Source organism: Carica papaya, chromosome 9 (genome assembly GCF_054855325.1).
Source record: "Carica papaya isolate Zhongbai chromosome 9, ASM5485532v1, whole genome shotgun sequence".
NCBI classification, from domain to species: domain Eukaryota; kingdom Viridiplantae; phylum Streptophyta; class Magnoliopsida; order Brassicales; family Caricaceae; genus Carica; species Carica papaya.
Genome location: NC_142317.1, coordinates 8,326,514 through 8,393,600, shown reverse-complemented (window position 1 = coordinate 8,393,600; position 67,087 = coordinate 8,326,514). Strand labels below are relative to the sequence as shown.

General features: G+C 33.9%; 5 protein-coding genes across 8 annotated transcripts; 3 read left to right on the top strand and 2 right to left on the bottom strand.

Annotated features, from left to right (window-relative positions):
- Window positions 1-2,319: 2,319 nt before the first annotated feature.
- On the top strand, window positions 2,320-4,377 carry LOC110822960 (COBRA-like protein 4). The gene is made up of 6 exons (XM_088212145.1): window positions 2,320-2,524; window positions 2,620-2,699; window positions 2,816-3,272; window positions 3,382-3,529; window positions 3,674-3,951; window positions 4,094-4,377. Exons 1-6 carry the CDS (start codon window positions 2,320-2,322, stop codon window positions 4,375-4,377), a joined length of 1,452 nt encoding a protein of 483 aa, XP_088068271.1.
- Window positions 4,378-4,756: 379 nt separating this feature from the next.
- Window positions 4,757-7,875, bottom strand: LOC110822984 (protein COBRA-like). The gene is made up of 6 exons (XM_022053228.2): window positions 7,630-7,875; window positions 6,832-6,911; window positions 6,292-6,748; window positions 5,901-6,060; window positions 5,512-5,789; window positions 4,757-5,420 (listed from the first exon to the last, which is right to left on the bottom strand). Exons 1-6 carry the CDS (start codon window positions 7,733-7,735, stop codon window positions 5,128-5,130), a joined length of 1,374 nt encoding a protein of 457 aa, XP_021908920.1. The 5' UTR covers window positions 7,736-7,875; the 3' UTR covers window positions 4,757-5,127.
- Window positions 7,876-9,637: 1,762 nt separating this feature from the next.
- Window positions 9,638-14,217, bottom strand: LOC110823030 (uncharacterized). 2 transcript variants are annotated; one of them, XM_088212146.1, is made up of 8 exons: window positions 14,069-14,136; window positions 13,817-13,992; window positions 11,789-12,162; window positions 11,238-11,465; window positions 10,773-11,127; window positions 10,536-10,663; window positions 10,261-10,396; window positions 9,638-10,087 (listed from the first exon to the last, which is right to left on the bottom strand). In XM_088212146.1, exons 3-8 carry the CDS (start codon window positions 12,130-12,132, stop codon window positions 9,848-9,850), a joined length of 1,431 nt encoding a protein of 476 aa, XP_088068272.1. In that variant the 5' UTR covers window positions 12,133-12,162; window positions 13,817-13,992; window positions 14,069-14,136; the 3' UTR covers window positions 9,638-9,847. The 2 variants fall into 2 exon arrangements, with proteins under 2 accessions (XP_088068272.1, XP_021908987.2); XM_022053295.2 differs by lacking the exon at window positions 13,817-13,992 and having other exon boundaries at window positions 14,069-14,217.
- A 21,200-nt stretch (window positions 14,218-35,417) lies between these two features.
- LOC110811158 (Transducin/WD40 repeat-like superfamily protein) lies at window positions 35,418-44,026 on the top strand. 3 transcript variants are annotated; one of them, XR_015816360.1, is made up of 15 exons: window positions 35,418-35,725; window positions 36,668-36,751; window positions 36,935-37,062; window positions 37,491-37,563; window positions 37,661-37,744; window positions 37,827-37,913; window positions 38,335-38,405; window positions 38,568-38,619; window positions 38,730-38,787; window positions 39,692-39,792; window positions 39,870-40,024; window positions 42,197-42,305; window positions 42,921-42,977; window positions 43,069-43,319; window positions 43,413-44,026. XR_015816360.1 is itself a non-coding variant. In XM_022037564.2 (14 exons), exons 1-14 carry the CDS (start codon window positions 35,624-35,626, stop codon window positions 43,222-43,224), a joined length of 1,317 nt encoding a protein of 438 aa, XP_021893256.1. In that variant the 5' UTR covers window positions 35,418-35,623; the 3' UTR covers window positions 43,225-43,401. The 3 variants fall into 3 exon arrangements, 2 of the variants coding, with proteins under 2 accessions (XP_021893256.1, XP_021893257.1); XM_022037564.2 differs by lacking the exon at window positions 43,413-44,026 and having other exon boundaries at window positions 43,069-43,401; XM_022037565.2 differs by lacking the exon at window positions 43,413-44,026 and having other exon boundaries at window positions 35,420-35,725; window positions 36,626-36,751; window positions 43,069-43,401.
- Window positions 44,027-47,670: 3,644 nt separating this feature from the next.
- CYP78A10 (cytochrome P450, family 78, subfamily A, polypeptide 10) lies at window positions 47,671-50,367 on the top strand. Its single transcript, XM_022037530.2, has 2 exons — window positions 47,671-48,776; window positions 49,467-50,367. The coding sequence occupies exons 1-2, from the start codon at window positions 47,796-47,798 to the stop codon at window positions 50,076-50,078; spliced, it is 1,593 nt and encodes a 530-aa protein (XP_021893222.1). The 5' UTR covers window positions 47,671-47,795; the 3' UTR covers window positions 50,079-50,367.
- The last annotated feature ends 16,720 nt before the right edge of the window (window positions 50,368-67,087 follow it).

Below are 67,087 nucleotides of genomic sequence, written 5' to 3'. Positions count from 1 at the left end.
CTCGATGCTACATTACATGTTGTTAGCTGCTTAAAGCAATATCCAGAATAAGGCATCTTCTTCCTGAGAAGAAATGGCCTTAAAGTCTAAGCCTTTTGTGACTCGGACTGGGCATCGTGTCCAATGATCCGTAAATCTCTCACGGGCTTTTGTATCTTCCTCGGGTCAGCACTAATCTCCTGAAAAATAAAAAAACAAACCACGGTGAGTAAGTCTTCCGCAGAAATTGAGTACATAAGTATGTCATCCACATTGTGTGAGGTTCAATGGATAACTTACCTCCTTCGAGATTTTCAAATAGTATCTCACTTATCCATAATATTGAACTGTGACAACAAAGCCACTGAGCACATTGCAGCTAACCTGGTCTTCCATGAACGAACGAAGTACCCCGACATTGATTGTTACATAGTTCCCAACTAGATATGAAAAGGCTTCGTCAAAACGGAACACATCACCTCGAGAGAACAACTCGCTGATCTGCTCACGAAATCTTTGGGGACCTCAACACATCACTGACTTCTGTTTAAGATGAAGCATCTACAACAAGAAAACACGAAGAGTTAAAGGAGTGGTGTGAAACTCGAAAAGCTGAAAGTAAACAGACTTCATCTTGAGGAACGTGTGAAAAATTGAGAGTAAGATGCAAGGCATCGGACAGGTGGACGCCCAGATCGAAACCCTGAAATGAAGGGCCAAGATTTTTTTGCTTTTTGAATTGGTTAGATTGTTGTGGACAGCTAGTGGTCTCGGTAGGTTCCAGAGACCACCTTTCCACCTTTACTCTCTTGCATGTATAAATATTCCCAATGGTCTTTACATAAATAACAAAACAAAAAAAATTGAAAGCATTAAAAATTTTAATCCACACCCGGTTGGGTTTTTTACATTAATGCTTTGTTATATCTTAAAATACCAAATATGGTAGTAAAAACAATTGTTTTACTCTTGAATATGCAATTCAGGGAAGGAAAATAAATTGAATTCTTTTCCTTTCCTTACTTTCTCCAGATTTATATGTGAATAAATATGTTTTGATCCAGTTCTATCATGCCCTAAAAGTGATCTAAAATTTATTATGAATTATGATTTATGCATGTAGGGATCAAGAAATCCTCAAGCTCTAGCTGGCTCAAACTATTTTGAACAGATGTTATCAAATTTATGAATATAATCAGGAGTAACATAAAGAGTATATTTATCTATTTACTCTTCATTTGGACAAAGATTTCTATTATGGAGCTGATATTTAATTGGCAGATAGTTATTTAATTCCATGGATTTCTATGCCAAAATTAGTGAAGCAAATCCGAACTCATGATAGAAATTCCATAAAAAACTTCTCTCTATTTCAACAACAAAACCTGCTCAAGTCTATGTATTAATCACATTTTGTGCATATATAGTTGGGTTATCTTAATCAGATAGTGAGATGCCACTTGACTCATATGCTCACCCTTATTCTTTTCTCTATTTCACATTTAAATTTGATTTAGTTTGGATTGGCATGAGAATTTAATCTTTTGTTGCAAAATTACTAATTTAACTTGTTTTATTACTATATCACGTAAAAAAAAATGTTTTATGTATTTTTTTTTTTGTGAAATATATTTACTTTTAGATATAAAACCTGACACAAAAATTTTATTTTTGCTGAAAAATTTACTTTTTTTTACTTATTTCGGGATAATGTTTTTTTTACTACTTGGTTATCTATTCTGCAATTTGATCAATAAATTGGTTTTAAATGACATCTTAAGTATTCTCATTGACAATCTTGTCTGGGTTCTATTTTCTAACCATCATTGATCAATGGGAATTTATGTTAGTTCATATTTGAGAATACATCAAAGGATGATTGGTTATTTGATTGAATAAAAGGGGGAACAAGAGTAAGAAGTGGAAAAATTAAGTGCAAAAAGAAGGCTTGCACTTTAAGCAGCTCAAACACTGACATGACATATTACTTGGAAGCTGAATTTAGCTTTTCTACACACATGTGAATGGATGTATGTACGTATGTACACAACCAGTATATCTGAAGGGAGAAATCATCGAGATGTTGTGTTCAAAATCTCTTAGAATCTCCCATAATATTGCCCATTGGCTTTTACACCATTCTCATCTAAGTTTTTCTTCAAGATCCAGCAACTCAATTTCATATTTTCCAAAAGAGAAAAAAAAAAAAAGGTGCAAGTGATGTGCATTTATATTAGAGGAAAATTATCAGACAGATGAAGTGAAAGTATCACCATGAGGCACCTAACAAGGTAGTTGGTGAGACATTTCGAAAGGTAGTTGTTTTGTGTTTGTGTTTGCATGTCTTTTTATAACTCCATGGCAGTAGCAGATTCTTTTGTGATTAGCAAACTTCATGCCATGGAATCCTCTAATGCTTCTTGCCCATCTCGGGAAAATGCATTCGAGAAAAAGGATCATCGCTGGAGACAGCAATGTCATTCGTTCCTGGAACTGAACTCCACATTCACAGCCATTCTGTTTCTCATGCTGTTATCTTGTACAGGTAAGTTTCCAGGAATAAGCTGTGAAGATTAGAGATTAATTGATTACCATTTTCAGAGTTGTTTCTATTTTTTTTATTCTGCTTCATGGTATTAGCTGCATACGATCCGTTGGATCCAAATGGGAACATAACAATCAAATGGGATGTCATGTCTTGGACACCGGATGGTTATGTGGTGAGTACCATTGGAACATTCTTAATTATGTTAATAAAATTGTTCTTTTAAGGAAAGTAAGATTCTGATTGAATTTATCCTAAGACATGCCAGTAACTTCCAATTACATCTTCTAGGCAGTTGTGACAATGAGTAACTTCCAAATGTATCGCCACATCTATAGCCCCGGATGGACTCTGTCATGGCAGTGGGCCAAAAAAGAAGTAATCTGGTCAATGGTAGGAGCTCAAACCACTGAACAAGGAGACTGTTCAAAGTTTAAAGGAAACATACCTCATTGCTGCAAAAAGAACCCTACAGTGGTTGACTTGCTCCCTGGAGTCCCTTACAACCAGCAGTTCACTAACTGTTGCAAGGGAGGCGTGATGGCCTCGTGGGGACAAGATCCAGCAGCCTCAATCTCTGCTTTTCAGGTAAGTGTTGGCCTTGCTGGGACTTCAAACAAGACAGTGAAACTGCCAAAGAACTTCACTCTGCTTGGTCCTGGCCCTGGATACACCTGTGGCCCTGCAAAAATCGTACCTTCCACAGTCTTCCTCACACCTGATCGCAGGCGAAAAACTCAAGCTCTGAGTAAGTCATTCATGTTTCTCATTCAACATTTCATGGTAACCATAAATGTCTAGAATTTCCATGGTGCTTTAACGAGGTTTTACCTATTATACATCTCATTTTTATGCAGTGACATGGAATGTGACCTGCACTTACTCACAGTTTCTTGCATCAAAGAATCCCAGTTGCTGTGTTTCCTTTTCAACTTTCTATAACGAAACAATAACTCCCTGTCCCTCCTGCGCTTGTGGATGCCAAAACAAAAACAACTGTATTATGTAAGCACCTTAACCAGTTTCCTCACAGCCCTGCAATTGAAAAAAGTCAGCATGATGATCTTCATATATTATCCTTCTCTACCAAATCAAGATGCGTAAAAAATGGTATACATTTAATTCAGAAATATAACTATGGAAATGCAGGAGTGATTCAAAGGAAGCACACAGGAAAGGAATAAACACGCCAAAGAAGGACAATTCACCATTGCTGCAATGCACACATCATATGTGCCCTATACGTGTGCACTGGCATGTGAAGCTCAACTACAAAGACTACTGGCGTGTGAAGATTGCCATCACTAATTTTAACTACCGAATGAACTATACACAATGGACACTGGTTGCACAGCATCCCAATCTCGACAAGGTTACCCAAGTCTTCAGCTTTGATTACAAGCCTCTTGTCCCATACGAATCTATAAGTAAGTGTTTGAGAACCTTTTTTATATGCAGATGATGAATAGGTCAACTTGCCTCAAACTAAATTGTCTGAAATGATTTCAGGTATCAGAAACCTGAAATGATTCCTGGTAATAAAGTTGAATTTGAATGAACTGTGTGCAGATGACACAGGCATGTTTTATGGCATGAAGTACTACAATGACCTGTTAATGGAAGCTGGACCTGAAGGAAATGTCCAGTCTGAGGTGCTTCTGCAGAAGAACAAGGAAACATTTTCCTTCAAGCAGGGCTGGGCATTTCCTCGAAAAGTTTACTTCAATGGTGATGAATGCTTGCTGCCTCCACCTGATACATACCCATTTTTACCAAACTCTGCTTCTGCAGATCCTGTTGCATTTTTTATAGTGGCATCTTCAGTTTTCTTGGGGATGCTGTTCCTTTTCTGATAATTTTTCCTCTGGGGAACCAGAAGATTTTGAGGTTGGTTTCAAAGACTGGATGCCTACATTGTCTTCTATGACAGGTATATATACAATACAACCATAATTTCTTGGAGATAAATAGGGATATTGTCAGAGTGTGAGATTTCAATTTTAGGAACCTTTCAGTAGAGATGCATGAGGTTGTCAATAAATAATCTATACACGCATAGCTAATCTTGAAATGTGCAATATTTTTGGAGTCAACCTTGGTGTCTAATTTGCAGATTAGACTCCTCCATATCTGAGGAGAGTATATTTTGCAAACAAAATTTTCCATACTACAGAAGTTTATTACAGATGCTGCATGCATGAGAAAGTGGAAGTAAAATTTATGAAGACATAATTCTGGGAACATATCCATATATCAAATCATTTCTGCATGAAGTTCTTCATTACAATGCTTTCAACGATCTTGGACATTCCACAAACAAATTGATGAGGTGTATAATATAAATAAAATTACAGAAAAGAACTAACTCTGAACAAAAAAAAATATGCAGCAATTCTAAACCTCAACGTATAAAATAAATAAAATCAGGACAATTCTGTATCGAAGGCTATAGCGCACCCGGATACCCTTCCAGCATGTTTACTTAAAAACCAACACATTAATCACAGCAACCGGATTGCATAAGCTTCAGTTCTGTCGAAACCTGTTGGGATCTCTTACATGCCGGAGCCCATTGGTTTTGGAGTCCTGGCTGAGATGAATCATCATGTGTGAACCAGTAGTAAAACAACAGACACAAACATCGCCATCACTGGACCAAGGAAGGAAAAGGTCTGCCCAGGACTGCCATTTGGCAACCAAGGATATGAATCTGGAGGTGGCATGACACAGTTATCACCATTGAAATATATCCTACGAGGAAAGGCCCATCCCTTTTCGAATGTAAAGGTTGATGCATCCTTTCTGAATAGCAACTCCGACTGAACATTCCCAAGAGGACCAGCTTCTGAGAGAAAGTCATTGTAGAACTTCACTCCCCATAACATGGCAGTATCATCTGCAAAACACATAATATTTGTTAGAAAAAAAAATAGTATTATTGGAAAGTTATATGACATACTATAAACTAAAAAAATGAGTACACTTACTTAAGCCTTCATAAGGAGTTAACGGTTTGTAATTAAAGCTGAAAATCTGGGTGAGATTATCAAAATTTGGGTGTTGCACAACTAAATTCCATTGTGAGTAATTCATCCTGTAATTGAAGTTCGTGACTGTGATCTTCACACGCCAGTACTCTTTGTAGTTGAGTTTAACATGCCAATGAACTCGTATTGGACACATATGGCTAGTACACTGGAGAAGTGGAGCATTGGTAGATTTGCCAGGACCAGAAACAGCTGAAGCTAAAAATGGAGAATTGGAACTGCGGAATAACCATCAAAGGAAAAAATCAGAACAAACTAGGACTGAGTGAAAAAACAAATGAGAAGGAGATGGAGGAGATGTGAACAAAGGGATCAATGAGAGTACATACTCCGCACAGCTCCCGGGTTCTGTTATGTTGTTTTGACAGCCACAAGCACAAGTTGGGCAGCTTACTATCGTGTCATTGTAAAAGGACGAGAGAGAAACACAACAGGTTGGCGTCTTCTGAGCCAAAAATTGTGAATATGTGCAAGTAACATTCCAGGTCACTGCAAAACATTGTCAAAAAGGAAGCAGGTGGGGTTAGGAAAAGCTAGAATTCATTTGAAAACCTAAGAAATAATATTAGCTTCTATAACACCACAGCTCATATTGTGAGTCCTACTGACGTAGTATCAGTCACTATGTTCTATCAGGGACCAAAAATGGATATATCAAGTTGCAGATTCGTCACAGATCAACTGTTAAGCAATTGCAAAAGCCTTCAGCAACAAACTTACTCAGAGCCTGGGTGACTCTTCTTTTATCAGGAGTGATATATTTGGTTGGTTTCACAATCTTTGCAGGTCCGCAAGTATATCCAGGTCCTGGAGCTTTCAGTGTGAAGTTTTTTGGCACCCTAACAGTTTTGTTAGTCGTTCCTGCAGCACCTACACTGAGCTGGAATGAGCTTGCTGCAGTTGCAGGGTCCTGAGCCCACGAATTCATTACTCCCCCTCTGCAGCAATTTGCAATCTGCTGGTTGTAAGGAGTGCCAGGCATTAAATCAACAACTGTAGGATCCTTCTTACAGCAATGTGGAATGTTCCCCTTGAACTTCGAACAATCCCCTTGCTCTGTAGTCTGAGCTCCTACCATGCTCCAGATTACTTCCTTCTTTGACCATGACCACCCCAAGGTCCAACCTGGTGATTGAATATGGCGATACTGCTGGAAATTATACATTGTAACCACAGCCTGCGACAGCCAAATGAAACAACCTATTAAATATAAAATTCAAGTGAGTTGGATACTGGATATTTAGAAAAACAAGAACTTACAACATAGCCATCTGGTGTCCAGTTTATTATGTCCCATTTTATTGTGATATTGCCATTTGGATCAAGCGCATCATAGGCTTCTGCAAAAGATTCAGATGAAAAGGATCAACACTTCAATTTTCGACAGTCTTACAACTAGTACCTAATCATCTTACAGGACCAAAGATTAAGATTTGCATGATAAGGCGGCATAAGATACCAAAACAGCAATTAACACACAGCAAGTAGGAAGTATAACAATACAATATCTAATTATTTATGGTAAAACCCACAGAACCCTTGATCTTTTCCAGCCTCATTTGTTATAATCGCTGAAAAAGTATTGCAAGATCTGACTCAAAGGCAGAATTCAAGATGCCTTCTAACTTCCAAATATTAATGGAAAGCTTTCATAATGTTCTTGAGCAAAATTGATTGAGATTTTCTTTTCTGTATGCAGCTTACACAGTAAGGCAATACTCGATTGTTCACAAGAACCGAGTATCCTCAAGTTTTATTCTTATTTTTCTTCATTAAGAATTCAAAACGAAAGCTATCATACTATTAGAATTCAATCATTATAATTCAAAAACGAAATCAAATCATGAAACATTAAATTCATTAAACACAGAAAGAAGAACGCATAATATCAGAATAGTTCTCCACCAGTCAACCACGTATTCTTGTCAGTCAATACGCAAAGAGCAAGAGAAATATAAAGCAAACGACAAAACCCATATTCAGTAAATCAAGGAAAACCAAATACGAATTAGAAAATCCTAAAAAGGTGGAAGAAGAAAGATGCGTATTGGGCACTACCGATGGAAGTGAAAGTGGAGCAAGAGAGGAAGAGCACAAGCAAAAGAGCGAAGCTACTGAGGTTAATGGTGGATCCGGTGGCTGAGAAGAATAATGAGTAGCCCATCTCTTGATTGCAGTGCAGAGCTTGGATGAGAGAAAATGATGCTCAACGTGTTAATCAATGAAAGCTCAAGATCTGCATAAGCATGGAGGATGGAAGAGAGAGAGAGAGAGAGAGAGAGAGATTTTCACATGGACAAGAAAGCATTTCTTGAGTGGGTAGACTTTAATAAAACTGCTGTAGTTCCAGTGGAATGCAACTTTTGAAATATTAAATTACCATAATGCCCTTCTTCATCCAAAAACTGAGTTAGGTAGAACTTGCTAACACTACTTTTTGTAAATTTTCATTTCATTTTTATATACCCAAATTATGTTGCAATCTTTTATAAAAAAAAAAAAATTACTAAAAATAAAAAAATTATTTTAAATGAAATAAAAATTAACTTTAAATGTACTATTTAATTTATATTCTTATGTACTATTTAATGTCTTATACTTACACAAATTTTACCATTGTAGTTTTTCTTTTTTTATGAATTTGGTTATTAAGAATGTTTTTATTTATTTTAAAAACTAAATTATAAGTGTATAGATAGCGAACAAGACTCGAATTTAAATTGTCCAAGACAATAATTAAGATATTATGTTATATAAATTAAATACTCTTAATAGTTTCTTTTATCATATATTAATTAAAATTGAGATAATTATTTATTTATAAAAAAAATTTCTTCTACCATAAAAATTTATATATTAATACATAGTCTTATAAAGACTTTTACCATGTTATTGGTTTTTCTCTACAAAAACTTGATAGTCAAATGTTTGCACTTGAATTTACATTCTAATTAATTATATTAATCAAATAAATTTTCCAAAACAAAAAGATTACTTAATTAATTAACCATGTATTGAACAAAATCCTTTGAATTATATATGTATATGCTTGGGGATAATTCCTAAAAGTTATATGAAGATGAAGGTCACTATATTTTCCAAGCATTTTGGAAGTGCCCTTCACTTGTTATGGATCATAATTTTCCTTTTACAGCATATTACTTTGTTAAAACTTTTATTTCAAGCTGCATATGCATATTTACATTATCTTAAAAATTAAAAAAAAAAAAGAGGGATAAATGGGTAAATACCATTTATGATTGAGGATATTTTTGGAACGAAATTTATATAACACACACACACACACACATATATATATACGTACGTGGGAGATGAATGTAGATTTTAACAGAGACAGCAAAGGGTGTGGGCCAGAAGGGCATTTGTCTCTTATTTCACCGCTGTCGGTGGAATAAAAATTTAAATAATTTTATAATTCGTTATTGTTATTATTATTTTTGGAAGTAATTATTTTGGCATTTTCCTCCACCAAACCAATATGTGGACCATTCTTAAAATTTAAATTATTATTAAAAAATTATTTATAAATTAATTTACTAAGTGTAGATTGGTGCCGACAATTAGCCAACCACCATTACAGAAGTCTCATGGTTTAATTAATACTTGTCAAAACTATTATTTTTTTAGAAGAAAATGATGGTTTTAATCACTTATATAACTCTCTAAATTTTAAATAATTTATATGAAATTAAAGTAAGTTTTTTATACATAAAAATATTTTTTATTTTATTTCTGAATTTCATATATAAATATTTATATATAAGTTTATTCATAAGATAAAACAATTTACATATTTATAAAATAAATAAAGCAAAAATTACATGTTTTAATAAAAAACTTAAAAAAACATTTTCAGTTGTTTTCACTTTTATTTTTTATTATTAATTAAGTTATTTAATTTTGTGAATATGATACATATAAATCCAAAAATACTAAAGTAATTTTTTTTATCTGTTTTACTTTCATTTTCTATTATTAAATAATTCATATAATTTTTTGAATAAATTGCATATAAATTTAAAAACAAACATAAAATCATTCAATGTAATACACAGAATCTAAAATTCTCTACTTACATATATCTTTAAAGGTGTGAGATTTGTAACATCTAATAATGTTTAGAAACAACACTACCCGAACTTTGGTGGTAAGAGGAATCTCTACATACAGTACATCTCTCAGTTTCACCAAAATTGCGTGGGAGCTCGTCTGCACTAAAAACCATTCCTTAAATCAAAAAAAGAAAATGTCAAGTTTAGAAACCAAAGAAACCGAGTTCGCTAGCTTTTTCCTTCTCGAATGTCTCAAAGTACTGATAAATGATGGTAACTGCAAGAAGAATTCCAGTCCCTGAGCCAATGGCCCCCATAAAATCCGCCAACACTGTCAATGCACCAATGCACATCCCACCAAACGCTGCAGCTGTTGGTATGTATCGGTTAAGCTCCTTTTGTAAGTTTGACTCCCTGTGCCCGGGCATAACCATTTGTTGTTCCTGAAACGGCACATACAGATCATGTTACATTTCCAAAAACACCACCACTCAGGTCAATATTCAACACAAACGACATCATATGGATATTCCACATGCCATAACTAGATTTTAGATGCTAGAATTTGTAAAGAGTATCAGATCTATCTTAACATTCAATTCAACAAATCACCTACCTTGAGCTGCTTGGCAACATCTCTAGCAGATGAGCCAGAAACTTCAATCCAAGTTTTTGAGAACAGTGCACATGCAGATAACATGAACACAAGATAGAACAAGGCGTGGAAAGGATTGGCAGCCATATCAGCCAAGCTGCAAAACAACAGGCAACATGATAGAGTAGAATCAGTAACAGAGCGTGTAGAAAGAGGAGAAAAATTAGTATATTTACTGACCGGATATGACATAAATAATTTATGGAAAAAACAAAAAAAAATTCTCTCTCAGTCACCTGGAAGGTGCAGTGATATAATATGCAATACCACCAACAGGGATAAACTGACCACCGGAATATTCAGACTCCTTCCACTTGCCCAAAAGATTCACAAAGAAATTTCCACTGTACCTCCTGTATAGCAACTACAAAACCAGGATATTAAATTTACTAACTTTTATAACCAGAGAGAGCTTTTTTTTTTCTTCTCTGTTGACATCAACTTGTGCACAAAATTTATCTACTTCCCATTACCTGAGAGATGAAGTACAGGTTGGAGACAAGAGCAGACTGCAAAATGATGGGCATGTTAGAGGTGTAAAACAGCTTGATAGGGTAAGAGCCCTGCTGCCCACGAGCATTCTTTGACCTCACAGGCAAAACAACACGGAACCCTTGGAAGTAGATAACAATCAGGAATATCAAGACTGTGGCAAGCAGATTTGTCACGTTAGGAAGATTCTGCCGGTAAAAAGCCTCCCGAAGCGCACGAACTTTATCTGTTCGAGTGATCAGCAGATGGAACAAAGCAATGACAGCACCTTCAAATTCAGCTCCACGCCCACTATTAATGGTTGTTGGACTAAATGCTTTCCAAATTATGTTCTCACTGAAAGGGAATTACAAGACACTTTAAGCATTCAAAATCTGTAATATCAACAGTGGTTGGCTGTGCAACAATAGACACTAATGGATCTAGCAAACAGGAAAAAGTCTCACCAGATGTTGGTTGCAATGAAAAGGGAGATTCCAGATCCTAGACCATATCCCTTTTGGAGAAGTTCATCCAAACATATAACAATGATCCCAGCAAAGCAGAGCTGGACAATGATAAGGATTGCATTCCCCACTCCCAGTTGGCCAACACTACCATACATCCCAGAGAGAACATATGCAACTGCTTCACCAACAGCTATCAAGATTCCTAACAACTTCTGTGCACCATTTCTGAGAAAAAAGCCAAGCCAAAGACAAAGATATAAGTTGTGAGGAAAAATGTTGCACATCAAAACAATTACCAAAAAAAATTCCAATGTTAAGAAGATAAATTTTAGCACGTTGTAATAATATTCACACACCATAAAACATCTTGAACATTCTTAGAGCATTCATCATGTGATGCTACATCAGAAAGCCCAAGTCTAATGAAACTGCTAAACCCCTTGGAGTATAACATTAAAATATAGCAGAGAAAGCAATGCATATTGGCTGCAATTTGTACACTTTAATAACTAATGCCAGGAAACCAAGCTGCAGATTAGGGAACTTACAAGAGTGCACGGTCCTCACGGACATTATTGTCAACCTCAATAATTTTTGATCCAGCAAGGAGTTGCATAACGAGTCCAGACGTCACAATTGGTGTGATACCAAGCTCCATGACAGTCCCTCGGTTTGAGGCAAGAATAACACGCATCCAATAGAATGGATCCGCACCAGTTGTGGAGTGTATCCCATAAAGAGGGAGCTGACTACACACCAAGAAAATGAACAGAGAAATCACAGTGTATATTACCTTCTCTCTGAATGGAACTTTCCTGTCAGCACTTTGAACTTCGGGCAGAAACGAAAGAAACGGTCTGACAAGATGAAGCACTCTAAATCCACCTCCCATTTTGCGTTGTACAAACTAATCCAAATAAAACTGCACCAGCCATGCACAAAAAGATAAGTAAGAGAAAAGATACAGCTTTCAATGTTTCCCAAATATTTAAATCCACCTTTAAAAATCCAGCTTTCATATAAATGCATCTAGTTCACAACAGATGTTCGATTTTATATAACATAAAAGCACATATATCAAACCCCCTTTATACATCCAATTCACTGACAGTAATCAACACAAAGGACTTAAATCACTAATCAAGAGCTCACCCTCGAAAAGAGAATCTACAATACTCAGCATAATTATCACTCAACTTTAAACCATTTCTCAAATTTATTTCTTCATGATTTCCTTTTTCAAATTTCCTTAGCCTTGTCTTTTTACCTTCATTATATTACTCCCAATATCTATGTCCGTTTTATTATAAACATCTTATCTTATTTGACTAGTAAATCATTTAATTAATTTGACATATCTTCTTATTTATGCATTTCAAATTATAACTTAATTTCCTTTCTTCTCTAAGCTTAAAAATCCAATTCCCACTCAACAATTAGATATTTACTTTTAAGCATATACATACAGATGCTTGTATATATACCTATATATATATACACACACATATATCTCCAGAGCACACAGACATTCAGATTTCTTTACACACACATACGCATCCAATTCCCACTCAACTGCTGTTACTTACTTTTACACACATGTATACAGATGCTGATATATATATATATATATACCCAGAACACATGTATATATGCGCAGATTAACACATGTATATATTTACACAGACTATTACATATATATATATATATATATTCTCACAAGCGTACCCAAGCACAGTACACATATATACATGCACAACATATACTTATATAAGTACATATTTACGGAACTCTATAACCATATATACTCACATACGCATACACATACACAGTTTAACATATAAAACTTATATTTTTGCACATACACATATACGCAGCTTTACATGTATACTTATATTTTTATATATACACACATTTGTACATTATATTTATACAGATTCACACAGCACGCATATTACTCATTTATATATTTACGATTACATATACACACAAACTACTTATTTTTACAGATTTACACAGCATGCATATTACTTATATGTGTGTATATATATATATATATATATATATACAGTCACATATACACACACACATTTTTCCTTCGTATTAATGTGACATATACACAAATGCAGGCACACGCAAACAAGGTTCATACATTACCATATTATCACATGCGCAGACAGATTCATTATACAAGTATATATATCAGACGCACACATATACACACATAGACCTATATGCTCACATATATATACACACAGATACTTATTTAACTATACTCAACATTTACAATATATACATATTTACACACATGCAATTGCACAAATATACTCAGTCTTCGAATTATATGCCCATGAATTGTATGCACCTACACAAACATGCAAAATGAATATGAGCGTATTGATTAACAGAGTCGGAAATCCTTCTCCTACGTTCCCTCACCTTCGTCTTTCCGTTTCCATTCATCACAGTAATTAGCCATGCGAAAACCATTTCAGTAAAATCAAGAAAATGCATCCAGAAAATTGGAAAGGCAAAAACAGTAAAAGAGAACACGTTTTTCGGATTCCGTCTGGTAGTACCTGCCTAAAACTTCTCAATAAATAAATCACTGATTAGGTTTTTGTTAGGGATTTCAATAGAGGGATTCCAGAATAGCAGATATCCTACATGCTTATCCAAAAGCGGACAGAAAAAACGGCCGGAGCCTCATGGTTTTCCGGTCACCTGATTGGGTTTCCTTCACTCGGTTTACGCTCTACACATGATACATTTCAGATATTTATAAAATTAAAGTAGAAAAAAAGACAGGGAAAGGAGGAGAAACGGTTTACCGGCGTCGGCTTCCTCCGGCACGGCGTCTCCTCTGACTCTCTCTCTTCCTCTCTCTTTAGTCTTCCAGATAGGGTTTGATTTGACAGGGGAAAATACTCACCCATAAAAATTCTCAACCGTCCGACCCTGGCTTCTGTCTTGCATGGGGAACCATCCGATTGCCCTCCACTAAAGGCATTTTCGGCTTTTCCCATTCAGACGAACTCTGGGCCGTTAGATCCTTTCTCTGGTGAGATCGAGACCGTTCAATTTATACCCGTTAGATCGTCATGATTTAAGATCTCGACCGTTGGATGTTGGTTCAACAGGGACTGTGCGATCGACATCTGAAACGACAACCGTCCGATCTGTATAATTTCTTCCGCATGCGTGGCTGGCACGCGTTCTTCTCCGAGCCAAGCCAGCTTGCTGATGTGGCCCACATTCAAAATTGGCAATTTGACCCCTAGACGCCCAAATTTCTTTCATTTGGGTCCTAAATTATTTACGGAAACACCCTTAAAATTTTTGTTTCAACTAGATCAAACTTCATTGTTTTAGGTTTTCTTTAATTTTCTTCAATTTTTTATAATTTCCTAACTTATCAAAAACTTCAAAAATACTCCTTAATCCATAAATAAATATTAAAGTAAACACTTAAGTGAAATTTTTACTTAATAGTGCATCGGATCATTACATCATGTAAATAATCGACCTTATCAGTGTTTGTTATTATTGTAAGGTATGAAAAATATATGAGAATTTAATTTACTGTATTCTAATTGAAATTATTTAGGAATTGAATGGTTTAATGTTCATGATTTCAACTGGAGTATGGGACGTTACAACTTAATTTTTTTTAATTATTATTAATTTTATATAATAGAATTTCAATTAACCTTAAATAAATTTCATTACTTTTCATTTTTAATTAAATGTTCAATAAAAATTTTACTAAATAATTGATGTATCATTGTTATGTTACTCTAATTTTATTTTAAATTTAAATAATATGTGAAAATTTACTTTATGCAATTTATTCTTTAATAATAACTTTTCAAGGTAGGAGAAGTAGCACATGTGATTGAGTGGCATCAATTAAAACATAATATTTGATCAAATTATACTAGGAGTATCCTTATTTATTATATGTCACTGGAAGTTTTATTATAATTTAATTATTAAAATATAAGAGTACCTAAAATAACTTAAATTTTAAAAATAAGTAAATTTTATTAATTAAGATAGAAATCCTTTTAAAAAAAATGTTTGAATTAATTAAATTAAAAATCACAAAATTCATCAAGAAATGCAAATATAAATAAAATTATTAAATTATGACTTCATTGAAAATAAATTTCAAAGTTAGGGCCTTTTTCGAATTAAAAATGACAAATTTAAAAGGATTTTAAGCGACTAAAGGTCACTCTGCAATTTCAAAAAAACAAGGCACGTAGGATAACCCACGTGGCAACTCGACCAATTGGATCATGTTGTGTGGTGGCTACGCTAGCAGGAGTTTGGTGCAGGATCACATGCTGGCAATTTTCGTGCATGTGATCGAACGGACCTTCACGTGCAATGTCAACCTAATCGGACTGTTGGGATATTATGGGCAGGAGTATTTAAACTCCTTTTCCATCAACTCCAAAAACCCTAGCCGACAGGAGGACGCTGGAAAAGAAGCAGGGGATGCCTAAGAGAGTTACAGATGGCAGAGCAATAGCAGCGTCGCCATACCAAAAATTTAAATCAGCTTTAGTAAGCACGATTTTCTTCTATTTTCTCTATTTTCCCTTTTTTTTGACCATTTTTAATTACCTCACTACATATTAGGTAGGAAAACATCAATCCGAGAAGAAGAGGTGCGTACACTGTGACCGGTAGTTGCTTGGGGCGACACGATGGGCTTCTGACTTCGATAAGGATACTTGAACCCCCTCTGTAATCGTTTGATTGAAGTTTGACGTTAAATCACCTAGATTGATTGTAGTTTTAGATTAGATCTCATGTAAAGTGCTGATGGTAATGTTTTAAATTAATTTCGTGCATTCTTGGTATATAATTAATTATGTATGTTTGTTTTAGTTATTTGACATCTATTATATCGTTATGGTTTTATACATCATTACGGGTTGACATTTGAGAAAGGTCATTCATGGCTATTTGTGTGAAAGGGGTGCATGTGAGTGCTAGTATGTGAATATGTATTTGTCGTGGTTGGTGTTCAAGCTTCATTTTTAATTATTTTATTTTATTTTATATGATTCTATTATTTTATCATGTTTAATTATTTTATCTATTTTAATTGTTATTTTATTTTTTATTAATTACTTTATTTCATTTATATCATTTTATTTTATTACATTCTATATTATTTGAATTTATGTCAATCGTTTTTATCTTATTTGTTTTGTATGTTATGGTGGTTCATTTATATTATTTTCGTTTTATCCTATTGATGAGTAATTATCCTTCGGTGTGTATTCAATTATGGGTTATGCATTCTGACATTATTTTTTGATGTACGTGTTAAAATTTCAATGGTTGGAAATGAAAGTTGTATGAGTTTGATTGGATATTTACATATTGGGGATTAGTTATAAATCAAAATAGAATATGATAATTGAGATGCGTAAACTCCATCCATCATCATGCTATCAAGGAAATACCGGCACAACTTTAGGAACTTTCGGACATACTCTGACACAGTTATATCACTTTGAACCAAGTGTGCAAACTCCATTTTCTTCATATTTCAGAGATACTCTGGGAGGTACTCTGATTGAAGGCCATCAGGAACTATTCCCAAGTGATTGGAACAAGCTGGGTGGTCTGCTTGAGTTACCACCAGTGACCTGCCTCTCACACCAGCGTGCAGGTGGCGAGTATAACTCTTTGATCAGGAACCACCCCAAGAGTTATTAAAACCTTCTCTATCTCAGCTAACCAGAACTCAGCCTCTTCAAATGATGATACCCCTGTAAAAGTAGATAGGTTTAGTCTTTTGTACCTCTCAATATAGTTTGGGTCCATCATGGGTGGAACTGGATCCCGTGGAAGAAGGATTGGATTTTGCAAAGCTCGGAACTTAAAAAAAAAATTAAGTGCAGAAACGAAATAATTAAGTTTAGGGTTTACATTACTTACACAATAATTTAGAATACTCAATAGGGCTATGTGAATGACTATTCTAAAAGAACAAAAAAAAATCAAAGAAATAAACAAAAAGCAATATGTTGAGCATTCTAGGACGACCTTCACTAGCTTTTGAAAGGAATCCGAGTGGTCAACTATTTAAACTCTCTCGTTGATCAGGATCTAGGTCTTGATCTTCTTAATCTGAAATAGTTAACGAAAGGGTGAACTACACTAGCTTAGTAAGAATATCACACTACTCACCAATACAAAAACTGAAGGTTGGTAAAAATAATAAAAATAACCAATAGAGCTCTTGATTTAAGTAAATTCATTTATCATACGGAAAACCATTTATTACATATATTTACCATTGCGAGATTTCCAAAATCGAGCTATAGAGGTAATAACTCAAATAACATTCTAGTCTCATATTTATGTGAGCAGTAACAACTACTTTCCCTTTTTATTTGCCTACTGGTATCCCTAGGGGCTCATAAGGATGTCCCACTACGCGTGAACTAATATCCAACATTATCAACTAACTAGTTGTCCCCATACCCTGTTCGATATGAGCACTAAAAATATTATCCCTCAATACCTCGTCTGGTATGAGGGTGAATCGGGCCATCCCCATACCCCATCTGGTATGAGTGCCAAAAATATCATTCCTCAATAACTCGTCCAGTATAAAGCTACGTTCACGGTAGAGTTTTCAATGTACCCGGTCCGTCTACCATCTTCCAAGATATCCAGTAAGGCTATCATTCATTAATTCACATGACCAAACAATTTTCCGTTTATATATTAATTTTTAATTTTACAAATCAACCATAAATCACGCAAGACAGATAATATATATATCAAAGAAACATAATTGAATCAATTAACTATTTCAGTATATCATCAAAAGCTGTAAATTCAACAATTAGTTAAAAAAATAAATAAATAAATAACTGATTTCGGCCCAATTAGTAACCTATAATTATTCTAAAAAATTTCTAATTTACACAAAATACTATATTATTGATTATTAAGTTTTAATTTCATAACAGAGAATAAGGTGAGTAATTCTTACCCGAATTGGTGTCCAAAACACTGAACTTTTTACAATGCCTACTAGCGGTCCCCAAGTTTCCTGAATTTTACTACGAATATTAAAACACGTTTCACATACCTAAAAATACTTCCAAAAATCCAAAATGATTGTTAAAAACTTTTTTTAGCTAATTTCAGAATTCCGGCACGGCAGCACCGCTGTTGTAGCGCCCGGGAAATTGAAGAAAAAAAAAAGGAGGGGGGGCCACGTCAGCAGCCACGTCAGCAGACCCAGTCAGCAGTCCCAGCCAACCGGAACCTGTCACGTGGCAAGACCACGTCGATCCGGGACGGGCCACGTTGGCGATCCGCGTATGCGCGATCGGACGGCCCAGATCGAACGTGCAATCGGACAGCCCAGATGCAATTGCACGGACGGCCCAGATTCAATCAAAAACGGACGGCCCAGATTAAATCAAAATGGACGGCTGAGATCAAAAGACAAAAGGGTATAAATAAGACCCCCACACCAGACCACAAACCCTAGCCGCCTGCCCTCACCGGAGAAGACGAACCAGAAGCCGGCCGCCGCCACCCGCCGCCGCACCGGAGGGATTTCCGACCGCCGATCGAGGTAAATTTCATACCCCCGACTCATTTTTCCACGTTGATTTCCCCTGTGGCCAAATTGGAGCCAAAATGCCGGCCAAACGGCCGAAAAACACGGCCGAAGCCCAGCGGCACCGCCGCGCCCCTCCTCGATTTTTGCCTCCGATGAGGCCCTTCCCGGCCTCCGTTTAATGCAATTTTTATATCACCGTGATCACCATTCTTTTCTCTACAGGTTGATCGGAGCCGAATCACCAAAACACGAACTTCACCGGAGAGCCGCCGCACCCGAGAGCACCGCCGCCGGTAAGCTTCGGTTTTCTGTAATTTTTTTGGCCCCCCGAGGGCCCTAGAGTTGTTTAATCGCAAGGATCGATGCAAGTGTGGTCATACCGGACGGGGTAATGAGGTTTATAGTTTTGGCGCCCATACCGGACGGGGTATAGGGACGGCCCGTTTCACCCTCATACCGGACGGGGTAATGAGGTTTATAGTTTTGGCACCCATACCGGACGGGGTATGGGGACAGCCCTGGAATATGATTTCAAGTGTTAAGGGTTAACGGGTAACGGGACCCCTATGGATCCCCATGGATACTAGTGGGCTGGTAAAAGAGGAAAAATATGTTATGTAACGATTGAATTACGAAAGGCTTGATAAGTATTATGTTATACAGTTTATATATGATTTCATGATGATGATGATGTTATTGCTTTCGTACACTGTTTTATGGATTCTATCGAGGTAAGTGAATGGTAAAGGTTTTATTATTGATAAAAGGATTTTTTGTAAATTATGCTCCATTGGTCTTTTTGTATTTTCTACCTACCTTTACCTCCGTGACAGTGAGATATCGTGATGTCTTTACTAGGCTAGTGTAGTTCATTCCTTATTTAATCATTTCATATCAAGAGGACATCGTTCCCTAGCCGGTTCCGTAGGAGGACGACGAAGGGGACGCCTAAGGACTCCGTAGTCATATTCGTAGCTTTTATTTTCAAGTTTCTCCTTTAGGTAGTTTGATCTTTTATATTTTGTGAGCACGTTTTTGGTTTTAGTGTAAGGGATGTTAATCAAATTTTTGACTTTGCTTCCGCATTTAATATTTTTAATATACATTTCATTTTGAATTTTCGGGGCCGTTACAGCTGTGCTCCAGCAATGCCACCGCCGCCTGTGGCAGCAATTTGCCTCGGCTTGGCCATTTTCGTCCGATTTTATACCCATTCTTGTGAGAAAACACGTTAGGAGGCCTCGATCGGTAAAAAGAAATCAAAAAATAGAAATCTATCGGTGGTGGGATTTTATGAGACGGTGGCTTCGCTGGCTCACATACGCGACTGGGCATTTTTCTTCAGTCAACCTGTTGAAAATAGAATGGTGAACACAATTATAGAAAAATCGCATGAAATGGGAAATAGAAAGGGGCTCATCGAAAGCGGTTGCGGGTTTTGCCCACGGCAGTGCCGTCAAGCTTTGCTCGTGATTTTCGACTCATCTGTCGTTCATTTTGCTCTGATTAAGCCATAGGGGTGCTCAGAATAAAATTTCAAGTGGATGGAAGAATTTTTACCTCTTTTGACAATCAGAGGTGGCTCCGGCACAACAGCAGGTAGCGGTCGACTCCCTTCTCTGGCGAGAGACTAGCGGCTAGGTTTGGGTTCGGTGTGATGCAAAATTTTGATACCTGTCCTGCGTTAATCTAGGCCATTCATCGTATTTGATTTCGATCATCCGATCGCGTTTAATAAAGAAATGAATCTGTACTGTTCATTGCGATTTGATTGCGACCATCCGATCGCATTTAAATAGAGAATGAATATGAACCGTTCATCACATTAACCACGACCGTCCGATCGTGCTTGAGGAGAGAACAGATCTGGACCGTCCCTGCGTGGCATCGAGTCAGCATGTCTTACCACACAGCGTGCTTCGGTTCATCGAGGCTACTGACTGGGTGGTTCTACGTGGTGTAATTTTCTTTAATTGCATTCTGACGTCCAATTTTTTATTTTTCTTTCAAAAATACCATCCGAACCCAAATTGTCACCCGTTTTTTCCTAAAATTATGTTCAATTTCATCATCAACCTATTTTTTCTATAATTTCATATTAAATCAAAATTTATAAATTTCAAAAGTAGGCTTTAATATATTTTTTGATGTTAAAATTAATCCCGAACCAAATTTCAGGCCCGGGTATTACAACTCTCTCCCCCTTAAAAAAATTTAATCCCTCAAATTTGTCTCTCTCTCAATCAATCAAACAGTTGGGGATACTGGGCTCTGAAGTCTAATTTTAGCTTCCATGTGGCCTCTATCTGTGTGTGATTCTGCCATAGGACCTTAACAAAGAAAATTTCTCGGTTGCGAAGTACTCTGATCTTTCGATCCATAATATCCACCGATACCTCCTCATAGGATAGATCCTCCTAGAGTGAAAGGAGCTCGTGGGCTAAGATGTAAAAGGGATCCGAGTTGTACTTGCGTAGCATGGACACATGAAACACATTATGCACTATAGGTAATTCTGGAAGTAGTGTCAGTCTGTAGGCAGTGGTACCAATTATGTTTAAGAGCTCAAATGGCCCAATAAACTTGGGATTTAGTTTCTCTTTCTTATTAAACCTACTAATTCTCTTGAAAGATGTGACCTTAAGGAACACTCGATCACTTTTCTCAAATTTTAAATCCCTCTTCCGAGTATTTGTATAGCTCTTCGGCTTGCTCTGAGCCGTCTAGATGTTCTTGATGATCTTAACTATTTTGGCTGTAGTCTCCTCCACAAAATCTGGGCTAAACAATTTTCTATCATCTACCTCTTCCTAACAGATCGATGATCTACATGAGCGGTCATATAACGCCATGTACGGAGTCATGTCGATACTGGCTTAGTAGATATTATTGTAAGCGAACTCTATTAAGGGTAAATGATCTTCCCAATGGCCCCGGAAGTCAAGAACACAAGCTCAGAGCATATCCTCCAGTGTGCGGATCATCCTTTTTTATTGTCCATTGGTCTGATGGTGGAATGCAATACTAAGAGACAGTTTCATTCCTATGGCTTGCTAAAACCTAGACTAGAACCAATAAGTGAACCTGGGGTCCCTGTCGGATACTACTGTCACTGTCACTCTATATAACCTAATTATTTTCCGGATATACATTCTTACTAGCTTGTTCAATGGGTCGGGCATCTTGATGGCCAGAAAGTGAGAGGACTTAGTAAGCCGGTCAACAATTACCCAAATAGCATCATGTTTCGAGCATGCCCTAGGGAATCTTGTCACGAAATCTTTTGTGATGTGTTCTCACTTTCACTCCGAAATCGGTACTTATTGAAGTAGTTCGCTTAGACGTTGATGCTCTATCTTGACTTGTAAATAAAGTCGTCTACCTCTCTTTTCATCCCGTTCTACTAAAACTGGGATCATATACTTTAATACATCTTAGTGCTTCAGGGATGCATGACAAACTTTGAGCTATGAGCCTATGTTATGATGTTCCTTTTCAGCTCACTGTCACATGAAAAATACACCCTGTCTTGAAATCTGAGCAACTCATTGACAGAGACTTAAAACTCTGAAGTTACTCCCTATTCTGCATCTTTTCTGAGGGTTGTTAAGGTGGAATTCGCATATTGGGCTTCTTTTATTCTCTAGATTAACTCAGGTTAAATAGTCAGGTATGCCAAACATGTAACTCTCTTCAGATATTGAAGTCGACCTTTTGTGCGACCCCTATTACCCTGCATTCTGAGATCATTAGGTGAGCTAACATACTTGTACTTTTTCTACTGAGTGTGTCGGCTCCATGTTGCCCTTGTCCGGGTGATATAAAATGTTGCAATCGTAGTCCTTAAAGAGTTCTATCAATCGTCTCTGACACATGTTGAGATCCTTTTTAGTGAATATGTGTTTCAAGTTCTTATAGTTGGTATAGATTTTAAAATTCTCCCCATACAAGTAATGGCGCAAAGTCTTAAAGGCATGGATAATCGCGGCAAGTACTAAGTCATGGATGAGATAGTTTTTCTCATGACTCTTCAACTACCTGGACCCATAGGCTATAACCTTCTCATACTACATCAGAACACAGCCCAGCCTCAGGTAAGAGGCATCACTATAAACTGTGTATCTACCTGTCCCACTCGACAAGGCCAACACAGGTGTAGTAGTCAACCACTTCTTTAGTTCTGACAAGCTTATTTCACAGTTCTCGTTCTACTCAAACTTGACGTTCTTCTTTGTAAGTCGGGTCAAAGGAGCAGTTAGGCTAGAAAATTCTTGCACAAACTTACAATAATAACCTAACATCTGTAGAAAGCTACGAATCCATGACCGATGTTAATTTCTCCCAACCAAACACTGCCTCAACTTTTTCGGGATTTAGTGACATTCCATCCCTTGATATAATGTGCTATATTAAGGTAGTTTGCTCGATGCAGAACCCACACTTACTCAACTTTTTATACAACTTCTTTTTTTCTAAAAACCTGCAAAACCTGAGTCAGATAGTGAGCATGTTCCTCTCTACTTTTTGAATATACCAGAATATCATCGATAAATACAATAATAAACTTATCTAAGAATTGTCTGAAAATCCTATTCATTAAATCCATGAAAATGACTAGTGCATTGGTTAGTTCAAATGGCATGACTAGGAACTTATAGTGTCCATGCCTGGTTCGAAAAGCTGTTTTGAAAATATCTTCTGAGTTGATCTTTACCTGATGGTAACCTGAACGCAGGTCTATTTTGGAGAAGACTTAGGCACCTTGCAACTGATCAAAAAGGCCATCGATCCTGGGGAGGGAGTACTTGTTCTTGATCGTGACCATGTTCAATCCCTTGCAGTCAATATATAACCTTAACGTTCCATCCCCCTTCTTTGCAAATGTGATTCCAGCACCCAAAGGGAACACACTATGTTAGATGAATCCATTATCCTGCAATTTGTTGATTTGTTTCTTCAACTCTTCCATCTCAACATGACTCATGCAGTAAATGGTAACTGAGATAGGCTGGGTGCCTGGCTAAAGATCTATAGTGAATTCAACTTCTCTATCCACTGGCAGTTCGGGTAGTTCATTAGAAAACACATCCGAGAAGTCTCGGACTACCAGAATCTATCGAATATAAATTTCTTTATTTGGCTTGCCTAGTTAAAGAAAACATCCGAGTTAAAGCACTTGGTAATAGAAAAATTACTATGAGGGAACAATGTTTCAAGAATTTTATTAATTTGTAAATGACTCTTCATTAATGGGTTGAATACAAGTTTCTTATAAAAATTATCTATGGTGGCGTGATACGCCGCTAGTTAATTCATTCCTAGGATTACATCAAAGTCCCCTGTGTCAATTTCTATTAAATCCATATTTAATTTTCTATATGCTATATCTATGATACGAGCTCTGTATATAACATTCCCTAGTAGTGTCCTACTCCCATGAGTAGACACAAACAATACATAATCAAATTTTTCATGTAATACATTTAAGTTTGGTGTAAAAGTATGTGAGACGAATGAATGTGAGGTACCAGTATCAATCAAAACATGTGCAAGATGATTACAGATAGTATACGTATCCTGAATCACATTTAGATTGGTTTCTGCATCTTGCTGAGTGAGGTTGTAAGCTCTACTCTGGATAGGAGGTTTGGTCTGGTTCTGATTCCTTGAGCACTCTCTCGCGTAATGTTGGACACTCCTACATATACGGTAAGTATTATTAAGGTGATAGCAGGATCAGTCCCCATGATCCTTACCACTGTGCTGGCAAGTCCTACCGTGTCCTGTTGTTGGAATTTAAGGAGGAGCCTAAGTCAATAGCCTATATCTCTTGTTCTATTGAACAGGTGAAGTAGGTGCTAGTCTGCGGTGTAAAACCGAGGAGCCTAAGGTTCCCTATTGCTAGAAAAAAAATGCAAAAGTTCATCTTCACTAGTTGTGTATTTGTTAGAACGGTTGAGAAAATACTGAGCTCAAACACATACAGCTGCTGTCTAATCTCATGACAGAGGCCCCACTCGAACTTTTTTACCTTTATGCCTTCATCCATCATGCTCTCAGGAAAATACCGGTCCAACTCTAGGAACTTTCGGATATACTCTAACACAGTCATATCAGCTTAGACCAGGTGTGCAAACTCTATTTTCTTCAAATGTCGGAGATGCTCTAGGAGGTACTCTACATTAAAGACCACTAGGAACTATTCCCAAGTGACTGGAACGAGTTGGATGGCCTGCTTGAGTTGCCACCAGCGACCTGCCTCTTCCACCAGCATGTAGGTGGCAAGTATAACTCTCTTTTTAGGAACCACCCCAAGAGTCATGAAAACTTTCTCTGTCTCAGCTAACTAGTACTCAGTCACTTCAAAAGAGAATACCCCTGCAAAAGTTGATGAGTTTAGTTTTTTGTACCTTTCAATGTAGTCTGAGTCCAGCATGGGTGGAACTGGGTCCTGTGGAAGAGGGATTGGATTGTGTTGGGGAGAGACCGGATGGCCTTATAGTGGTACTGAATGATATAGTGGAGGCACCATATTATACTGTGGTGGTGTCGGGTGATGTGGTTGGAGCACTGAACTATACTGTGGTGGTGCTGGATGGTATTGTAGAGGAGCAGGATTGTACCGAGGTAGCTCAGTATCCTCCTGCTGCAGGGGCAGCTCAAACTATGGCAGCGGAGGAGGGTTAGGTAGCTCCCTCATTTCCTCTCGGACCTACTAGGTAGCGATGAGTCTTTCTAGCATTTGAAATAGTCGGTCAACATTCTCTCGAAGAGAACCTTCCTAGGTTGCTCGGTTTAGTGGGGGTCTTCCTCTCCTCATCTATTTGTTGAGTGATCATTCATTTTTTTGGTATTGTCTTAGGTCTTTATGTAAGGAATAGTTTCGAGGAACGCAGCTCTGATACCAACTATAAAGGCCCAGAATTTAAAAGGAAATAAAGTCATAAATTAAGTACAGAAGCAAAATAATTAGGTTTAGGATTTACATTCATTACACAATAATTTAGAATATCCAATAGGGTTATGGGAATGACTCTTCTAAAAGAACAAACAAAAATTAAAGAAATAAACAAAAGGCAATATGCTGTGTAACACCCAAAAAAAATTTTCTTTTATTATTTTATTTTTATTTTTATTTTATTTTAATTTAATTTGGAATTTTGTTTATTTTATTTTATTTTAATAATTAATTTATAAGATTTTAATTTAATTTAATAGAATAAAAATAATAATAATAGTAAAATGGGGTAAAATTATTTTTGAGATTTAATTGAAATTGATTTTGAGAAAAAAAATGGTGAAAATTTGGATTCATGGAGTATTTTTGAAAAGAAAATTGAAAATCGGGGGTCAAAATATAATTTAGAAAAATAGTGCCACGTCAGCAGCCCCGGCCAACCAGGACACGTCGCGTGGCAGGGACGCTGACGCGGGAAGCCACGCGGGACGGAGACACGTGGGCGATCCGCGTGCGCACGATCGGACGGCCCAGATCCGTTCCCGCGAGCACGGACGGCCCAGATCAAAAGCGCGCATGGACGACCCAGATCTCACGCGTGCGGATGGTCCAAATTTGATCACGCACAGACGGCTCAGATCGCATCGCGATGGACGGTCCAGATTTAATCATGATTGATGGCACATATTAAAAGGAGAATGTTATAAATAATCGCATCCACACCCAACCCCAAACCTTAGCTGCCAGAACCCTCGCCGGAGAAGACGACCTAGCCACCGGAGTAACCGGCCGCCGCCACTTGCCGTCACACCGGAGAATTTTTCGGCCGCCAAACGAGGTAAAATTTCTCCCATTGGCTCGTTTTTCGATACTGAACCTCCCTGTGGCCAAATCGGAGCCAAACCACCAGCCGATTGGCCAAAAAATACCGCCGAAGTCCTGCGGCGCCGCCGTGGGTTTCCTCAATTTTTGCCTCCGATGAGGCGCTTCCCGGTTCCCGGTCGATGTAATTTTTATACCACTGTGATCACTGTCCTTTTCTCTACAGGTTGACCGGAGTAAAACACCAAATTGCAACTCGCGCCGGAGGAGCCGTCGTACCCGAGAGTTTTGCAGCCAGTAAGTCTCGGTTTTCTTGAATTTTTTGGCCCGCCGAGGGCCCTAGGGGTGTTTTATCACAGGAACCAATGCAAGTTTGGTCAAATTCGGCCGAAAACGGCTGGAAACGGCCAACCCGAGGCGGATCGACGAAGGAGCACGACAGAGCCGCCGTGCCAGAATTTCGAAATTGGCCGAAAGGACCCTGGGTCTGATTTGGAGTTTTTTGGGGACATGTGCAGGTACCGGAAGTGTGTTTCAGTTTCTAGGGAAAAAATTCAAGGAATCTAGGGACTGCCCGTAGGCGCAGTGAGAACCCGATTTCAGACTCCGAAACAAGTAAGGATCTCTCACCTTATTTCCTATCACGGTATTAAAGCCTAATAAATGATAAAACGGTATTTTATGAATTAATAGATATGTATAATTGTTTAAGGTTGTTAATGGAGCGCGAATCTGATATATTTTCGGTCAGGTATTGTTTGATTTATTTTACAGTTTTGAATGTAGTATGGTGCCTGATGTGTTTATTCTATGGTTTCGTATGCATGAATCATGGTTTCATTTATTATGTTTTGAATTATTGTGAACCTGATGTTGTGTTGCCTTGTTTGGTGTCCATTGCTGGTTTACATATTTATGTTTGATTAGATAATTGAGATTAAGAAAAATAGAAAAATGTATGTGAATTGATAAATGGATAATGTCGACAATCTAACTAGATATCTTGGGAGATGGTGGACGAACCGGGTCCATAGGGAACCCTACTGGGAACGTGGTCTCTCATATCAGACGGGGTATGGAGATTTTATGTGTTTTGGCGCCCATATCGGACGGGGTATGGGGACGGACCGTTTCACCCTCATACCGGACGGGGTATTGAAGTTTATGGTTTTGGCGCCCATACCGGACGGGGTATGGGGACGGCCCTGGAATTAAGTTATTAATGTGAATGGTTCACGTGTAGCGGGGACCCCCTATGGATCCCCATGGATACTAGTAGGCTGATAAAAGAGAAAAATTATTGCCTGATGATTGAAATACAAAAGTATGATATGTGTTATGTTACAAAGTGTGCATGATCTTATGAAATTTATGATGTTACTGTTTCTCATAAGTTGTTTTCATGAATCTCACTGAGGTAAGTGGACAGTAAAAGTTTTTATTATTGATAAATGAGTTTGTTATAAATTATGCTCCATTGGTCGTTTTTGTTTTCTACCAACCTTTACTTCTGTGACAGTGAGATAGTGTGACGTCTTTACTGGGTTAGTGTAGCTCATTCCTTACTTAACCATTTCATATCAGGAGAACTTGGTGCCCAAGCCCGTTCTGCAATTTATTAGTTTTCTTTATAGCATTCATTCATAGTATTTTCTTTAAGTTAGTTTATTCTTTCATACATTTAATTCGTTTTGGTTATTGTGTAAGGGATGTTAATCATAATCTATTTTATTTCACTTCCGCACTTAGAATAAATATATACATTTTCTTTTAATATCCGGGGCCGTTACAGTTGGTATCAAAGCCGCGTTCCTCGGACCCGTCCCTTACACAATAATACTTAGAGGAATACCTAACTGAGAATTATTATTCAACCCTTCCTTGTGAAATGCAGGTGCAAAGAAATGAGGAGAGGGAGACCCCCACTAAACCGAGCAGCCCGGGATGATTCACTTCGAGAAGATGTTGACAGAATATTTGAGATGCTCGAAAGGATCATTGCTACTCAGCAAGGTCGAGAGGAGAGAAGGGAATTACCCGACCCTCCCCCACTACCACAGTTTGAGCCACCTTTGCAGCGAGCGGATCCCGAGCCACCTCGACAAGAGCCTGCTCCTCCACAGTACCACCCGGCACCACTGCCGCAGTACAATCCGGTGCCTCAGCCACAGTATAGCCCGGCACTGCCACAGTATAATCTGGTGCCCCCACTATATCAGCAGGTGCCACCACAAGGCCCCCCAGTCTATCCTCAGCCCGGCCCAGTTCCTCTCCCATGGGACCCAGCTTCTTCCCTGATTGACCCGGGCTATGTAGAGAGGTACAGGAGACTAAACTCTTCCATTTTTGCAGGGGACTCCTCTTTCAAAGATGCCCAGTACTGATTGGCAGAGACAGAGAAGGCTTTCAAGACCTTAGGAGTGGTTCCTAAGCAGAGGGTTACTCTTGCTTCCTACATGCTAGTGGGGGAAGCAGATCGTTGATGGGAGCTCAAGCTGACCACCCTGCCTACGCATGTCACTTGGGAGCAGTTCCTAGCAGCCTTTCATGCTGAGTACCTCCCCGAGCACATCCGACATTTAAAGGAGACAGAGTTTGTTCAACTAGTCCAGGGAAACATGACAGTGTCGGAATATGCTCATAAGTTCCTAGGGCTGGGCCGATACTCCCCTGAGACATTGATGGATGATGGCAGAAAGGCCAAGAGGTTCTAGTGGGGCCTCCGCCCAGAGATCAAGCGGCACTTGTTGGTGCTAGAGCTCAAGACATATTCAGTTGTTCTGGAAAAGGTGCAGATCATGGAAAGGAGTTTCAACACCCTTTCCCAGTCATCAGGGAGTCACAAACCCTCAGCTCCACCCCGCAGACCAGCACCTACTGCGTCTGTCCAACCAAATAAGAGGCACAGGCCGGCGATCCAGGCTCTCCCTTAGGCTCCAGGGGAAGCACGTGGCAAGATCTGTCAGCACTGCGGCAGGTACCACGGGGACCGACCATGCTATCATCTCAACAACACCTATCGCATATGTGGTAGTGCCCAGCACTATGCGAGAGAGTGCCCGAGGAACCAGAACCAAGGAAGACCTCCTTTTCAGGGCAGGGTTTACAACCTCACACAGTAGGATGCCGACGCCGACTCGGACGTGGTACAGGGTATGTACACTACCTGTGACTATATTGCTCATGTTTTATTTGACACTGGTGCATTACATTCATTTGTTTCACATATTTTTGCATCCAAACTTAATGTATCACCTGATAAACTTGATTCAATATTGTTTGTGTCTACTGTTGGGGGTGAAACACAATTAGGAAAAGTTGTCTACAGGGCTTGTGCCGTGGAGATAGCAAACAGAAAACTGAGTGTAAACCTAATAGGGTTAGACACGGGGGGATTTTGATATAATTTTAGGGATGGATTAGCTAGCGGCGTATCACGCCACCATAGATTGTTTTAACAAGAAGGTTTTATTTAATCCTCTTAATGAGGAGCCATTTACAAATTAATAAAATTATTTTATACTTATTCCTTGATGGCAAATTTTCTTAATTTTCAAGTACTTTAACCTTGCTATTTTCTCTAACTAGGCAAGCCCAAGAAGAAAATTTGTATCCAATATATTCCGGTAGTCCGAGACTTTTCAAATGTGTTTCCGAACGAACTGCCCGGACTCCCAGTGGATAGGGAAGTTGAGTTCACTATAGACCTACAACCAGGCACCCAACCCATTTTGGTTGCTTCTTACCGCATGAGCCGCGTTGAGATGGAAGAGCTGAGGAAATAGATCATTGAATTGCAAGACAGTGGTTTTATTAGACACAGTGTGTCTCCTTGGGGTGCCGGAGTCATGTTTGCCAGAAAGGAAAATGGAACGTTGAGACTGTGTATTGATTACAGAGGATTGAACAATGTCACAATCAAGAACAAATATCCCCTTCCCAGAATTAACGACATCTTCGATCAGTTGCAGGGTGCGCAGGTCTTCTCCAAACTAGACATGCGATCAGGTTTGCATCAGATGAAAATAAGAACAGAAGACATCCCCAAAACGGCCTTTCGAATCAGGTACGGACACCGAAGCAAAACACTAAATCGCAACTCGTGCCGGATGAGCCGCCGTATCTGAGAGCTTCGCCGCCGGTAAGTCTTAGTTTTCTGGAATTTTTTGGCCTACCGAGGGCCTTATGGGTGTTTTATCACAGGAACCAATGCAAGTTTGGCCGAATTCGGCCGAAAACGGCAGGAAACGGCCAACCAGAGGTGAATCGCCACCGTGGGCGGCAGCGCCGTTGCCGGAGCACGGCGGAGCCGCCGTGCCGGAATTCTAAAATTGGCCGAAATGGCCCTGGGTCTGATTTGGGATTTTTTGGGGACATGTGCAGGTACCGGAAGTGTGTTTCAGTTTCTAAGAAAAAAATTTAAGGAATCTAGGGACTGCCCATAGGTGCAGTGAGAACCCAATTTCAGACTCCGAAACAAATAAGGATCTCTCACCATATTTCCTATCACGGTATTAAAGCCTAATAAATGATAAAAAGGTATTTTATGAATTAACAGATATGTATAATTGATTAAGGTTGCTAATGGAGCCCGAATCTGATATATTTTCGGTCAAGTGTTGTTTGATTTATTTTATAGTTTTGAATGTAGTATGGTGCCTGATGTGTTTATTCTATAGTTTCGTATGTATGAATCACGGTTTCATTTATTATACTTTGAATTATTGTAAACCTGATGTTGTGTTGCCTTATTTGGTGTCCATTACTTGTTTACGTGTTTATATTTGATTAGATAATTGAGATTAAGAAAAATAGAAAAAGGTATGTGAATTGATAAATGGATAATGTCGACAGCCTAACTAGATATCCTGGGAGATGGTGTTGTTTGATTTATTTAACAGTTTAATTGCATTATGGTATCTGGTTTATCTATTCTATGATTTTAAATGCATGTATCACTGCTTACTTCACCACTGTTTGATTTTGGGAATCTAAGATATGTTTGCTTTGTTGGATGCACGTTACTTGTTTATATATTCATGTTTGAGTTAGTAATGGAGATAAAGGATAAATAGGAATGGGATGTGATTTGATGAATGGATAAGATAACAGCCTCACTAGATATCCTGGGAGATAGTGGATGGACCAGGTTCATAGAGAACCCTACCGTGAACGTTGTCTCATACCGGACGAGGTATGGAGACTTGGTCATTTGGCGCTCATACTGGACGGGGTATGGGGACGATCCGCTTCACCCTCATACCGGATGGGGTATTGAGGTTTATTATTTTAGCGCTCACACCGGATGGGGTATGGGGACGGCTCTGGAATTAAAATTGTTAAGGAAAATGGTTCATGTGTAGCAGGAACCCCTATGGATCCCCATGGATACTAGTAGGCTGGTAAAAACGAGAAACGGTGATAATCAGTTATTGTTAATGAATACGGGTTTATGATGTATTTTATGTTACTGATTATGCACGAAATTGTGATCTGTATGATGTTATTGTCTTTATAGGTTGTTTTCACAAGTTCTCCAAGGGTAAGAAAAAGGGTAAGTAGTTTCATTTTAAATAATTGTATTTGTTTAAAATTTGTGCTCAATTGGTTGTTTTTTATTTTCTACCAACCTTTGCTTCTGTGACAGTGATATAGTGTGATGTCTTTACTTGGCTAGTGTAACTCATTCTTTATTTAACCATTTCAGATAAGGAGGACTTGGTTCCCGAATTCGATCAACAAGAAGACGGCGAGTAGATGCTAGATACTTTATAATTTCATTTATTTTTCTCATTTCTCATATTTCTTTTAGAGAACTTATTCTGTGATATTGTTTAGTACTTTTAAGTTATTATGTAAGGGATGTTAACCTTAATATTTTATTTTGCTTTCGCACACAGATTATTATATGTATTTCCTTTTGAATTTTTGGGGCCATTACATATACGAATATAATATGATCAATTAGTATTTGTTATTGAAAATGAAATTTTTTTAAATATGAACCTGATGTGGTTTGATAGTATTTGTGAATGAAACAAGATAGTTGAATGTGAATTTGATTCAATTTTGATGTGAAGTGAAGAAATTAAATATGTTTCTAAGCCAAAACTGATTTTATTAAAATTAATAACCCATCAACTGTTTTATTTTTTATTTTTATAATGTTTTGGACCAACAATTACGTTGTTTGGTTCTTGTACCTTTATTGAGCAAGTGTGTGGTCATTCAAATTATCATTTCAATCTTTCAAATCAATACATTCAAGACTTCACTACCGAATAGTGAGAGATTCGCTAAGGGATTTCCTATTTTATTTAAATAGAATTTAAGGTTGATCTTTTTTTTTTTGTTAATACTTATTTTGAAATGTAGACAAACCTTATAGATGTTACAGATTGGGACTAAATATGCAAGGGATGTAATTTATATCTTAATTATCGGTATTTAGTTATTATATGTTCGATACTCTAAAATGGGTTGAATTGTTACAATAACATTTACTAAATATTATTTTTTTGGATTTTGGATAAATATATTATTTTGCAATTTATAAATAAATACAAAAACAAAATTCACTTTATAGTAAATTAATTTAATGATTGATACAATATATTCATGTATGAAACACATTATTTTTATTATTAAAGCAATTAGTTTAATAGATTAATTTATTAATTTAAATAAATCACATTATATCAATATTTTTCAATTACTACTTATTTTTACATAGTAATATTTTAATTAACCTTAAATAAGTTTCATTATTTTTTATTTTTAATTAAATGTTTAATTAAGACTTTACTAAATTAATTGATGTATCACTATTATATTACTCTAATTTCACTTTAAATTTAAATCCTAGTTGAAAATTATATCAAAATTAAAGGTTAAATTTAAACTACAATAAAAATTATCCAAGTAAATTTTTTTTTACTATGATTATAACTTATTTAATTAAATTTATAATGTCATGATTATAGTACTGTATAATTAAAATGATGTCATACTACTAACTTTTTAATTTAAAATTTTATCGTAACTAAAAATTACTGAATTCCAAAAATTCTATTAACTTCTAACAAAATACTTTTTATTTTAATTCATACAGTATACTTAACAATGTTATAATTATATAAATTGAAAATTATACTAATTAAATGGGATAAATTTTTTCAATTAAAAATAATACGAGAATATTTTTTTTGTTTAACTAAATATGTTAGATAATTAAAAAACTACTGAAATTAAAATAGATGTAAATAAAATTGTATTATTTGTGTAATTAATAATTGAATTTGTATAATCAAGAATGATATATTCTACTCAAATTTTTTTAATGATCAAAATGAAAATGTGTCAAAATTAAAATGATAACGAGTTTTTTTTTTAGTTTAAATTTTAGTTTTTATTAAATTTTTAATTAATAAAGTAAAATAAAATGTCGATTCGTTTCAGTCTAAAATAAATTAGAACAAAAAATATTGATATCATCCAACTGAATCAAAAGTGAAATAGTTTAATTTTTAATTAATATTCTATCTTTAAATGTTATTCAATTTAATTGATTTGATTTTAAATATCGGTCTACTCTAAATAATAATTAAAGTTATATAATTTTCAGTTTTGCCTCTATCCTCAAGTATTACTCAATTTGATCTAGTTCACTTCAATCTAATATAATTCTTAAATATTTTCTTATTTTATTAGAATTTAAAAAAATAATAAAAATAAAAATAATCTTAGAGGATACTAAAAAAAAAAAAGAAAAATTATAATAATATTTTAACAAATTATACTTGAAATACCTTTCTTTCTTATATGTCAATGAGATTATGTTATAATTTAATTATTAAAATATAAAATTTTAATATTTATTAAATATTATCTTTTCAATTATTTACTTAATATATTATTTGTAATTTATAAATAAATATAAAAAAGTTAAATTAAATAACCATAACTCATTTTTTATTTTCCTTCTATATTTTTTTTGGCGCTATTAATGAACATATGCTGTAAACTTTGTAGTTCTTTTGGAACGTCAAGAACCACTTAATTGTAAAATTAGTTATGAAAACAATAGTGCTTTTGATATGAAAGGTTCATCGAAGAGTTTCTCAAAGCATGAAAAGTAACATATTTCGAAACACAAAATATGAATTTTTGTACAAGTTCTAGCGTTATATGAACATATAAATTTAGCATCTCTCTGCAAATATCTAATATAGGCTAATTAATTAAATTATTTCAAATAAATTAAAAATTAATCAAACAAAGTCATGCAAAATATAAATTTTATTTCAAAAATAGACTTATTAAATTTTTCAAAAAATCACTTATTATATATTGATCAAAATCCTTAGAATTAGAATTGATGTATGTATATGCTTGGGGATAATCCTAAAAGTTATATGGAGATGAAGCTCACCATATTTTCCAAGCACTTTGGAACTGTCCATCCCTTGCCATGGATGATAATTCTCCTTTTACAGCACATTACTTTTAAAAGGTCTGGCAAACTTTTATTTCAACCTATATAGACATATTTACATTACCTTAAAAAGGGATATATGGGTAAATACCATATATAAATAAGGATATTTTTGGAATGAAATTAATATGTACATACACATCCATTTTCTACACACACACATATATATATATATATATATATATGTACGTGGGGCATCGTCTTTTATTTCAATAATTTTGTTTCTCTAATATGGATCGGATCAATCAACAGCCCAAACTGAAGCCCAAAGCATTGGTCCCAATTTTGAAGGCTTCCCATTTTTAAGCAACCAAAAAGATTTGAGCCGCCAGAGAAATGCCGCCGGCCGTCGGGTCTAATTATACCTGGAGTATTCGCTTACAATCACTCGTATTTCAGCCCTGCTTCTTCTTCTTCTTCTTCTGAGATAGCGAGAGAGTGTTTGAGTGTTTGTTTAGGAGGTAAAAGAGGTGTAATTCTCGGGTTCAAGAGGGCCGTGGAGAATGGAATCCAGTAGCTTGGAGCAGATATTGCAGGATGGGAAACTATTCAGGCACCTCAATTCCCTCATCGTTGCTCACCTTCGCGACAACAACCTCACTCAGGCAAGCTATTTCTGTCTACTACTACCTGTGCGTTACTCGTATATTCCCCTTATATATATGCTTAGATATTCATGCAAGAAGAAATGTGGCATTGTTTGAATTGGAAATCAGAAATGCAGACATTTTGGATCAGTTCGGTTACCTTTCTTTGAGTTTCAATTAGAACAAAACAAGAAATTAAAAGGAAAACCTTCTTTAGTTTAATTCATGAGAAAGTGAACGACCGGTCTTTTGACTTGTCACGGATTTTTTTTTCTCTTGCTGTTTTCGTTTGTATAAAGAATTTTACCAACTAGGGTAGCCGTTGAAGTGGGCATATGATACCCATACTGAGTGTTAAGTTTTATGAAATAATAACCGGGGTTTTAACTGAGATTTTTGGGTAGTAGTAAATGTTCCTTCTGTGGGGTATTTTGGTATGCTCTCTTGATCATTGTTTGAACAGTCGGGTTTTCATTAGGAGTGTGGTTACCAGCTCAAGTTAAGAGAAACAATTATGAGGGTAATTAAATATTTCACACAAGAGGAATTCGCAAATGAATACACCCGTGAATCGTGAAGTGTAGCTAAGGTAGTCCTTGCCCTTCCCTTTCTTCAGCCAAAAGAAAACAGCTGTCAACTAATAAAGTTGAAATGTCCAAAACTTAAACCAATAGAGAATGAGAATCGGTTGTTTATATATGTAAAATTTTCTTAACCTGCGGATCTGCTAAGCTGAACGCGTATATCAAGTGCTAATATCAATTAACAAAAATGGAACAAACATCCGGATTCAAAATAGTAGACTTTTAGCTCCAATACCATATAAAATAATAAAGTTGAATGAGTTTTTTTAGAAGCTCAAATTCATAGTAGTATATTCACAAGACCAGAACTTATTCTTTTATTTTCCTTCTGTAGTTTCTTGGCGCCTATTGATGTTGCTTCAAATGAACCTTTTAGGCTGCAAATGCTGTTGCTTCTTCCACGATGACACCACTGAATGTTGAAGCCCCTCCAAATAAGCTTCTTGAGCTTGTTGCCAAGGTTCCTATCTACTTCCAGTGACTCACCTATTCTTGTTACTCGCTCACACTCACACACCACATATACACTCCATCAACGTATTTGTGTATATCCACATTTTATTGTATGCAAAATGTATGTTGAAGCATTTATATGTTGAACAAGAGAAAAAAAGAAAAGTTATTGGTTCTGAGGTGAAAACAGGGTCTTGCAGTGGAGAAAGAGGAAACACTGAGAGGGGTTACTTCGTCCACATTGTTAGACTCAGGCATACTGACACCTGCAGCATATGGTTCTATACCAGCTCCTCGTGCAGCTTCTGTTGATTTCAGGCAATTCTTTTATTTTTGCCAATAAGTTGTTTAAATTTTATCGAGTTTGTTTAGTGATTGCTATGTTTGATAGTCGTTAAATCAGTATTCTCTGTTATTTGGGTTGTAAGACATGAAATTATGTGATCTTCTCTTCTTTCTTCAATTGCAAGTTATCAATGCTCTCTTCTTATTATATGTTTGGTGAGTCATGATGCTCAAAACACTTGGCTGCTCAAAGAAGTATTGATTTCATGTGGGTGTGCAGGCCGTTTTTTTGCATAATTACTAGGGTTAATCATATTTTAAAGTTCGCAAAGTTCACATTGTTTGTTATTCATTATCCTCATTAGCCACAGCCCTAGAAGTCATGTATCCAGGCTGTAAATGGTTGTAGTTCCTTGGAAATGAAAGAAACAATTAATCGTAAAAGTTTGTTGTCAAAACAGTGCTGCTCTTGATGTGAAAGGCTCATCAAAAAGTTTCCCGAAGCATGAGACATGGCATCTTTCAGAGCACAAGGTTTGGATTTTGTATAAGTTTTATTGTTATATGAGCAGATGGAATTTGGATCTCTCCTTGCGGGCATCTCATATAGACTAATGGGTTAAATTTCTAGAATATTGCCAGATGTGCTAGATTCAGTCCTGATGGAAGATTTGTTGCCACTGGAAGTGCTGACACATCAATTAAGCTCTTTGAGGTATATACTCCTTGAATTATATAATTATCTTATGCCTTCAACACTGATCGCAGAAAATCCAATATCACCATTTCTTTTGCAGATTTCTAAAATCAAGCAAATGATGCTCCCAGATGCAAAAGATGGTCCTGTACGACCTGTCATACGGACATTTTATGACCATGTACAAGTAAGTGCTCCTTAATCGCCAGCTGTTGGTATTTTAGTGTTTGGGGCCTCCATCTTCTAGCAGCATTATCTCCACAATGACATAGTCTTATTAATGGCTCAGCAGTTGCCTCTTATTTTACATTATTATGAACAAAGGAAACACTATAAGGGAGCTGATGTATGTTGAAGTTGAATGTCAGAAATGAATCTTACCTTTTTTCATTCATTTCTTAAATGACTTGCTGCAAAAGCGAAGGCATCTTCTTGTTCTTTGATCCTGTATAATGTTTTTTAGCATAAATTCTACATGTTTATCATCTGAGTGGGTTTTGTAATTGTTTTCGTATCTGAATATGCCACTTGTCTCCCAAAAGGTGGTTAATAAGACATGCAAAGGATTTGCTGCTGCTGTTTCTAATGCCTTGCTAATGCAAATGCAGCCAATAAATGATTTGGATTTTCATCCACAAAACACAATTCTGATATCTGGGGCCAAAGATCACACAGTAAAGTATGACCTCCTCTAATATTCTAAAAACCTGAGTTTTCATCACTATTTTGAAAGCTTTTTGACGTTATAAATTGAAGAAATATAAAGCCATTCAATATTACCACCTTCAGCTTGCTGAAATGGAATGATCTACTGGTTTTTTATAATGTTCATTCGATACAGGTTCTTTGATTTTTCCAAGGCTACTGCAAAGAGAGGATTCAGAGTTATTCAGGTTTAGTTTATTATTTAGTTTTCAATGTGGTTAATAAACTTTGAAGTAGAATTTATCACTCGAGTATTAATGCCATAGTGATTATAAATGCTGCACTTAAAATGGCACAGGATACTCATAACGTGCGTTCTGTATCATTTCATCCCTCTGGAGATTTCCTTCTTGCAGGTGATTCTTTTTCATCTGTGAATAATTAGAACTCAATAGAATTCTGTTTCTTGAGTTGCATTTATTCTTTTCTCTCCTTTTGCACAATTGTGGAGCTTACTTATGCGGCCTGTACTTTTGGTCATACGTAATCCATCAGGTTATGTTTCATCAAATTCATTGAGATAATGATGGAATTAAACATTTTTTGTGATATTTTCTGCTTAGCAGTCATTTAATTGGTTCTATTTTTGAAGTAAATCAAATTAATATAATCTCCCAAAATGGAATTGATGATGGAGATGAAATATGTAAGATGTTTTCTGCTGTTTTCTATTCCAGTTTTATATTCTATTATTTTATTCTTTTTATTGCTTTTCAAACTAGAGAAGATTTTTTGGAAGCAATTATTCGTTTGATCCATAATCATTAACGTTTTACTAGCTAATTTTGTTTTACTTTTTTCCTATTGCACGTATATTCTGACAATCAAAGGGAATGGATTTTGATACACAAGCTTGTTGAGTCTATATATGGGCCTCAATTAGTGGCATAAATTATCAAAATATGACAAAACAGCATGATTATACGAAGATTGCTGAATTTCAATTTTCTATTGTCTTAAGGCTCCAATGATGCATGAAATTCTTATGCTCTAATATAAACTATGGTTCACCTTATTGTAAGTTTATGTTGAAATTCAATGAGGTAATATCAGATGTCTCAAAAACTTAGTTTACGGCCAAATAATATCTTGAAATGTGTAGCACTCTACAGTTTTTCCTAGCCTCCCATACGAAGTGATTCTTTGTGTTAAAAATTAATTCTGTTAAACACTACATATAATGTTTCATCTCTTTTTGCAACATCTTCATTCATAATTTTTATTTTGGAGGGCTGATAAAGTCAAACATGAAACTTGCAGGAACTGATCATCCCATTCCCCACTTGTATGATGTGAATACTTTTAAATGTTATCTATCTGCGAATGTCCCAGAAATTGTTGGTAACGGAGCCATAAATCAAGTATGCAAACAACTAATTTGTTGAATTCAGGAAATCCACTATTACATATGATAAAATTCAGTTTGTTGGGCATATAGGTGAGGTATTCATCTACAGGTGGCATGTATGTTACAGCATCTAAAGATGGTGCTATTCGGTTATGGGATGGTGTCAGTGCCAAATGCATTCGCTCTATAGTTGGTGCACATGGAACAGCAGAGGCTATTAGTGCAAATTTTACAAAGGATCAAAGGTATGAATCACTGGATATACATACATGCATGAATGTCCGTAGATGGGTGGGGTAAGTGCTCTATAGTTCTGCATATAGAACAGCAGAGGCTATTAATGAAAATTTTACAAATGAATGGAGGTATGAATAGCAGAATATAAATGCATGAATGAATGAGCATATATGTGTTTGTTTGTCGAGAACTTGCCATCTTCATGTGTGCCTCTGCTGATCCAGATACATGATTGCAGCTTATCCCGAGACTCGAGAAATCAAGTTTAAGAAACATGTTTAATGATTCTTCTAGTGATCCTCGCATAGACATCTAGGTAAATGCTTTTAAGTAGAGCAAGAAAAGTGTATATTTTCTGAACTTAATGTAATTCATTAAGTCACGAGTTATTATTCCATCTTTATCTTTGGTACCCCTTCCCCTCCCTTTTACTTCTGATGTTGGAAACATCAAGGTTAAATTGCTAACTTAGGGATTTAGGAATAAAACCTAGATGGTACACCTAGTATATCTTAGACAAACATCTAGATTTCTAAGGCATCACATTTTAAGAGTTTGATTGCATCATTCCATCAAATAATTGAAAAAATCCTCAAAGAACTCTTTATTAACATATCTCAAAAATAAGATTACAGAATTATTCACAATGCGTCTTAAATAACAAATTTTAAATGAAATTAAATTAAGAAATGTTAATACTAATAAGAATAAGAAAATTAAATGGTAAAAGGAATGAAATCTTAAAATTACTAAAATTCTTATAATAGACTCTAAAATGGTACAATAATTTTATAGTCAAGAAACATTTACTTTCTAGTCTTTTTAGAAAATCTTAACCTAATCCCTTTTGCATCATTTTTTCGTGATTAAAAAAACTAGTCCCACCAATTTTATTTTAGAAAATAAATTAGGAATAACATCAACAGGAGATTAAGAGGGCATCATGCAGGTCCAAAAACTACACAGAAAATAAAATAAAATTTCGACGAGGTTCTCTAAATCCTCTTCAAAAAGTAAAGGCCGACTACTAAACAAAATACTCAAAATCTGGAACCACTGATATCTAGTGCTAGCAAAAGAAGATATAACATCATCAAAAACCCTCTTATTCCTTTCGTTTCAAATGGCCCACATGATAGCCACTAGAAAAAGGAAGACGGTCTTCCTTCTGGATTCTTGTGCATCCCAGTGCCATCTCAAGTCAATAATTCATCTGCAATAGAATCACTTACCACCAGGGACGTTCTAAGGAAGGACAAAGATAAATCCGATGACCTTCTAACCTCCAAACACCGAAGGGGAAGATGATTGAGGAATTCACCTGTTGCAAACACATTAGCCCGACATTAACAATGAGTCTATGCCACTTCCTTAAGTTATCCAAAGTAAAATACTGCCCCAAGCGGCCTCCCAGGCAAATAACGCTTAGAGGGATGTTTCTCTTTCAAATCTGCTTCCAGAGGAATTTTTCACTTACCTCATTCTGAGAGAGAAGGTTTTTGGTAAAAGGATCTCTCAGAGATCTCTTAGAGAACACCCTCATTCTTAGTGAGGTCATACAGGATGATTACAATCTCCAGGATCAAAAAGGCATGTCTCAAGGAAAACTAAAAGGGAAGACATGTTGTCAATCTCCTAGTCATTGAGATTCCACACAAGCTGAGCGTTCCAAAATGGAGGTAAGGATCCATTTCTGGTTGCAACAACATTAATTATAGCTTATTCCTAGCAATAGTGAAGATACTAAATCTCGCCTTGAGAGGTCTCTCCATGCACCACGAGTCTAAAGCTTAAGGCTTGACTGTTACCAAGTCTACACGAGAAGAAGTCGAATGTAATTTTAGGAAATCTTGACCTAATTCATGCTGCATCAACTTCTGTATCTTGAGGGTTTATTGTCTCCTAGCATCTAGCCACAGGCAGCCAATGTTATTGCGAAAATATAATATTTTTCTGGTTGTGGGTAAAAAATGACACAACAGAGTTTTGGTTTGCAAGTAATGAAATTATGACTGTAACACGCTGATTCTTCATAAGATAATTAGATGTTAGCGGTGAACGGCACATCACTGCCTCACATGTGAACTTGAGCACTGTCTGTCTTGGCTTTTGAACTGGTTTTCCCAATTGGTTAGTACTTCCACCTTTCTTGGCAATATATCTGAATTATGATTTTCTAGGTTTGTTCTCTCATGCGGGAAGGATTCCACCGTGAAGCTCTGGGAAATTGGCACTGGAAGATTGGTCAAACAGTATCTTGGAGCAACACATTCACAATTACAGTGTCAGGTGTGGTAAATGGCTGTATGCACGTTTTTCTTCTCGATAGAATTCATGCCTAGGACATCTTTTTACCTTTTTTTTATTATCCTTTTCGAGACAAAATTCTATCCCCCCATCTTGGTGAGTCTTACCAACACTGCCCTCTGGAAAACAACTTTGGTCTTTTGTCATATGTTGTTTGCCATGCATGTCACTGGATAATTGTGTTCCTTTGGTTGAGGAAGTAAGCTTTAATTATCTAAATGCTGAAGCGCTAGAAGAAGATTTTATCATTTTACTTGAAGCTTTGTTTCAATAAAAAAAAAAATTTACTTGAAGTTGCAATCACAGGTCATGGGTGAAAAGATGAATATGTGGGTAAAAAGTTCTTTTTTTTGGCTTTGGTACTCTCCTTGTACCGATTAGGGATCAGTACACAAGTTGGGGGAACTAAAAAGCCAGTAATAATGGTTATGAAATATCAATATGCCAGCATGATAGCTGTTCATAAACATTTGGAAAAATGCTGCTGTCCTGGATCTTGAAATCACGTCCTAAAGCCTTCATTTTAATTTTTCAGTCGGAACTCCACATTTGAATTTATGGAATGTAAATTTTAATGCTTCAGTCTGTTCCCTGCAGGCTGTTTTTAATGATACTGAAGAATTCATTCTATCCATAGATGAGGCAAACAATGAGGTTTGTTCAACCTCTATACCTTTTTCAAGCACAGAAATATGAATTTTGTACCTTGGGGTTTTACTGATATACCTGAGTCGGAATGATGCAGATTGTGATCTGGGATGCTTTGACAGCTGAAAAGGTAGCAAAATTGCCTTCCAATCACGTTGGTGCACCTCGCTGGATTGAACATTCTCCAGTAGAGGCTTCCTTCATTTCCTGTGGGACTGACAGGTCTGTTAGGTTCTGGAAGGAGATTCTTTAGCTTCAGGAAATCCAGGATAAAAAAGTATTATTTTCTCCACACCTCCCTTTGAGGAGTTCTTTAATGTCAGATCTGTTTGGTTGCAAAATTAGAAGGTTGTGTATTCAAATTTAAGTGTTAAAGAGTACTTTGAATCAATAATTATGAATTTTGTAATGAGTTAAATTATTTTGTTCATCTCTCTCCAGTGAAGAAGCATGTAGGAAAAAGCTTTTTGTGTTTGTTCAAGAGTTGGAGACCTTAAAGAGTTCAGTGGTAATTGGTGTTGTCAAACTTCTTACATCCAAAACTGCAAAATCTGATTCCATGACTACCCAGAATTACCACATCCAATTGCAGAATAATACAATTCCTTCCCCAGCAACCTAAAGGGGGTAAAGAAAAGAATATCGAGCACCAGGAAATTTCACCGATAAAATGGGAAGAAACTTCCAATTCTTCTCTGCATCCAGCATGTATGAGGGAGTGTGATAATTGTCTGCATCAAATTAACTCTTGATCTCTAAGTTCACAACAATGTCCACTTGCCAATGTTTTTCAGAGTGACTCAGAAAATAAGTTTTACACAAAAGTAATTTCAGTGTGATACACACACACACACACACACACACACACACACTTATATAAGAATCTTCTGACCAAGTATACACAGAAGAAACCTAGTGATGTTAGATTTTACTAAATGGACTAATTTTGTTGGCAATTCTTGCAATTATAGTTCAGTTTTCCGTTATGTATTAATGTGATACTAATCATCTATTTAAATTTTAAGATACAAAAATAGAAGTTAATTTTAAATTAATTTACAGACTGTACACCCTGTAATTTTTAAATATAAATAAATTTGATAATATGTAATAATTCTTTATTTAAAATTTCTAAATATAAAAATAAAATTTAATTTTTAATTATTTACAATCTATATATTATATAATGAATTTTTAAAATTAAAACTCAAATATAACATGAAATAGACATCTAAATGTATATGTATATATATAACTTACGTACATAGACATACTGTTTAGATAGAGACTTTTTTCACTTCCTTAAATGTTTATATAAGTTATATTACTTATTTTAATGAGCTAAATAATATATTTTTTATTTTTTATAATCTATATAATAATTTTATGAAAGATTTTTAATCACAAAAGAAATATCAGAATGCAACTATATATCTTTTTACCTGCAATCAAAGTATGATGGATTTATAATATCATTGATAACTTTGTAGATTTTGAACAAAAGAATTTTCATAAGTAGGATCTTTTTTAGAAAACCTGTTAAAGATGAGAGTAGCAAAAACTACTGCAGTGAGAAACCGATGCTTATATATGTACAAGTAAATGAACATCATGCAGCATTATTTCCTTTAAACCCTAATAATTCTACACATATACATATACATATATACATCACTTCACTATCCTTTTAATGAGAATCCGTATTTTTTTATTCGAGTTTTTCTGTCGATCGAACACGATTTTAGTAGATTTGTGAAGCTTAGGTTTGAGATTAATCTTTTTCAAACAAATTTTAGAGACATTAGTAACCCGTTGTTTAGTTATAGAGAGTTATAAATATATACACACGCACACACACAACAGGTTTGAATAAAATTGAGCATCATGTTAGAACTAATACCGCGTGGTGAAAAATTTATATGTCACTTTTTTCAAATCAAATGTCTTAATTCAGAAAACATAGAAATAAAAATCTATCATATTTAATGCCTCATATTGTACTGCTCGGCCTAATTGCTTAAGATGTTAAGCAATGTCGTCATATGAATATATACCTACATATATAGGGAGTAGCGTATGTAGTTTGGTCAAAAAATTGAGAAAGTTAAGTAGAATTATATGGTAATTTACGTGACCCAAAGACAAACATGAATTTTTCAACTTGTTAGATAGATTGTACTTAATTACTTATAATAAACATAAGATTTATATAAACCATTGTTTTAATAATTGTGCAAATCAAATTGTTGAGCTAAAAAATGATGGGAGTGTCTGAAAGTGAGAAAACCCTAGTAGCTAGGACAGTACCCTGATATCTTTACTAAATTTGAAGGCTACCCTAAGCAAATCAGACTCCTTTCTTTCCCTTTCTAACTTTTTATTTATTTATTTATTTTTTTTTTTAAAAAAAAAGAAGAAGAATATCCAGAGATAAATTAAGGAATTAATTTGCATAAAAATTCAAATAAATTATGATATCTGAAAATATTTTATAAAATTAATTTAAATAACTATTTAGAGAGAGAGAGAGAGAGAGAATTAAGTCTTAGTAACTCCAAAATCTTATACTTTTACAGAATTTCAAATACTTTAAGTAGATGAAAAATTATTGTTTAAATAAATTTAACAAATGAATTAATGTCATAATTTTTAATGAGATTTTTTAATTTTTAGGAGATGGACAAATTATATGATCCCACGGGTCGGGTCGGTCTTCACCGTTTTAAAACCCGTGGCCCAAACCCATTTTCGGCAAAATTGGGTCCGATATTCTTTTGAAACCTGCCTTGTTAAGTTGGCGGAAGGAAGTCAAATTGTTTCTTTTTTGACTGTTAAATTTTTCTTTCAAAGTATTGTTTAAGATGTAATGACTAATAATTAAAACAACAACTTGTTACTTTCTTATTGTTCCATAGTATCACTCTGGTTTAAATGTTAATTTTATAAATATATCGGATAAAAAATCAATCCACATTTGCGTACAGGGTAAAAGAGATTTATATACATATATAAGTATGTGGATTCATTGTCTGGGTTGGTGGAGACCAACTAATCACTTGCCCAAATTCCCTCCGACCCACAATAAATAATAAAGTGTTCCTTCTACACGTGTCCTATTTTATGTACGTGATACCCTAAAAATTCATAATCTAAAGAAATAAGAAAGAAATTATTATTAACATTAGTTAGCGCGCATGATTCCTTTTTTTTTGTCATAATAAAATTTATTATAATAATTAATTTAATATAAAAGAATAAATAAATAAATATTCTCATAATTTTTTCATAGATATCTTTCGACTGTACGGACAACCCGCAGAGATTAATTATTAAGAATATTCATTTTTGTTTTTTTTTTTTTTAATAGTTCAAAAAGGAGATTCAGTTGAGATCCAATTTAAATGGACTGAATATGGGCCCCAAAACGCAAGAAACATGGTCGTTCCACTATCATAACACGTGCCAGCTAACCCGGCTGTGGCCCAACTTCAAGCGAAGTGGTGCTGGCGGCTGCCTGGCCCTGACCCCGCGGGCATCCAGAAAAAAAAAAGGATGATGATCTTTTCACTTCTCGCACCACGTGGCACGATCAGGACCATTGACATCTCAACTGCAACATATAAAAAACAAAAAAAAAAAATAGACAGGTTTAAAGTAGGTGATTTAAACCCAGGGAAGTAAAGAACGTTCTTTGCCACCATCCAACTTGGACGGAAACGTTATTTCTCTTCTCTTATTATTATATATATTTTTTATTATTTATTTATCCAATAATTTTGCGTACATTCCGATCGATTATGTAAACAATGTATTAATTATTCTTGTAATTTGTATTTAATTATATTAAGGGATGATTAAAAATTGAAATTGATTAGAGAGGCTAGTTTTGTTTAGTTAAATCCATTACAAATGAAAGATTAAATTTTTAATTGGTTCGTTTCAGTTTCCATAGTTGACAGTTATGAATAAATTAAACTAATAATTACTCAATTTTTTTCCATTAATAATTATGCACAAGTACATACGTATATATTTATATTTTATTAATATATTTTAAATATTATTTTATGATTAAATAAATTAACAAAATCTAATTCAATCGACTTGAATTAATACGGTCAATTATTTATTTATTTGGTTTATGAAATTTTTAACTAAACCCAATAAAGTATTTGGACAGGTAATGCATTTATCTGCTTGATTATTTCATATAATCAGTGAAATAGTAACGGAAATGTTTTAGAAGCAGTAACGGATGATGCAGGTTTAGTTACCGTAATAAAACATTAATTAATTAGTTAACATAATCAAAATCTTTCAACTTGTAAAATTTAAAGGCTTCATCATAACTCCATAGGCACGAGATTGTTCAGGTTCCACTTGAAACCGCCCCTTCATATACATACACACACACACACACACTTATCCCCCTTGATCTTCCCATCATAAGCATAATCCTATACGTGGGCCCACAAGGCTCACCAAATTACACATCAAAAAAGAACCTTTTATTAGTTAGTAAATAATAATAATTCCTGTGCAAGTGCATGAGATGAGGAAGAGAGGGGGGCGGGGCCCACAAAATGGTAAACTCGTAATTTGAAATTTTGGCTAGGGACATATTTGCCAAATCATTCTACTAATTACGGACTCAGCATTTTAACCCGCAGTAATTTTCATCTCTATATAATACGCCCTCTCCATCTCTCCATCTACCTCCACACTGAAGAAAAATCTCTTCCCTTTCTCTCCCATTTCTTTTTCAGCTCTTCCTCTTCCTCTTCCCCAACACTCTTTTCGTCTCAAAACAACGACAAACTATCAATGGAGTTTGATCTTCCTTTCCTTTCTCGAACTGGGTTCTCTCCGTTTCTCAGTTTCGAGCTCTGCGTTTATCTCCTGCTCTTTATCTCTATTTTTGCTTTTTGGTTAACCCCAGGAGGTCTCGCTTGGGCTCTCTACAAGTTCCGAGTTCAAGCCTCTCCGGCTTCAACTCGACCCGCCCTTCCCGGCCCATCTGGCCTCCCCATTCTCGGGTTACTCATGCCTTTCATTGGTCCTTTTACACACAGAACCCTCGGTCTACTTGCCAACTCACTAAAAACAAAGTCTTTAATGGCGTTTTCAGTTGGGTTCACTCGTTTCGTTATATCCAGCGACCCTAACACCGCCAAGGATTTGCTGAATAGCTCTGCTTTTGCGGACAGACCTGTTAAGGAGTCCGCATACGAACTGTTGTTCCATAGGGCAATGGGTTTCGCTCCATTTGGCGAGTATTGGAGGAACCTGAGGAGGATCTCAGCAACCCATCTGTTCAGCCCGAAGAGAGTGAGTTTTTTCGGTGAGTTTCGGCGAAAGATCGGGGAGGAGATGATGAAAGAGACAAAGGGTTTGATGGAGAAAAGTGGAGAGGTGAGAGTGAGGACAGTTTTACATTTTGGGTCACTAAACAATGTGATGATGAGTGTGTTTGGGAGGAAATACGAGTTTGGTGACCAAAGCTGTGTTGAAGGGAAAGAACTCGAGCGTTTGGTGAGTGAAGGGTATGAGTTGTTAGGCATGTTTAACTGGAGTGATCACTTTCCTGTTCTGGGTTGGTTGGACTTGCAAGGTGTGAGGAAGAGGTGCAGGGAATTGGTGAGAAAAGTCAACATCTTCGTTGAGAAGATCATTGAGGGTCATAGGGTAAAGCGAGCTAATAATGGTCAGAGTGATGAAGAAGGTGATTTTGTTGATGTCTTGCTTGATTTGGAGCTGAAAGAGAATAACGGTCTCTCTGAGTCTGATATGATTGCTGTTTTATGGGTACGTACGTTTTTCTCTTAAACAGTAAATCAAATTATAATGCATAAAAAATAACTAGTGCAAGTTAATTATTTTCTTTAGGCGATGATCTTGGCCTTTTATATATATATTTCCGTTATTTCACTATCAAGTGAGCGTTACAGACGAAGTGCATGCTAGCTAGCTTGGGTATGTGTGTGTGTGTGTATGGCTTTATAATGGCTATTTGTTGAGTGTTATATATACTCATCTTTAATGGTGGTGCAGATAGAATCTGAAGTACTACTTTTTGTTTATGTTGTTTGTATGAGAGAGAGAGAATCTCTTTTTGCAGCTTGTTAGATGCTTATGTTGTTTTATCTATACACAAATCTTTTCTGTTTTGTTTATAGCCTTTACATATTATAGATTCTTGAAAAATCACTGGATTTGATTTCTCTTTTTTTGGTATTGATCAAAGGTCACGTACTTGAAGAAAAAAGAGAGATAGAGAGAGAATCAGAATATTTTCTCTCCCTAAATCTTGAATTTGATTCTCTTCTCTTGTCTTGTTTCTTGCTTTTAATTTATATCACATGAATTTTAGTGCATCCCAATTCAATATCTTTGCAGATATCTTTGAGCAGATTTCACAAAGGTAGCATATAGATATTTATTTAACTCATGAAAATCATATGAAGCTGATAATAATTAGTTTTTTCATATGTATAGGAGATGATATTCAGAGGAACCGACACGGTGGCGATTCTCTTGGAATGGATTCTTGCAAGAATGGTTATCCATCCTGAAATCCAAGCTAAAGCTCAATCTGAAATCGACATGATCGTGGGCACAAAAGGATACGTCTCTGATTCAGATCTTCCTAATCTTCCATACCTAAAGGCAATCGTTAAAGAAACCCTAAGAATGCACCCACCAGGTCCCCTCCTATCCTGGGCCAGGCTCAGCATCCACGACACCCACATAGGCAACCACTTTGTTCCTGCCGGCACCACCGCCATGGTTAACATGTGGGCCATCACTCACGACAATGAAGTGTGGGCAGAGGCGGAGGTGTTCAAGCCGGAGAGGTTTATAGAGGAAGATGTAAGCATAATGGGGAGTGATCTGAGGCTGGCTCCATTTGGATCAGGAAGAAGGGTTTGCCCAGGTAAGGCTCTGGGTTTGGCCACCGTTGAGCTGTGGCTTGCACAGTTACTGCATGGATTCAAATGGGTTCCTAGTGAAGAAGCTGGTGTGGACTTGTGTGAGCAGCTGAAACTTTCCATGGAGATGAAGAACTCTTTGGTCTGTAAGGCCATTGCTAGGGTTTCTTCTGGTTGATGTGGAAATGATGGTTGTGGTTTGATATGCAATATTCCTGTTGGTGTTGTTTGCGAGTGAAAGAAGAGGGATATTGCTTGATTGTGAAAAGGATTGCAAGAATGAGACTGTTTTTAAGTTTCTGTGCTTTAATTAATTACCCTTCTAAATTAATTAATTTCTGTGTGTGTGTTTTTAATTTTCTTGTATATTGTAAAAGCATGAACAATGAGTCTCATGCTGCTGATCTTGTTCATAGTTTTTGTGATATAATGGAAGTAAGTAATGCATGCCCAAGTTTGTGCTAAAATTTTAATTTAAATTTTATTTTTAATTTTAATTTTTTTTATAATCTTAATTCTCAATTAATATTAATAAGAAGTAGTATTCAAATCTTTTTAAAACATTAATATTAAATTTGATTTTAATTTGCTTATAATTAAGTGATTAATTAATTAGTTACATGTTAGGTGAAGAACGAGAATATTGCCAAAGTTTTAGTTGAAATCAAAATGTTGTGAGGAGTCTTTATTTTTTCCTAAAACACGAGAGTTTTCATGAATATTAAATATTTAATTAATGTACCTAAAATTTTAAACTAAAAATAATTTCTAGAAATCACTAAAAATATTTAAAATTAAAACCATTAGATATTTTAATTATTAAAAAATATATATAGAACTATACATACATTTTATTTTTAGAATTTTATGATGGTTTATTGTCTGTGAAAAAATATTGAAAGTAACATAAGGTATGTTAAATATAAAGCACAATATATATATATATATATATAATTTATTTATGTCAATTTGGTTTTTTTTTTAAATGAAAAATTTCTATTCCTACTTTAAATAAGAAAAATTGATTGGTTTAATTCGATTTTTATAGTTTTTGCTAAAATTGGGATTTATAGTTCAGAGACTGTGATCATAAAATAAGATAATAAATCTAAAATTCCATATAAGAATTAGGAAAGTGTCATTTTTTTTTCTTTTTTTTTTAAAAAAAAAGAAAGTGAAAGAGAAAGAGATAATCTTAATAAGTAATTATCCTGAGTTTGGTTCAAATTTTAAAAATTATATTATAATTTTAATTTTGTATGTATTTCTGTCATTCTTCTTTTTGAAAAATAGATGAAATAGAAATTTATGATTATAAAATCGATACAACTATTGTTGTTTTTTGGGCTCATTATCAAAGTCTTAAAGTATTTACAAGTTATAATATGAAAAGAAAAAACTATAACGTACATATATAGTAAGAAAATCTAAGGGGTTATAATATGATTGTCTTATAATCTTCAAACAGAAATAATGTAATTAGACACATGCATTAGAATTAGATTAATGTACTCATTTCTGTCATAATTATTTCCTAATCAATAATTAGTCATCGTGTGTTTCACATGCAATTGACATTATTCACTCTCACATTCCTAAAATAGAAAGGAAAAGTTTTTTCTGTTCTTTTTTTTTTTAAAAAAAAAAGACAGAAGACAAGATGACTAACATTGCAGGAATAGGGAAAAAAAAAAAAATGTGCATGCTTATACATATATATATATATGTATGTATGTATGTATTAAACGATGAAAAAGCTGCAACATAATGGACGTCACCATTCGATGAATCTATCCATCCACACTAGAGATGTGTAAACAAATTAATTATATTTCAAAAAGAGTATATATATATAGTATGTGATGATATGTAAGTGTGTGTGTGTGTATATATATATATGTATATATGTTATGGGTGGATTTAATTGCTTGCATGCATGGTGTGAGTGGTCCAAAAAAAAAAAAAAGGTTATTATTCGTAGGAATCATATTATTGTACGGTCTATATGTAGGTAGGTACTAGATTTTGAAAATTAGTTTAAAGAATAAAATGCCAATTTTCTTATATGCTAATTAAATTTCAGGTTTCATTTATTGGCTGCAATCATATTTGTTAACGGTGGCATATGGTGTTCATCTTTAATTAATTACCCCTATATACACATATATTATATGTATAGCCTTTATGAATGTGAAAATCAAAAGGGAAAGTAAAAGATTGGTCATTTTTTTTTTTTTTAATAAATTTTTATATAATATCAAAAACATTACATAAGATTCCTTAATTGGGTTTTAATTAATTTAAGGCTAATTAAAATTAAGAGTTTAATTAAATGATTGAAGAATAAGAACCTAAGCCAAACAAATGATATGGCTCACCTCTTTTCTAACATCCAAATCCCTCTCCCCAAAGAATATAATTAACTTTATTTGTCTACAGAATTGCTGTGTGTGAGAAAAGCTTTTCTCCTTTTTCCCACCTGTAAAGAAAGTTGCACATAATGGGATTTGAATATCCAATTTTTTTTCCTAATTATTTTTCTATCATTATTTTATACAATCCACACACACACACATATATGTATGTATATATATATATATATATTCCACCAAGCTCCTTTCTTTTTTTTTTTTTTTTTTTTCCTGTTTATTAATATTATGTTTTTGGACTGATTCTCTTTAATTACTTTATCAATAATCATGCTCATATATTCTTTTCCCCTCTTTCAAGTTTCACCAACATGTGAACATTTGAATGATGAATACATATATGATCATGATGCACTACCCATATGTCTTATTAGACAAACCAGAGAATTCTAAAGCAATCCCTTTATTCCCTACTGTTTATATGTATGAGAAAGTAAATATAAACTATCATTGAAGATGTCATTAAAAGAATGTCTATATAACCAAAAATTCCATTCTAAGCAAAAACCAATACAAATCTCAAATATCCCCGTTCAATCAAGATAGTCAATATAATGATGTTGGATTTCTCAGTAGGTCAAGAGATAGTTTAGTTATTTTAAGTCATCGAATCAAAATTTGTATCCTAATCAAAAGACCATCAAAATCCATCCATTAATCTTTTTCTTTTCATTTTTTTTTTTTACAAATAATAACAAGATCCTATTAGTGATATTTTTTTATATTATTCATGAGATATTGACTATCAGCATACAAGCTTATTGTTCCTTTTCAAGCAAGTAAATTTCTTGATAGTGTGGATCAATAATCTATAAATAGACCTAATGCCTGGAAAAAATGAATTTTAGATGAGATGTCAACAACATATATGTTAGGATTGGTACAACGAGCTCCCTCTAAATGACTAAAGGACTAGGTTATGGGGCCTTCTCATACTAATTCTCTTTAATAAAGTAGAGGGCCCATGATGTTTCATATATCAGAATTTTGAAACTTCTGATATATGTAATCAGATGTTTGATACGAAAATAGTAAGTGAATAATTAAACTGAAAAACTACAACAAAGAAAGTTTTTTTGAAAGATTGGAAGCATCACAAACGATCTCATTTAAATTCAATCTCTTTACACATAATTTAATCTCAAACTGTAATTTGCTAATACAATATATCAACACAATTATTTCGAACAATAGTTATTAAATAGATTATAACAAAAAAAAATTTCTGAAATTTTAATAAGATTCGGTTAATTTAGTTTATGTCCCCAAACACCACAAACAACTACTATTATTTTAAGAAAGTAATACAAAGAGAGAGAAGAGACAATAAAACATAAGAAGTAAATGTTTTGTTTTTACTACATGATTAATAAAGAATGATAGTCTACATTTTTATAGCAACAAGGAACCCTTCATCTTGTCTCATTATGAATGTGGGGCAAGGAAAAATAATAAAATGAAATAAACCACTTTTACAAATTTTTATATCGATAAATTTTCGATCTTCATCTTCTAAAATCTACTATCATGAATTATATTTGGCAGTGTCTTCCAATCTTCAAATTATGATAATGTTGATTAAGTCTAAATTGTTTGACCTAGACTGCTATCACAACTTTTGTATTATGATAATGTTGATTAAGTCCAAATTGTTTAACCTTGATTATTGTCACAACTCTTGACAACATATCAACTACTCCTGAGTAGTCTGAATCTTTGGAGTCTTAACTTGTTTTTCTTTTAGAATTTCTCAAGTAAAATGAATACAATATATCAAATGTTCTTTTTCGCACATAAACTTGGTTCCTTATTTAATGAATAATATTCTAGCTGTTAAAGTGTATATTGATATACCTTTTTCTTGGTCTCAACTCACCAAGTAACCCATAAAACCAAATTACTTCCTCTATAGCCTTGGTAATTTATCATGAAATTTGCATTTATAGTAGATCCCATCACTATTGACTACAACGTTGACTTTTAACTAATGGACCCTTTTGCAAGAGTAAACACCTAGCTAGTTGTAGATTGATGTTTATCCAAGTCACCATCATAATTAACATAACAGTATTCAACTATAATTCGACTAATTTTATTATCCCGTTGAAACACGAGTTCTAATAACTATGGTTTTAAGAATGTATTGCAGAATCTATTTCACAAGTTGCCAATATTTCTTGCCAAAATCATGCATATACTTGCTCATAACTCTAACTGAATGTGAAATATCGAGCTTAGTACACACCATGACATACATGAAACAACCAACAATTTGTATATGAAACATTAGTCATATACCTTTAGTTTAGATCATCCTTTAAAAATAAAAGTGCACCAAGCTTGAAATGAAGAGTTGATAGGGACTTATTGGTTTTGATTTTTTACTCATTTGACAACATTTTTGCACCTTCTTCAAATACCTTTTTTAAGTCAAACACAATCTCCCAAATTCTCCATACTTAGTTTCTTCCTAGTTTCACCGAGATCCTTCATTTTAAAACTCTTGATTTAACAAAGTTTTTAACTTTTTAATTTCTCATTGATTTTTCGAGCAATCAACATATCGTCAACATAAATTGTATATGGATAATGAATCCATTTGGTACCTTATGTAAATACAGACAATTATAACATTTACTTCTTATGTACTCTTGCCTTTACATGAATTTTTCAATTTATTTGCACTATTGTTTTGAGGATTACTTCAATCAGTAAAATGATTTATCAAGTTATACACATACTCTTTTTACCAACAACCTTAAATCCTTCAAGCCGAGTCATATAGATTTCCTCTTCCTAATTCTCATGTAAAAAATGAAGTTTTTACATCTATTTGAACAAGTTCCATGCTACCAAAGCCAACAAAAATATAATTGAATAATGGTTTACCACTAGAGAAAATATATTATTGTAATCTACTCCCTTTATATGAGCATATACTCTTTTTCCACCAATCTTACTTTGTAGTGTACATCATCTTTGTCAAGAAACTCTTCTTTCTTTGCATATACCTATTTGCACCTAATTATTTTCTTTCCCTTTGGTGGACTTGTTAACTTCTATATTTTATTCTTCTAAAGGGACTCTAGTATTTTGTTTATTACCTTGCTCTTCCTCGTGGTGTTCACTGGATGATGAGGAGTACCCTTATATTTTTTTTCCTTATCTGAGTCCACACCAGGTTTAGAGTCTAAAGAATCAGTAGTCATATGTTAACACTTATTTATAGATATACATGCTTCTAGCTACTCTTTTATTTGTTCTTGTCTTAAGATGTTTAGGTTGTAAATCTCTTCAAGGAAGGTTTATTTTTATAAATTTTATTATAGTATCTTATTACAATTTTTTAATAAATTTATCTCTCATGTTTTAATATATATATATATATAAATTAATGTATTTAATCCTTTTGGTGTAAGAGTAATTTTTGTAATTCTAATTGTGATGCACATAGGATGTGTATTTCAATAATTCAAAAGAAAATTTACATAAAAAGGCATGGCAAAAATTACTAGAATTACTAACTGAAGTAGATGGAAGAAGTAAATATAGCCAACTTCAGACCCACCAATCGCTACTTCACCATTGATTTGCCTTCATGCTGGTTGAATGTGGATATGCACACTTCAAATTCAGTCTTCCGTTTATACATCAAGAAACATCTTGGATTATTTATGTATATATGTGTATCTACATAAATATATACATTTATTAACTTAACAAGTTTGGTCAAATTTCCAGCAACTTTTTTATGTAGGAAACATTGATTACATTTTTCTTGCACTAAACAAAAAAGCGTCATAAATGGCAGAAATTAGCGACAGCTTCTAAAACTGTCACTGATTAAGATATAAGATTTTTCACATAGATTTTCTAATATATATGTATATGAGTGTATAGATATATATATATATCGATACAACAGATGTCTTAAGACTCAGGATTGACATTGGAGAGCAAAGCACATGAGAGGCCACTCATTTTATATATATATATATATATATATATATCTACCTTTATGCTTGCCTTGAGGATGCCATGATTTAGGGTTTGGAAAATGCTTTATGATTTAGGGTTAACAAGTTAATTGAAAATTAATTATAATTAAAGATATGGGAAACAAGTGGTGTCTCTTCATATTTCCAAAGCCGCCATAGAAGGAAACCCTATAGACTTTGAGCCAATCATCATTCACACCATGACCTACACCACCTATCTCCTTTATAAAATTTAAACAAGCTATGCCCTCACTTTGGATTCAATCATTATTTATCACCACACCATGACCTACCATTCTTTTTTAAAATAATAATAATAATAATAAACTAATTACATTGTAGAGTACTATAAGCTAATAAAAGTTTGAAAGAAATATTAATTGTTATTCCTTTATGAATATATGTATAGGATCGCATGCGTAAGACAAGTTAATTAAGGTATAATTAGAGAGGATTTGGTGTATATAATCATTAATTATCTCAATTATGATTTGCATAAACCTTGTTGAATTTTACACTGTAATTATTAGTTTTAAAATATTTACATTAAAACACCAAACATTCTACATGAGTTTCTATAAGGATTCAATGTTGGTATCTTCTTGTTTTCTTGATACTTCAAAATTGTTGGGTGTTTAAGCAGACTTTTGGGTTTTATTAATAAATGTGATGTTTACAACCTTTAAAAAATGTTGAAGTGATCTTCGTTGAATAGAAAAATAGATATATATATATATACACACACACACTCACATTATCAACCATATCCTAGTTTCTCATGTGATTAATCCAAAACTAGGATTGATAGAAGAAGAAATTAAAGAACAACCTAAGTGGCAAAAAAAAAAAAAATGATAAAAAACAGTTTGGAATACTATAACCATAATCAGTACTTCAAGGCGGCATCTTTTAGCATAATCTCGAAGACATTACCTACTAAACAAGTATTAAAACTATTGGAATGAAGATTAATATAGGTGCCAAAATATTTATAAAAAAAAAGACACAGTAAAAATTTATTTAAAAATAAAAACATATAGATTTTCTTTAAAATTTTGAATAATTTTAACAAAAATAGAAGAAAAAATATAAAGAATTACAACTGAAAAATATGACAAATAAACTCTCTCTTAAATGTAAACTAAGATTTTGATTCTTTTATTTTTTTTCTCAAGCTTTTAGTGTTTCTTGTATTTTTGTGAAAAATAAGAATAATAGTTTAAAAAGACAGACAGAAAGTTTATAAGATGTTTGATCTTAAAAAATTGACGAGTTAACCCCTAAACTTAACTGAACTATAATAGATTAAAACCAATTAAAACACTAAAAACTTAAATCAATAGAACGAACACTCAGAAATATCATGCATTAAGCACTAAATTAGCTAGATGGCCAATAAAAGAAAAGACTTTTGATATCATAAAAGAAACAAGTACTATTATTTCAAGATCAATGATCGTTGAAATAATGACCAATAATGTAGCAATATTAGCAAGAATGATAACAAAACCTTGCAAGGAAATTGAATAGAGGGGAGCCCATCATAAGCGAAAAGTTTACAAGAGAAAAATAAATCGAGCATGAAACCATTGTGCATGGATCTTAATGTTTAAGAAAACCAATCTCTTCATATCAAGCTTAGTTATCCATATATTAGCAACTAATGCATTAAAGAAGCAAGATGTTGTAAATGTCCATGAATGTCCTTCAAATAAAAATTATCAATTTTGACATAAACTCATACATGTCACAAAATTCAAACTTTTGATAGGCATCGATGCCAAAGTTCAAATTTAAAATATATAAATAAAAGTAAAAACAAAGGTTTACAGGGTCTCCGACTATAGGATGTTGGCATCATCTTCCATACTCTAACACTAACACATTTAGACATATATAGGTTGGGAGATCAAATTCAACACCTTCCAACAAAAGATCAAATAAATACTTGGGAGCAAACTAGCATAAAAAGAAATTTGATAAAGGCTAGAGTTTATGAAAGTTAGAACTTTTTTATACAAGTGATAGAAAACTACTTAAAAATATAGACAATTATATTAAATTAAAAAAGACAGAAATCAAAAATATAGATCGCTAGTATCATATATTGAAATATTTAAAAAATACGAAAGATTAATTAAAAAATCCTGATAAAGTCTAGATCTGGTGCGCTAATTATTTCAAAAAAATTTATCGTATGTACTTGTAAAGAAAAGATTAGTATATATTTCAGTAATAATTTTAAAGTTTACAATTATTTTATTTAACTAAATTGTAATATTCACCGAGAAACAAAGTCACTATATTTTCTTTGTTTCAAACTAATGAATCCGAATAGTATAATTAAGATCAAAACTAAAGAAACTTTGTTTATTTTTTGTCTGTTATTCTCTTCTCTTGTTAGATGCTTCTCCAACATTAGTTTTTCTTTTAATAGATTGATATTTTTAATAAAAGTACAAACAAAATTAAAAAGGTTATCTGTGTATTTATGTGTACTCCATAGTGGACATATATACTAATATATAAGGGTGTACCGTAAACAAGTAATGGTCCTTATTAAAGGTATAATGATACCCACCTGGGTGATGATATAGGATATTGATCATCATCATCGTCAATCATATATATAAACTTGTCTTCTTGATTCCAGATAGAAGCAAAACCTAACCCTGTTGCAGGGCACAGCAAAATTTTATTGGAATAATCCTCTTCTGGGCGACAACACAACATGTTTAATATTTCGTGATCAAGGAATTTTAATGGCGCCCAAATGCTCTACACGTATGTATATGCAAATTAGTGATCATAGCTTTTATTCTTTCCCCCCCCTTGTAGGACCTTCTAATTAAGCATATATACATGTAAATATATACATATATATATATATATAGAGAGAGAGAGAGAGACTGTAAACATGGGATCCACTTGCCCTTTGGAATAGCTATATTAATGTCATTAACCATTATGTGATGACAATGATGACTGAGTAGATTAATATTGGTGACTAGGGTACGGAGAGCATAATTTAAGGGCATAATTTGAGTGAAATTCATTTTATTTATTAATTTTTAAACTCCATACATATGTTATGAATGTGAAATGCACATATATATATATATATATAAGTACAGAAGTGGAGATCAGGACCCAAAACCATGGCCCTCAATATTGCTTATTTAGCTTTTGAATCGTCAAATAGCATCCTATATAATGTGGCCATGTAGGAGTATATAATTGGGTGATTTTTTTATTTTTTATTTTTTATTTAATTAACTTTTTGACTCGATCAATATTTTCCCATCTTTAATTTAACTTTTTTTTAATTAATTAATTAATTTGTGAAAATTCCAAAAGTATAAGCATAATTTAATGACTTAATTAGATTGATATATATACATACATACAGAGAGAGAGAGTAGGGTACTACACTTAAGTGAGGTCTAGCTGGAACAATGAAAAGAAATATTAGTTTCTAGGGCAGCTTGATCATTATCTTACATATATATATATATATATATATAATATTTATACTTATATAATATATACTTTCATCATGTAAATGCCTATATACTTAGGTCCAACTGAAACAAACTAACCCTAATAATTAAATTAGTGGAGAATTAATATAAAAAATGTTTAATTCAATATATGTATATATATATGTATTTTTGTCTTGTTGATAGGATATTTGAAGAATGAGGAAAATCATATAAATTATTAATTAGCTTCAAATTGAACATTCCCTTTTTGATCAACAAGAGAAACTTAATTTTAATTACTTTACTCAGTTGTTAGTATTACATAATTTGTCATAATTAATCATATGTGTAATCTAAATTGATGCTTACAATGTTTGACACATGATATATAATTATAAATGCAGGTCTGATTTATCAGTTAAATAGGCCAGCAAATGGCAGGGTTTTTCACAAATTTCTGCATTTATATATATACATTTATAATGGTGAGTCAATAATTTTGGTGCTTTGATTTTTCAATTCAAAAGATATATCCCTGTCTAATGCATAAAATTTAGACACACACACATATATAGATATAGATATAGATATAGATGTGCAATTCTTTTCTTTTGTATTGATAAATATATAGTAGACCCCTTCAAGATTAATGTATAATTATTATGAGAAGGCGGTCGGCTTTTATGGTAACCACATAAACTTAATTTAGTTATTATGTTGTGACATTCAATTAATTGTATATGTATGTGTGTACGTATGTATATATATATAATTTTGTAAAAAAAAAAAATATATATGGGTTACTTGTGATGTCAATGTATTAGTTTCAAGATTATTTGTTTAATTAATTTGGTACATTGAACCGCAGCCATGGCTGCTCCAAGATTTGGTAAGCTGTGTTAATTATGGGAGTTAATTCAATCACATTAGCATGAATATTAACATACTTAACTTTCATTAAGAACAAAGAAACAAAAAATTCTAAAAATTCTAATATATATATATATTATCCAACTTTATTTAATTGGGGGAAAAAAAATAAAAAAAAAACTAAGAGAGTTTATTTATAATTCATTTATATTAGAATGTAATAAAAATTAAGATTTTTAATAAAATTTTTAAGTATAACTTGAGTAATGTATTCTAATTTTTATTAAATTTGATAAAATTCTAAATTTTGTATAACTCAATTTTTATTATTTTATTTAACTAAATAAATACATTTAATAAAAATTGTGTCTGCCCTCCAAACATAGGCTTACACCATTTATTTGGGGAAAAAATATATATCATCATAATTTGAATAAGGCCCTTGCCCATTATTAACACATCATTCGTCCCGGGCTAATACATTCAAATTAAAGTGGCCCAATCTCATTTTATTACATTCACAAATTATATAAACAAATATATATATATATATATATATAGGATTATTAAACTGGGTAATTCTATTAGTAAAAAACATTTCCATATATTAATAGAGAAATCTGAAACCTACCTCTAAGCCCAATTAACATGGGATTGGCCCAAACGTATTTCCAATTGTACTTTCTTTGTTTCTTCGTTTATTTTTTTTCTAATAACTCATTTAGTGGAGATTATTATACTTTACATCATATTTTGAATTATTATGTATAGTGTATACTTTATTATTATTATTTTTTTAAAAAATTAATTATTATTTCAATCAGTATTTCACAAAAATGTCTAATTTGATTATCTTTTAAATAAAATTTTATTTATTTTATACATGTAACACCCAACATTTATTTTTTTTATTTATATATATATAATTATTTATTAATTGAATTTAATTTAGTTTATTTATTTTAATTTAATTTAATAAAAAAATAATAATAATAGTAACAAAAAGGGTGAAAAAATTAGTTAAGAATTTAATTGAAAATAATTTTGAAAAAAAATAATAAAAATTTGGGTTCTTAAGATATTTTTGAAAAAAAAATCGAAAACTGAAAGTCAAAACGTAATTTAGAAAAATTATACCACGTCAGATGCCCGATCAGCAACACCGACCAACCAGAATGCACCAGGTGGCAGAGGCGCTGGAGGCCACGCGAGGGCAGCCACATGGGCGATCTGCGTACGCGCGATCGAACAGCTGAGGTCCATTCCCGCGTGCACGGACGACCCATATTGAAATCGCGCACGGACGACCCAGATTAAATAGCGCACAGACGGTCCATATTGAATCGCGCACGAACGGGTCAGATTGAATCGCGCACGGACGATTCAGATTCACTTTCTATTTAATCGCGATCGGACAGTTCAGATTAAAAGCGATGGACGGTCCAGATCAAAAGCGGATGATTATAAATAACCTCATCCGCACCCAAACCCTAACCCTAGCCGCCATAGCCCCTCACCGGAGAAGACAACCCAGCTGTCAGGGAGCCGACCGCCATCACCCGTTGCCGCCACCCGCCGTCGCCTGCCACCGCAACGGAACCTTTTCTGACCGCCAAAAAAGGCAAAAATTTCTCCTCTTGCACGAAATTCAATTTTAAACCCACCCATAGCCAAATCGGAGTGAAAGAACCAGCTAATTGGCCGAAAAATACCGCCGCAAAAAATTTCACAAACCGCCTCCGATGAGGCCCTTCCTAATTCCCGTTTCGCGTAATTTTTTCACTGTTGTGATCATCGTTTCCTTCTCTACAGGTTGACCAGAGCAAAACGCACAACTGCAACGTGAGCCGGAGGAGCCGCCGCACCGGAGAGCCACGCCGCCGATGAATTTTGGTTTTCTACGTTTTTTCAGCTAACCGATGGCCCTAAGTGAGTTTTCTCACATGAACCGTTGCAAGTTGGTTGAATTCGGTCCAAAATAGCTAACCCGAGGTGGATCGCCGCTGCTTGCAGTGGCGTCGTCACCAGAGCACGCCAGATCTGCTGTGCCGAATTTTTGAATTTGGCCGAGTAGACCTTGGGTCTGATTTTTGGGTTATTTGGGACATTTATACCTACTGTAAGCGCGTTTCAGTTCAAAAAAAAAATTTAGAGAACTTAGGAACCGGCTGTAGGTGCAATAAACCATTTAGCTTTTCGGCGTCAAATCAAGTAAGGATCTCTCACTCTATTTCCTATCATGAAATTGAAGTTTGAATAAATAATAATACTGTATTTTGTACAAATTAAATAGATGTACATAATTAATTACGGATTGCTAATGGAGCTCGAATCGGACATTGTTCTCTGTTGATTTATTTTACAGTTTAAAAGCATGATGATATCTGGTTTATATATTTTATAGTTTAAATGCATATATTACTGTCTTACTTGACCATTGCTTGATTTTGAGATTTAAGATATGATTGCATTACCGGATGCATGTTCATTGTTTATGCGATTATGTTTGATTTGGTAACGGAGACTAAGGAAAAACAGAAAAATGGTGTGATCTAATAAACAGATAAAATGATAGCCTCACTAGGTATCCTGAGAGATGGTGGACAGACTAGGTTCATAGGGAACTCTACCGTGAACGTTGTCTCATACTGGACGGGGTATGAAGACTTGGTCATTTGGTGCTCATATCAGACAGGGTATGGGGACGACCCACTTCACCCTCATACCGGACATGATACTGAGGTTTAATATCTCGGTGTTCATATTGGACGGGGTATGGGGTCAGCTATGTAATAAACTGTTAAAGAAAAAGATTCACGTGTAGCGGGGATACCCCTATAGATCCCCATGGATACTAGTAGGCTGGTGAAACGAGAAACGTTTACGATTTCGTTTATTGTTAATAAATGTGAATTTATGATATGTTCTATGTTGTTGGTCGTACATAAAATTATGATCTGTATGATATTATTGTTTTTATAATTTGTTTTCATAAATTTTTCAATGGTAAGTAAAAGAGTAAATGTTTTATTTTAAATAAATGTATTTGTTTAAATCTACTGCTCCATTGGTTGTTTTGATTTTCTACCAACCTTTACTTTTGTGCCGGTGATATAGTGTGATGTGTTTACTGGGGTAGTATAACTCATTTCTTATTTGACTATTTCAGATCAAGAGGACTTGATTCCCAAGCCCGATCCGCAAGAAGACTGCGAGTAGATGCTAGATACTTTATATTTTCTTTGTTTTTTTCATTTCTCGTATTTATTTCAGGGAATTTATTCCGTAATGTTTGTTTAGTACTTTTAAGTTATTGTGTAATGGATGTAAACTTTAACTTTTTATTTCACTTCCACACTTAAATTATTATATATTTTATTTTGGATTTTCGAGACCATTACAATGCACATGTATTTCAACAACCTCAAATACTTTCATTATGTTGAAGTTTTTTAAAGAAATATTAAATTATAAAATATATTTATTTTCACATTTACAATAATCAATTTTGTTTATTATTAATTATTTATTTATTTATGATTGTAGAAAATTATTAGGTGATATGGCTACGGATGGGCTTTCTTGGTGGGCCCATTTAAATCTTTATGATGGGCCCATTATCTCCACATCCTATATACGACTCCGTTCCATCACGTGATGCGGGTGGTGGTGGTACCAGAACATCAACATCAAGAAGATAATGCAAATAATAATTACAGGAATAATTTCAATGAAAAATAATTAGAAAAAAAAAACACAAATAATCTCAATGATATTGTTAATTTTATTAATCAAATAATATATGTATATACATATACGTATATTATTTTGCTAGCTACTAAAAGCCATGAAGCATTCTACAGCTTAAGATTTTATTTATTAAATATTATGTAATCCGGAAAAATAAACCATTTATTTGTGAGTATCATAAATGCATAAAAAGCTAATTTTTTTTTTTAAAAAAAAACTAATATAATCAATTTAAATAATCATTTACTCGTGATAACAGAAATGACAACAAAGTAAAATAATGACGGAATAATGTAGTATAATAAGTGAATAAGATTTTTTTATCCTCTTATAAAAAAACACACAAACAAACAAACAAACAAAAATAAAAAAGTAAGAAATTATGTGTAGGTCAATATATTGCTTACCCTAACATATGTAGTGTTCTTCATCAAAAAAGAAGCAAACGACACTATTTTTTTTATCCTCCAATAAGAATACCGTAATTGTTATATATCTTTACCTGTATTATCGCATTTGTTATAATTATTGATACTATCAATGTTATTATTATAATTATTATCATTATAATTATCATTATTACTGTGATCATTGATACTAAATTTGTTCGATACTATCATTATAGTCTTCATCTTCACGATCATAATTATATTTATTATTATTATTACTACTATTATTATTATTATTGTTATTGTTATTATTGGAATTATTTTATCTATATTGATCACTCTTATTAAACCAACATTATTATTCTCACTGTTTTATATTATTGTTATTGTCATAATTATTGTTTTCGTTACTGTTATCATTGTCACTCATATTACCACTGTAATTATGAATATTTTTATTAATATCACTATTACCGCTACACGTATTGTTACAAACTTAATATATTTTTTCTCTTAAATAATGACATTTTTTTATATAAAATTTTATGAGAAAAATTGATAAAATCTTCAAATGCCTTCTTACAAAATGGTTCAAGTGAGTGAGTATAAAGTCCAAATATAGGATTGAAGATGTAATTTTATTTTCTAGTTATATTGTTAAAACTGTTGTTATTATTTAATTCATTACTAATGTTATCATTGTTATTATCGTTGATATTGTTCATGTTATCGTCATTACTATCATTATAATTAATTAATAACATATGTATTTATATTATACAACTTGTTTTCTCCATCGATCATGCAAATATATACTAAAATAAGAAGTCTACTTATAAATAACTCATTTTACTTACCTATCTACCTAATCCTACCATAACCATTAATAAATTGGACAAGAAAGATAAAAAAAAAAAAATAGTTAATTGATTATATTATTCTTATTTCATGTTGTATAAAACATGAATATTTTACTCAAATAAAATAAAAACATTTTAGGTTAGATTCCTTCCCATTTATAATTTTTCAAAAAAGTAACTTCAAAGAAATAGGGAATTCAATTAAATTAAAACAATATAATTGAAGGTTTATTAAAATTGATATACTTTAAAATACATAATTAAAATTTCATTTTAACTTTATTAAAATAAATTCTAAGAAAATTCTTAATCCAAATAAATTCTAGAAAATTTGTTAACCCTTAACTTTTTGTTTCCAACATAAGCTAAGTAATATTGTTCATAATCATTATTTGAATTTTCAAGAAAATATTAATATCCAATTTGGACAAAGTTTGTGTAAGTGTACCATTACAAGGTGAGGATTGTAACTTTCCATTTATCATTAAGGATGTAACTTTGAAGAATCTTTTAATCATGGCCATATCTATTTGTTTTGATATTAAAATATTGAAATGAAGTTGTTACAATAAATCTTTTTTTATTTTTTATTAATTTTGATTATGCAAGAGAAATCTTTTGATATTTCTATATATATATATTTTTTATTTTGAAATATTCAACATGAGTAAATTCAATTGTACCAAATTTTTTTTTATCATAAACTATAATTTAAAAACTATTTTAAACATATTTATTTAATTTATAATATAATGATATATGTATTAATGCATATGTGATTTTTGTTTGAACACTGTGATAAATCACAAGAATAAATAATGTGTAAACACAAGATAGATATATTATTTCTCATACTGATTCAACTAGTAAAAATATAAATTCATCTATCTCATGCCCAAAATGGTTACAAAATTTGTTACATGTAACTCATTTTACAACTAAAGTTTTCTATCCATTAATCGTCATATTCTCCTTTTTCTAATTCTAAAAATTTTAGAAAATATTTAATTAAATTATCATAATTGAATTAAAAAAATTTAAGTGTTAATCAAAGCAATATATAATTTAAACATAATGCTAATAATATGTAATATCCAAGCGGCGGCAAATATATATATATATGTAATATCCAAGTAGTAAATATATATATATATATGTGTAACGTCCCCGGAAAATATTAAAATGAAATGAGTATTTAAATATATCGAATGCGGAAGCGAGATCAAAATTTCAGTTAACATCCCTTACACGAAAAACTAAAAACGTACTTAAAATATAAAAGGTTAAACTAACTAAGAAAGAAAACTCGAAAATAAACTATGCGTATGACTACAGAGTCTCTAGGCATCTCCTTCGTCGTCCTCCTGCGGAACGGGCTCGGGAACCATGTCTTCCTGATCTGAAATGGT

Excerpts from the sequence above, each read along its gene's own strand:
- LOC110822984 (XM_022053228.2), bottom strand. The coding sequence starts at position 7,735 with ATGGGCTACTCATTATTCTTCTCAGCCACCGGATCCACCATTAACCTC. Across the intron at positions 6,749-6,831 it reads GGACACCAGATGGCTATGTT|GCTGTGGTTACAATGTATAA; the intron begins GTAAGTTCTTGT and ends TGGCTGTCGCAG. Across the intron at positions 5,421-5,511 it reads AACTCCTTATGAAGGCTTAA|ATGATACTGCCATGTTATGG; the intron begins GTAAGTGTACTC and ends TGTGTTTTGCAG.
- LOC110822960 (XM_088212145.1), top strand. The coding sequence starts at position 2,320 with ATGTCTTTTTATAACTCCATGGCAGTAGCAGATTCTTTTGTGATTAGC. Across the intron at positions 2,525-2,619 it reads CATGCTGTTATCTTGTACAG|CTGCATACGATCCGTTGGAT; the intron begins GTAAGTTTCCAG and ends TCATGGTATTAG. Across the intron at positions 2,700-2,815 it reads GGACACCGGATGGTTATGTG|GCAGTTGTGACAATGAGTAA; the intron begins GTGAGTACCATT and ends TACATCTTCTAG.
- LOC110811158 (XM_022037564.2), top strand. The coding sequence starts at position 35,624 with ATGGAATCCAGTAGCTTGGAGCAGATATTGCAGGATGGGAAACTATTC. Across the intron at positions 37,745-37,826 it reads CATCAATTAAGCTCTTTGAG|ATTTCTAAAATCAAGCAAAT; the intron begins GTATATACTCCT and ends TTTCTTTTGCAG. Across the intron at positions 40,025-42,196 it reads AATTTTACAAAGGATCAAAG|GTTTGTTCTCTCATGCGGGA; the intron begins GTATGAATCACT and ends ATGATTTTCTAG.
- CYP78A10 (XM_022037530.2), top strand. The coding sequence starts at position 47,796 with ATGGAGTTTGATCTTCCTTTCCTTTCTCGAACTGGGTTCTCTCCGTTT. Across the intron at positions 48,777-49,466 it reads ATATGATTGCTGTTTTATGG|GAGATGATATTCAGAGGAAC; the intron begins GTACGTACGTTT and ends TCATATGTATAG.
- LOC110823030 (XM_022053295.2), bottom strand. The coding sequence starts at position 12,132 with ATGGGAGGTGGATTTAGAGTGCTTCATCTTGTCAGACCGTTTCTTTCG. Across the intron at positions 11,466-11,788 it reads CGTGAGGACCGTGCACTCTT|AAATGGTGCACAGAAGTTGT; the intron begins GTAAGTTCCCTA and ends CTTTTTTCTCAG. Across the intron at positions 10,397-10,535 it reads TATATCACTGCACCTTCCAG|CTTGGCTGATATGGCTGCCA; the intron begins GTGACTGAGAGA and ends GTTGTTTTGCAG.